The sequence below is a fragment of the Pseudopipra pipra genome, chromosome 6 (assembly GCF_036250125.1).
Source record: "Pseudopipra pipra isolate bDixPip1 chromosome 6, bDixPip1.hap1, whole genome shotgun sequence".
Lineage (NCBI taxonomy): Eukaryota > Metazoa > Chordata > Aves > Passeriformes > Pipridae > Pseudopipra > Pseudopipra pipra.
This window is the reverse complement of record NC_087554.1, coordinates 7,458,161-7,528,447: the sequence shown is the minus strand read 5'-3', so window position 1 is coordinate 7,528,447 and position 70,287 is coordinate 7,458,161. Positions and strand designations below refer to the sequence as shown.

The following is a 70,287-nucleotide window of genomic DNA, read 5'->3' as shown; positions in this document are numbered from 1 at the left end:
TGACAAAATATTTGAAGGATGTTAAACACCATGGTTCTGGGTCCAACCAATCCCTAAATCAAATGGCTCAACCAACAAAAGACCCAGTTGGAAAGGAAGGAAACTGAATTTGGAAAATCCTTGGTCTTTATGTCCTGTGGAGTAAACTCTTATGTTTAACACAGCAGTCTTGAAGCCCCAAAATTTCTTCCACTTACCTGGAAGACACAGCCAACTCTCTAAATCAAACAGCTTCTCAAATGCAGTGGTATTTTTTTCCAAGTATTTCAAAAGGCAGCGATGGTTCCTCCCATTTCTGGGTGAGAACATGCATATTTGTTTTTGAGCTGTGGCACAAAGAAGTTTTCCACAGGCATTGCTTCCATACAGCAGTATTTGAATGATGGTGACATTTTGTCCCTTCTTGTATGGTCTGAACATGAATTTAGAGGTAAAAGGTAATTCAACACCAGGCTAGAGAGGCTGAAATTAGTAAGACTTATGTCCAAACTGAGCTTTGATGTCAAAGGAAATGTCCAAACATTTCCTTTGATGGTCAGGACATCCTCAGCTCTTTCATGGTGGGATGGGGGCACTTGGCACCATAGCAAAGCCTTCACGTGCCCCTCACTGGGGCCTGAATCAGCTTCCAAGAAGAAATGCTGGTCCCTGGCCATCCCTGTGGCAACACTGTGAAGTCTGTGGGGCCAGATTGCTTATTCTTTGAAGGTGAGTAAAAAATAAAATGAATTAAACAATCACCAAAGCAAGTTAACAACGTACAATTTGAAGAAAGCTACGGAAGGGAAAAAAAAAAAGGGTGGCATTTGTAAGTGATGTGCACCCCTCTGACCTTTTGTGGAGCCAGCTGGGAGGCAGAGCTGGGATCTCTGTTTGTAGCAAGGTGTGCAGGCTTCCAGATGTGCAAGTGCAAAGCCTGCAGACATCAAAAGGACTAACCTTCAAAACCATTACCTGAACACCACCTTTTATGCATTTCAAAGGGAAAGCAGCTGAACTTTCCCCTGTAATCACTATCTTGCAACACCCCTTTAATGAACCAGCCAGTCCAGGATCCCTGTGTCAGCCAAATAAAGAGGGTGCTGGCATCCCATTTTCTTCTCCTAGGACTCCTGTGGCCAGGATTCCTCACAGCCCTGCTGTTCATGTGGGGGATTGAACAGCATTATCCAGCAGCATCAAGTGGGAAAAGACAGAGCCAGAAAAGCTGCTGAGGGGTATGGTGGGCAAAGCTGTGGGGGTAAATTGGAAATGCTGGAAGAAGGCCAGTGTTGAAGTCTCCAAAGAAGGGGAAACGAGCTGATAAACCATCATGCATTTGAGAAACCAACTGCATTTGGTGTTTTGTAGTTTGGTGACTTTGCTTTCTGGGGCTTAAGAAGTCACCACTTAGCTCAGGGTGGTTGAATGTGCCACCCCAGCGACAAATGGGACCTTGTGAAGTGCCCACTGAGAGTTGATTACATTGACTAATTAATTAAGCCGTGATTGCTTGTACAAACAGTAGTCATGGACACTTTGTAATACGAATCTAGGATTTGTGATTGGCACCTGTCTCAAAGAGAAAAACTGCTGAAATTTCTGTATTTAGGATGTGCACATACATGCTATTTCCCTTCCTTCTGGACAAGTGGATCCCTTATTCATCCCCTGCATTTCTGCCTCGGGTGAGTAACCTGCATGTTCAGAAATGGCTCAGAGCTGTGCTTCTGAAGTGTTCCTGATTAACCATCCACACGAACAATATCTTTCCTCCACAGTGTGCACAGAAAATGACTTGGTGGTTACATTTGTAGTGGTCAATAATTCAGTGGATTAAAAAATCTGAATGGGTATCTCTAGATCACTTTATTCACCTCTTCCTTTCTTACGTTACTGCAGCAGATAATAAAGAAGGGACAGAGGGTTTCTGTAGACAGGAGGTTTAAGACCCATGGGAGCCTTAACAAAACCCACATGAGGTTTAACAAAACTATTAAGAAATGTTCTTGTCCTGTGGTACTGTGGATGAGAAAATAATTTTAGAATTAACTACTCCTACTTGCTCCATTGCATTCTAGATAGGAGGTTCATTCCTTAAACTCTGATCTTATCTTCCATAGTACCAGAAAAAAAAAAAAACAACCAAACTTTGAGCCACCTGCCCACAATATTCCTGAGATATGTAACCTGCCTCATTTCCCCGTTAAGACTTTGTGCAGTTTGCAATTTTATGGCTGGGGAAAAGTGCAATTTTTTCCAAAAGGAAATTCAGAGGGTTTTTTTCCACAGGCTTCTTCTCTTTCAATCCATGTTTTGGGAATTTTTACCAGAAGCCTGTTTTGCATCACTACCTTGATAGCTTTCCCACCAGTAAATAAGAAGACAGTGATAATCCCCTCCGTAATTCCTTAGACCTACACTTCAGAAAGCTGAGAACAAGGAGGTAGAAATCACCTTGTAAACAGGGATCAGCCCACACCAAGAGCAGGAAGACTGATATAAAAGCTCAGGTGCAAGAATTCACCACAGTTTGGTTCACACTCCTCACTCCATCAGCCTAAGCTGGAAGGACAAGGAGCTGGGATATGAAGGACAGAGTCAAAGCATCTGAAGTGCATAATAAAACATCACCACGTTTTCTGCTGAGCAAATAAGTGAAATCTGCAGTAGAGTTGGTCAGATGCCATGTCAAGATTTGGAATTGCTGGAACATGCACAGAAAAAAAATATTTATTTTAAAAAAACCCAGAAAATGGTATGAATATCCTGAACTGTCCCATAATTGTCCCTGGGTGCTGAGGACCCACACTGGACATTGTTCAGGTAAAGTCTAATCAGATGCCATGGACTGAATGGCCATGAGCATGTCAGGGCACTTCACTGAGCACATATCCAGGTTTGGTTTATTCCAAATGCTCTGATACTGCTTACTCCTAAAGGCAAACTGAAGCTTAGCAAGGAGGGACATCAGTTTTCCCTCAAACCACTTACCCTGACTCAAGCTTAAATGCTGCCATAAACAGAGCCTTTTTTCACTGAACACACACACACACAGAGATCTAGTAATTTGAATTTATTTTCTTCTAAATCACCACAGTTAATGGAAGGTGGGGTTTACAGATGTGTACAACTCCAAACAGAAGGTGTACCTGAAAAGACACAGGTGGGCTAAAACTCATTCAGCCACCTGCTCCTCTTCCCTACCACCAAACCTTCCAGACCAAGGCGAGATACCTTCATTTTCCTGTGGCATCCTCGCCCTCACAACCAGCCTCGATGCTGAAAGACTGAATTTTGCTTCCCACTGGCAGAGAGGAGACAGGATGCCAAGGTCACCTGAGCATATCACCGGGATCAGGGCACCCTCCCTCTGCCAAGGAGCAGCATCTGTGTGCTCTGGGGAAGATGCTCACAGGCACAGCAGCTCTCCTCCCACCCTGGGCTCCAAGGAAAGCCCTGCAAAACAAAATCACTGTCAGTCTTCTCATGGTATTTCTAGTTTCTTTGCTTTACTCAGTTTGATTTATAACGTGAGTGCCACAGAGTCGACCCAGTTTCCACTGGGCTGTGGGGTAACATCCCGCAGTCACTCGCACGAGTGGCTCAGAGGAAGGAGTCAACCCCCTCTCACCTGTGAGGATCAGTCCTGGGAAACAAAATATTTCCCATATTTAGTCCTTGTCTTCTATTTTTGAACTAGCACCATCATGAGTAATAAAACCAGTTTACATTTTTTATCTACATTTATCTTAACGTGTAGGGGCTGGGGAGGTGGCTACAGGCCTTTCGTAGCTCAGCATTTTATCAATCTGATAAAATACATAAGTTTTAAGAACTCCTTGAAAACTATGGGAAGAGGAAATGTTTAGCTCCATGCGAGCAGCCACTGCTCATAAACAAGCCCACAGAAGCCTATTTAAAGAACAATTTGGACAATGTGTGTCTTATTAGGAAAAGGAAGCACTGAAGAATCAACTGGAATATACACAGCAGGAAAAAGTAAACGCATTAAGTGGCTTTAATGTGGATAAAAATGGCGGTGCACGGAGAAATTCTGCTTCAGAAAGGTCATTCATTTGCCTCTGCATTCCTTCCCCACATTTACATGCTGCTGGCTGGATTCATCAAAGGTCTTCATTCTTCCCTCTTGGCATGCATGAAACAATCACTTTCAGATATAATGACCTAATTACTCAAACAAGACAAATGAAAAAAAAAAAAGGCAGCTATTTACTTCAGATGTTTGCATTTAGCAGCTCTTCAGAGAAGAGATTTAGAGATCTTGTAGGACATGTTTAAAGCTTGAGAGCCAGAATCACCTAGCAGGGCGTGTTTTGATGACAACACTGCCAATGATTCCCTTCCATCGTGACTCAGCCTGTCCCAACTTAAACTCCTCTCTCTGTGGACCAGGTGAACATGAACAGCTGCAGAATAAGGATGTTTTCATCACATTTCTCCCCCAGTTTCCCTGTGGTCAAGCCCAGCTTATCCTGCATATGCCCAGTGCCAGCCTGGGGCATTTGTTGACACCTGAGCTTCTACAGTACCTCTACACAACCAAAACTTACCTTTAGGGGTAATTCCTGCTCCCTCTGTAGCCTTTTTCTACTGCCTGAGCAGCACAAAAGTCAGATGTAACACGGGAAAACTTTAGACTGAATCTTTCCAAATGAGTGCATAACCAGGGTGATTTATTATTCAGATTCGCTGTGTCTGAAATGAAGAGTGGTTCAAAAGGTGGCTCATTTTGGTTTTTCTTTATTTTGTGTTGTTCTGTAGGATGGCACAGTAGTAATGATGTAATCACTACCAGTAAATGTCCCAGTCAGGACACGACTCAGCACTCTCATTATTGCAGAAAAAAGAGATATTGGTTTTATTATGATGCTTATCAGTGCTCTGTCATATCCATAACCATATAAATTGTCTCAATTAAAAAGAGTTGATTCCAGGGACAAGAACCAGGTATGAACTTTTGAGCCTCTCTGCACTTTCCCCTACAGAGATGCACTTTATTTGACATCTCAGTACCTCTGCACTGTGGAATATGCACCCAGTGTTAGGAAATGCTCCCAGATATTACACAGCAGTTTGCTTGAGCCTGTTCTATTCAATATACACCGTTATAGAAAGATCCAGCTCATTTCCTAATTACTAAGCATTTCACACTGGATGGCAAATGAAAGGCTTAAGCCCCAGTGAGATCGTACATGTCTGACCCACAAATAATTGTTTGACATCAGAAGGTTTATTATCTCCTAGCAGGAATGAGGAGCATATTTCTTAATAGGTTGCCCACCCTGGGCAGTGCAAGCCTTCCTTTGAAGAGTGTCTCTATGGTAATTGATGTTAATGAGCAGCAAGCCAAGGAGAAACACTGGGTCACCAGGTAGGAAGCCCCCCAAGAGATAATCTAATTACTCTCCAAAACAAATTACTTTCAACCAAAACAAATTACTTTCAATCACTCTGCAGCAGATAAGATCAGTGGAGGGAGCTCAAAGCTGATGACAGCTGGAGACTGAGGCTTCACGAGTTTATGGATTGATCGCTTTTCTCTTCGGTCCGTTTTGTTGAATGACAATGGAGTGACAGAAAACTGGAGCCAAGGACTGAGCTCCCTTTCATTTCATTCAGATGAATGCGGAGGACCTGCCAACTCCAGGCTCTTTGCTGTGTGGCTCATTGATCTAAAATTGGAAGAGCTGTAGCCCTGCATGTTCCCAGCCGTCAAGGGGGGCAAAGCTCTCGAGGAATAAATGTGCAGGCTGGGGGACTAGAGAATCCACTCATTGTGCATCGTTGTGCTAGAAAGGGAAAACATTCTCGTTTCTTTGTGCATGCACAGAACATGTGAGGCAAAATGGAGCCTTCATTCTTATGAGGCCTTAATGGGACCAAAATATAAATATTAAATTGACGCTCTAATAATTTGCTACCAACAATTTGTTGCCAAATGTCTGACTGTTCCCATGGAAGGCAAAACTGGGCCTTGGCTCCTTTTCTTAAACAAAATATTAAATACATTATTCTGATCATTAACTTCCTATTATATATTAATATGTAATATTAATTAATATTTCATGTGGTGAAGTCAGACTGAAATACAAGGTATCCATGATGAACCACTGAGCAAATAGCAAAATCTGCTTCAGTGCACAGTGGTGACTGGACATCCTAACTGGAAAACCTCCTAATGGCAGGGCAGATGGGACTCAGGTAGCAAAGGGTTATAAATCACCAACAAAAGCTGTAGTTGGTGTGTCTGTCACTACCTTTCTCAGGAAACCAAGAGTTGAAGTGCAGCTCTAATGGAAATGTAAGTCAGGCACTTGGTGGGAATGGTTAATAAGTGGGGTTTTATATCACTGCTGTTTGCCATGATGGTGCAAAGGGTTGTCCTTGCTGTCTCTGTGTGTGTTTGAGGGAAAAGTAAATTTAGAGTTTATGTTTTTTTGAGAATAAGTTACTGGTATTGCTGCTGCAGCCATAAATTGGAAGGGTTTGTGCAGGGGCCATTCACAGTTCTGTTGCTCTTTATGTCATTAGTATTGGCTAGTTCCTTCTATTATATTATGCAATCAATGGCACATCTGCCCAACTGAGCCCAAACCACACTGGTGGTGATGCAGGTCCTGTTAGCCAAGAGAGTGGAAAAAGGGCAAAAGCAGCTCTTCCACAGAGTGAGGCTGCAGTGGCAGCCATCAGCAGCTGTTTTGGGGCAGGTTTATCTGCCAGAGACCTCTGATAAAGAGCAATAGAGGGGTCTCAGGAAGCCTTTGCTGTTGATTGAAACCTTGGTGCCCACACAGGGCTATGCCCTGCTCTGGAAATAGTCTGAAACAGCTTAAATTCTGAATTAATCACGGCAGGGTGTGTGTGTGTGTGTGACTGTCTTCACAATTCCCCTTGCAAAATGAGTGCCTGAATCAAGAGATCCATGTTCCAGAGTATATAAACTGCAGGCTGATCCATGTGAAAGAGGCACCAGGACTCCACTTTTTCATCCTCAGCGCTTTTGGTCTGCTTGGCTCACTTCAGGAACTGAGGTGTCCCAGCCTCTGGTCATGCAAGGATCTTCCTGGTACCTCCAGCCATGAAAGAACCAGAGGCAATGTGGCTCTCACTTTTGGCCTGTAATGTTTAAGGAATTTTGTTTCCAGGAAACTGAAAAAAAAATAAAAAAAATTGAAGACACGTTTAACGTAAAAACTATTCACGATTAAAGATGGTAAAATAGAATCATTCTGCCCATTATGTGTCTGATCACAGTTGTGAATATGCATTAAAAAAATCTTGAGTTTAATTCTGCTTCTTACATCAAGTCAAGGTACATAACACACAATAACCAGATAATGGGGGATTTTACATTCTATTTAATATTAGCCATGATATTTAGATAGATACTTTATTATACTGCAGGTATTTCATTTTACTTTTCAGTGATGCTTCAGATTTTATCTCATGCTGAAACATGTTATTTAACGAATCTGAATTACTTTAGGAACAAGACATCCTACTCCTTTTCTCGCTAGTCAGACGTGTAAAACCTAAGTAAACTTGAATTACTTTCTAAAGACCATCCAGGCTCTTTCCATGCTGATTTGTTCTGCTTCTCTTACTTTCAAATGGCCTTTTAATTGGCCATTAAACTAGGAAATTATGGCTGATTAGGATCAATCCAAACTCGATGTTTTGGATGGACCGGCTATTTGAATACCATTCTTTTAGATCCCGTGTTACTTCTGCTTTGTCAAGTAAAGGTCACTTCTAGCTGCACTGGCAGGATGCTTCGGTGACCTTTGCCCTTCAATTCTTGACCCCAAATGTCCCACAGCCACGTTTCGTGGCAGCAAATGGGACTGGTTGCAACGAGGAACATCAGAGGGAGTTGCTCAGTTTCCCAATTCGTGGCAAATTGTTGCTCAGCTACTCCAAGGCCATAGTTTGGGCTTCGTTTCAGCTGAAAATTGCTTCCCGTGGCCTCCAAGGAGAAGAACAGCTTATTAACAATCTTCACCTCTTGCCTGTTGAGCAAAGTCACTGTAAAAACTTTCTAAAGTGGCGGCCACCCGTGTTAAGGATCGAGCCTGGGTGTCCTCTGAAAAGGGAGGCAAGATACCAACATGCTTTTTTAAAATCCAGGGGAAGCAACTCCGTGCGCTACACGGATTTTTGGAAAAGCTGCACGGCAATTTTAGTTCTTCTGAGATACTTCTCCAGGGTTTTAGGCCCAGAATATGGGCTGGAATGAAGGGTTAGATTTGTGTTGATTCAGATGAATCATTTTGCCTTCCAGAAGCTGAGGATACGTCTGTGTGCAAAGTGTTCTTAACAGCCTTAAATTATTAGGAAACTTTGTACTACGCTTTCGAGTTTACATCTGGTCAGACTGTTTCATAAAGAGCTTCATCACTCCAGGAAGTCCTTCCTGCAATGTCATCATAATCAAAGGCGGTGACAGGAGGTGAGCAAGCGCTTGTAGGCAAAAGTTGATAATCATTTACATCTCTCTATCATTTTATACGGTTCTGTTGGTGGCTTGCAATTCCTAGTAGTGATAAGCAGCAGTGGAGCATGAAATAAGTAGTAAGAAAACTGTCAGTCTTCCTTAAACTCCCATTCTACCCCTTTTACTCCACAACATGGTAAATTGTTGTGATGTGATCAGCACAGACGTCAGACTCATTTTTATCTGATATTGATCAAGTGTTCGAAGCCCAAATCAAAAAACCCCACAATTATCTACAGTGGAATATAACAGAAGTTCCCCAGACATCCATAATTCTTACCTTTCACATCCTTCAACCTTAACAAGGCTGAGAACTAACCCATACAGGGACAATCTGTCCCCATACAATCTGTACCTAGGGGGTGGTCTGATTATTGGCATCACATAAGCCTTAACAATTCTCCCAGTTTCTCAGTCAATCCTAACTGATTCTAGCTAAAATACCACTTAGATGGTCACAAGCATACTTAATACTTCCAGTGATATAATTTGTTATCATCTTCATGACTAAAAGACTTTGTGGTACCAATTTTTCAACAGATCAGGATTATTATCATGGGTGCAGATGTATTTGAACAGGACCACAGCTCTGAGCATGCACTCTTGCAAGTTTGAAGCATTTGTGGTGTATCTTCTTTTACTGGCTTGTTCTCTGTCTATTAAATGAGAAATATTTCCATTGAAGCTGGAATTTGTCGTAAAGACAACATTATTTACTCACTGACAAGAAAAGAATACAGGTAAATGCTCCCAGCTTACCATGTTTGACTGAGAAGATGGTGATCCAGAATTATCCTTTCTGAAAAAGGTTTCCTTCATGGTTTCCACAAACACATTGCATAAACAAAGTCCAGGGGCATTACTCCCTGGGTCAAGCTGGAAATGAGAATATAATCTGTTGGCAAGGAAACCAGCAATTATTCATTTCTGTTGCAGGATGAAGGTTTGCTCAAAAAATAACAAAAAACAACTTCTCTTGGTTTAAGTGTAAATAAGGTGCTGGAGAGCTACTGTACCAAATATGCTGCCATAAAATCAGTAAAGCTTCTTCTATACCAGAATTATAAAGGATTTCATAGCACAGAGAAAAGATGGGGTGGATGAAGTATTTCCAAAGTATGCAATAATGACTTGCAGCGATGAAAAAAACACGCATTTAGGCTATTTGAAGCTGATGGGAATTTTGTGGGCTCTAGAGTGGACTTAATCAGAAGGTATCATTTGACAGTGAAAGCCTGGAGCCAATTCCAGGCTAAGTATTTCTCCCCGGAATGCACTGGCTGAGAGCAATAGTTAAGAAAGCATTAGATAACAGAATGGTGAGAGATATTTGAAATTAGTTGCCTGGCTGTGTTCATGGGAAGGAACCAGCAGCAACACACACAACTACAGATTACAGTGGCAACAATCCCTCCAGCACATCGACCTGTTTCAGCAGAGCAGTTCTGGGAGCAGAAGCCCCTCCGGAAGTCTGGATCGTTTGGAAAATCTTTAAGTATCTGATGCATTTGAATCCTACAAATTCACTGGGGACAAACTCATGCCTGTGATATCAGGGGGGAGCCTCCACGAAGGCTCGTCCCACCGTATGACATCCTGTCAGTGGGCGCGCGCAGCGGGAGCTGTGGAATCTCAGTTCTGCGCTCATTCACAGCCCGGGGAGAAATATTGTCACCTCTCTGCCTCTTGGGTTGCAGAAGCAGCTGGGAAGCAGAGCAGTCCCCTGACATATGGTGGAGCAACCTCTCCTTCTTAGGCAGGTTTTTTAACTTGTGCTGTGCTGATAAGGCTCTTTATAGAACGACCCCGTGCTCGAATAACTGCATATCGCAGGGTCCTGTGTCTTCACTTCTGCCTTCCCTCATTTGCCTGACATACTCTTCTCCACCAGAAGCAAGAGAAAGGGCTGGACTGTCCTGCTGGCCCCCTGCCACGGGTAAAATAAAGCCTTTCTTTTCTCTGTCACTTCTGGGATGACATGCAGGAACTAGAGCAGAAATCAGAAACCAAAGGCATTAGCACTTACATCTCCAGCTCTGCCTGGAGCCTTACTAGAGTATTCCCAGCCTCTGTCATTCTCCCACTGCTGACTTCAGATAAAAGGGAGAAAGACTTACAGATCTCTTCTCAAAAGTAACATTGGATCACACTCATGTAACCCCACTACTAAATCTGCAGGAGATCCCAAAGATACCCCAAAGGAAGCAAAAACTCAGAAAATCTTCAAAGTTTCTGTGCTGTTTTCCCCTTTCTGCAACGACTTACACAACTAAAGCTTTCACTGTTATATTGTGAAGATATCCTATGATTGAGAAAACGTCTCTCCATCCCAAACACATCTAGTTCATCACATTTTGACCCTCACTCAGTCTTGAGTGACACACCTATGTAATTTTTCCTTTGATCTCCACCACAAGGTAGCCTGGCATGACCACCTTCCACTCATGAGTGGCTTCATGCCCTGTTTCTAACCATTTTATTATGGTCATCTTCCTTGGTTTCCTTTCAGTTAGTTCCAATGGTGTTGCTGTCCAGTGAGGCAGAAGCTCTCTGTTATCTTTTTGGCATGTTCCAGGATCTCTGGATGTTTGGCTTTTAAACATAGGTAATTATGTTCTTCCAAAACACATTCACTTCAGCTTCATTGTTACAGAAAGCTGAACTTTCTGTTCTACAGAAATTACATTGGGGCATTGAAAAGTACAGTGGGAATAAATGATTCATTACAACAGGTGAAAATGCTTTTGCAGTTACGTACTCTTTGGTCAGGAGGTATTTTTGATCTGTAGGACTTTCCTCTGGGTTTTTGGTTGTTTTTCCTATCCACACAAAAGCAGAGAGTCCTAAACTACCAGGTTTCCTTGCTGCAGGCTCTGTTTCTATAGGGAGCAGGTCCAGCACTGGAAGTGATGGTGTGAATTACCCTATAGTACATTTGTTCTGCAAATACATTGTTTTTCTGCATATACATTTGTAGGAACATGCAAAGACATGTCTTTTTATTGAACTTTGGTAAAAGATGCCAATAAATGATAAAGTTCAGTGACACACAGGAACTGACATGAAAATCACGTTGCAACTCTTGTTTTTTGAAAACAGGGACATTCATTAGCCCATTTATCTCTAGCTAAAAACAAGGTACTGAATCTGAGTTAATAATCCAGGCTTTTTTTTTTTTTGCAGAGACAATAAAGAAATGAACATTTCTAGAGCATATTTAACCCATATCTCTTCAGCAGCTATTTTGTGATAGGAATAGTATGGTTTGGCCCACTTAAATGCTTGCAGGCACTTACTTCTGTCAGGGACTACAGAGGAGCTTGGACGAATTATTTAGATTGAAACCTTACTCTAACAAGAGAGGCAATTCCAAAAAAATGGTTAAGTGCTCCATTTTAATTTTAGTTTGATTACACATGAACCTTTAAACATCAGTCCATGTAACATCACAACAGCAACAATGAAACTGATTTTTAAAAGCTCTCCATCAATCATTGGGAAATTCTCCTTAATAGCCAGCTCTTTCACTGATTTGAAATATCATTTAGTGCAAGTGATTTGTCCTTTCTACCTCAGTTTTTGGTCTTCACAGAGGTGAATAAACAAGCTGCAAGCATCAACTCCTTGCTGCATGAGAGAAGTTTGACCTCTTGAAGAAGAAAATGAAAACTTACGATTATTATTCACCCTGTAGTATAGCAGAAGTAATAATCATAAACCAGCTTCTATTCACTAAGATGCACAGCAAAATGAAATAAAAAAGCCTTTCAGATTCATTTCTGACCATAACCTCTGTGTGTGTGGTGGGTGCTGGATACCTTGAAGAATGCCTGTGTAGTCAGGATGAGTTACATGCACAACTGCTGTGGGGCCCAGGGTGGCAGGGCAGTAACTGCCTTTGTAGCAGTCATGTAATAACATTGCAGAATTCTGTAGAGGAAAAAAAGAATTAGGGACTTGGATGACTTAATATTATTTACTGGGCTTATAATATTGTGAACTTCTGTGATGTATAAAAGGCCCGAATTTCTCAAATCAGCCCAGGACTTGGAGGATGCAGCAGGAGACACCTGAATGAGTTGTCCTGATCTTTACTAGTTATTCCTCAACCATGCAGAGAAAACTGGGCTTCTTTTTGGGTGTGTCAAGCTGACCACCAAAACCACCCAAAGCTTATCAAAAGCAGCAGTTGCTTTTGAAATCATTGGTGAGATACAATCCCTTGTTCCAGTGAGTTTGTGATGCAAGACCCTGATCATTCAAACTCTGATTGATCAGTGTCCTTAACTTCAGTTAAATACATCTTAAGCTGCACATGATGATAAGTGCAAGACATCATCCTGCAAGCCTCTGGTTTTTTTGCATGATCTTGTCTCTGTGCACATCCTCACTGAGCTAAGGCTGCTCATCAAGAAAAGCTATTTGTGTGAGTGTTTACAGGAGATGCAAGTGTAGGGACAAAAGATTGAAAATGAACAAGTAGCAAAATATAAAAACAGTCTGTGGAAGCTGAATGAAACTTTGTTGTTTCAGGGAAGTTGCTGGGGATATGGGGTTATGCCTTGCTGAATTGTTATTTAATGTGTCTGGTGGGGTAAGGATTTTCTTTTGTCTTTATGAAACTACTCATTTTCTCTTTGGAGATCCGAGAAAATTCCTTTAATGCTGAGTTTGGATGGACAGCAGAAAAGCCAGCAGCAATCCCCTTAAACTTCCCTGGGATGCAAAAAGGGGTGAAAACCCCCAAAATGTGTGTGTTTGCTTCTTCCATCTCTCCTGGGGCACTCGCTGGGAGAAGCCCGCGTGGAAGAAGATCCGCGGACAGGAAAGAAAAACTTCTTTGAAGCTTAGAACGGGCGATGCAGTTTTACTACACACAGGGGTGGCTTTTTTCCCCAATCTCTTTGTGGAAGTGGGGACGAATAGGAGCTGGAGAGCCCCCCAGGCAGCGGCTCCCCCGAGGCGAGGCAGCCGCATCCCAGGGGCCAGGCTCCATCTAGTGACACATCCAGGGATGGCCGGGCGGCAATACAGCCCAGAGCAGCTCCGGGACACCCAGAGCCGCCCGTACCTGGCCGTACCAAGCCGTGCAGGGCCGTACCAGGCCCTACCTGGCCGTACCAGGCTGTGCCCCACCGGCTGCTGGTCACGGGGAGCGGCGGTCCCGCTCCCCCAGCGCTCGTCCCCTGCCCGGAGAAGTGGTCCCAAGGGTTTAGGAAACAGCTCTTTTATTTCTAAAAGGGGAAATACAGGACGGGCAAGGGCGAAGGCAGGGGCTGAGCCGCGGCGGGGAGCGGGGCAGACTCACCCCGGGCTGGCCCCCGTCGCCGCTGGGTGGGCTGGGATGTTACACACGCCCACCCACCCCCGGACCCCTTCCCGGCGCCCACATCAGGGGCAGGGGCTGCGGGACCTGCAGCCGAGACCGCGAGGTCCAGGTCCGGCCCCGGCCCGACGGGGAGATGCGCGGCCGGAGAGCCTCGAAGGAGCGGAGAGCCCGGAGGTGCGGGCGGCGAGGAAGCGACTTCAGGGTGTCCCCCCTGCGACGTGATGTCACCCGATCAATATTTTCGGGGGGAGTGACCGATCCGCTATGAAATGGGCTCTATATTGGACACGGCCGGATCGATCGGGCTGATAACGGGAGAGCTATAAAAGGCCCAGAGGGGGCGGCTTCGCCCACGCTACAGCCCCGAGGCGCGGCCAGCGCAGCAGCGCCGGGACTCCGCTCCATCCCCGCCGCTCCGTGCCCACCATCCCCGGCTCTCCGAGCCTACCATCCCCGGCTCTCCGAGCCCACCATCCCCGGCTCTCCGAGCCCACCATCACCGTCTCTCCGAGCCCACCATCACCGTCTCGCCGTTCCCATCCCCATCGCTCCCTGCCCACGCCCGCGGCCCCGTTCCCCGCTCGCCCCCCGGGATGGGCTCTCCCCCCGCCGCCCTGGCGCTGCTGGGTCTCGCCGCCGCCTGCGCCGCGGTGCCGCTGCCGCTGCCCGACGCCGGCCCGCACGTCAACTACGGCTGGGGGGAACCCATCCGGCTGCGGCACCTCTACACCGCCAGCAAGCACGGGCTCTTCAGCTGCTTCCTCCGCATCGGCGGCGACGGCAGGGTGGATGCGGCCGGGAGCCAGAGCCCGCAGAGTGAGTACCGGGAATGGGGATGGGATGGGACGGGACGGGACGGGGCTCCGCGGGGTTAACGCCGCTGTGCCTCTCTCGCCAGGTCTGCTGGAGATCCGCGCCGTGGCCGTGCGCACCGTGGCCATCAAGGGCGTGCGGAGCTCCCGGTACCTCTGCATGGACGAGACGGGGCGGCTGCACGGGCAGGTGAGCGCCTTTCTCGCAAGTCTCCTCTCCCCGGGGGGATTTCCACCCTGAAACAGCCGGCGAGGCCGAAGGCATCGCGTGCTTTTTGCAGTTAATAATGGGTCGACAAAGCTTTCAGGTGTCCATCACCCCCCCCCCTCCTCCCCCCGCCTCTCCCCTTATCCGCCTTTTCTCCGTAGGACCGCTGATTCTTTTCACTGTGGGGGTTATTAGAAGGCAGCAAGGAAACATCACGTAGAAAGTAAAGTTTTGCATGTCCTCCCGCCAAAATATACCGAAAACACAGCCCAGGGGAAAAACTGTGTTTAGGTTTAAAAAGCTTCATCAGTGGGAGGCTGAGATTCCGCTGCAGAAATAGATGAAGTCGTGCCATGGAACAGAAATAATTTCTCGCTGTTCAGGTCAGGTATTCCGAAAAAAACCCCAGGATTACTCCTTTGGCAGCTGGCTGCCAGGCATACAAGCCCCGGGAGCACGGACTTGCCATAGCTTAGGTAGCTCCAAAGTGAAAGAGGATTTCGAGAGGGGAAAGGGATGCTTTGCCACCGCCTCGTTTCTGCCCTGCTGTAACACCGCACCTGTGGGGCTCCAAGAGGTTGAGGGGTTAAGTGACCCACTGACACCACAGGTCATGCTTTGTCACTAAGTATATCAGCCAGCCATGGATATAAACTCGTTTTTAAAGGCACGTGGGTACGTTGCCAACTCTAGAATTTGAAGGTTAAGGTTCACATTCGGTCTGTACAGAAGCTGGAGTTTCAGAGAGCAATGGCTTTTCATCGTGCCACGGTAAAGACACAGCTTGATTCTGCTTTGATCACTCCAGCAGAATTTCTGCTGATTTCCATCAGGCAAGGACTTGGCCCACTCTCAAAACCTGCAGTATCTTTAATAAGAGCAATACTGATGTTTCTGGATGTGGATATAACATAGAATTGAGCCTTTCTTCCTTAATTTCCTTGCTTTTCTGAGGCTCAAATCAATCGATGCCGTGATAAGGTGCACGGGTTCAGATGATATGGTAGGTCAATTATTAGCTTAATGTTTTAATGTATATCCAAAACAAAATATTCCATGAAAACAAAGCAGAGCCTGGGTCCTGCTCCCATTGGAGCTGCAGCTGGACTTTAGCAAACAGAGAATTTTTAAAATAGCTTTCCTATAACACCCTTTGGAAGGCATATATTATACCTTGACTGAAAGTGCTTTTTGTGGTGTAAGAGTATTAAATGCAGGTCGGGTTTGGTTTTTTTTCCTGAAAATACAGCAGCACACAGCCATGCTGTCACATCTATATGTTGTGGACACCTGCTGTCACCTCTGTGCTCACAGCCCACCCGGGCAGCTCTGCAGGCAATTCTTTTCCTTATCAGCTCAGGAGTGGAAGAACGAAAGGGCAAACTCGGTGTCTGGGGACTGAACCTGCACTCCTGAAACATGCCCTTTTTGAACACTGGAAAACTGATGAGTAGGGTTGATTTTTTTGAGCGTGCTTTGTGCTGCAGTCAGTCAGTTTAGGGGAAATGGTGTACCTGCTGAATATACCGACATTCTATAAAAGCCTGCTGTAAAAAACCAAAAAAAATCTGGAATTAGTTTAAAGTGTGTTTGGTACTTGTTTAAGAAATACACTAGAGACAATGGCAATGAAATGAGGAGGGAATTACATAGTTGAGACATGGGGGCTCAATCAATATCTGTTGTCTGTAATGTGCACTTCTTGAGCAAGAAGCTCTTTTATTTCATCATCCTTGTCAGTGAGGCTGAGCACTCACAGAAATAAAGGCAGCTACCAATTCAGCCATAAATCTGGGTTGTATACACACATTTCTAAGATATAATGTATAATTTCTAAGATAAACATTGCGTAATCGTATTTGGAGAAAACATATTTTTCAAAATTAGTCAATTTGTTTGAAGAATGCTTTTAAAAGACAACCAAATGCACGTGCTTACTTGTACTCCATATTACTGAGGGTATTTGAGAAAGACCTGAAAGTATCAAACATGCTCTCTATTCAGACAGACAGAACATTCATGTAAGGACACTTCTATCACTGCAGACAGACATAATCAGCAATTCTCTTTTATTGACCACAAGTTCAATCACCTGCAGTGGCTGACCCTGAAACAGCACCAGAGCTGTAAGAAATGCAGTGCTTGTGTAAGGATCTGGAGAGGTCTGACCTGCTGATACAAAATCCTGATACACGTTTATTATATCTTATTTATATATATATGTATTACAGATATATAATATCTGCACAGGCTATTGCAAATGTAATTCTACAAATTCATGCCTAAGAAAATACATTCTTCTGCACAAAATCTTAACTCGTGCTGCTGTTAATCTGACAGTTCTCGCTGTAATGCGAAAATAACACTTTGTAAATGGGTCTTTTGTAATTGCAGTAAATTCTGAGTGAAAAAAAAAAAAAAGGCCAATCACCTTTTAGCATTGTTTTACTGATTGGCCACGCTGCCTTTCTACAGACCTGATCCTGAAGCCCTTGCACAGGCAAATCTCTAACAGAGCTGGAGTTCTATACCCCAGGATTGTTGGATTAGGTCTCATGATTGCAGTTAAGTATCGTCAGTGATTAAGGACAGTTAATCTAGAGAGTAGTTAACCTGAGATTCTTTTTCCCAGTGCTCAGGACAGGCTAAGTGTGGTATCTGTGGAGAAGCACACATCCAGGATTCATGGCTTATTTAATGTGATGGACGTGCAATAACCTCAGGAGTTCCAGATTAGGTCTTTTAATTGCTCTTGTCACTCAAACTGCCTTGTATGTGCAAAGTGGGTATCTCTAGTAGAATAGAATAGAACAGAATAGAATAGAATGGAATATTTGAGTTGAAAGGACCATGCAGATATCAGCTCACCAGCGTGGATCCAGTGGGGCCTGCAAGGTGCACCAATCTGGGACAAGCCAGAGGGACACCAAAAATTTATATTGTGGTTGAGTGCAATGAGTCTGGTGGGCGTATTTGTAATCCTCTTTACTCCTTGCTGTTCAGCTCAGGTATTCCACTGAGGACTGTTCCTTTGAGGAGGAGATCCGCCCAGACGGCTACAACGTGTACAGGTCCAAAAAATACGGAATATCGGTGTCCTTGAGTAGCGCCAAGCAAAGGCAACAGTTCAAGGGAAAAGATTTTCTCCCACTGTCTCATTTCTTACCAATGATCAACACTGTGCCCATGGAGTCCACAGACTTTGGGGAATACGGGGATTACAGCCAGGCCTTTGAGCCAGAGGTGTATTCCTCGCCTCTGGAAACGGACAGCATGGACCCCTTTGGCATCAGCTCCAAACTGTCCCCGGTGAAGAGCCCCAGCTTTCAGAAATGACTCTGATCACACACAGGTTTTTACAGAAATGTTGCAGAGTACTTTTTTTAGTGTTTCATGTGGTAATATTTGGAACTTTTTTGTACGGGGCCAGCCTTTTCCTTTCAATGTGTTGTACCTGTGGGAGATGAGTGCCAAGAGGCTGTTCTGTAGCCTAAAGAATTGCCTATCCATAGTTTTGTTTGGAAAAGAAGGGTTAAAGGGGAAAAGCTTAGCAGCTTCACCAGAATTCCTCCATTACCATGGCAATGATAAAAAACCTAATTTTTCGACAGCAACTTCATTTCCACATATGTTCCCGTTATTTCTGCTCATAGGAGCAAATGCAGAAAACTTTTTCCTCCTCAGAGACCTTAAAGACAAACATTTGGAACAAAGCTCAGTTAAGGAAAACCTAGCAGATGCAATTACATGAACTGGAATTTATGGTGTTTCTTGAAAGGCTGCTGACAGGATTCTGGGAAAAACTTTCTATTGAAAGCATACTCCTGAAAAAAAACCAAATCTGCTTGTATATTGTGCTTTTTCTTCCCTTAGGAAATAAGGGAAGAGAGGGGAAAAATTTCTTCCTTCCCTTATTGCTAAAGGGTAGTTTGGAAAACTCAATCTTTGATTTCTTTTGTAGGCTAATTTAAGTTCTCTGTGTCATCAGCATCATCCAGCAGAGAGTCCTCATTAAAATTAGTGAGAATTCAATGTGTAGTTGGATGGAAGAGTGCACAGAACTAACATTTACGTTCATCAGGTAGGAAATGAGCAGTTCAAATTAGTGTATAAATTAAGATTCTGTTGTATATAAGCATGTATGTCGTTAGCAAACGGAGAAGAACACTGGAAAAGGATAATGTATAGGTCAAATCAACTGCAAAATAGGTTTTTGTGCTTAACCTTTAACTATCACCAATCCTTTCAAGTCACTTCCAGGCTTGATTGAGCATCCCTGGGAATCTGTGGAGAGACAGTTTAGTGACTTAAATGCTGCAGAGCTGAGTCTGCCATGAAACTGCAGGAATGGGTTCTGGATATCTCATGGCCAAGACACAGATGTCTGATGTCTTCAGTTCTGTTCTCCCTTTGAAGTGAAGGAATGACCAGGGTGAAACCAAAGAAAAAGCCCCAAAAAGTTAGAAGATGTTTCCAAAGGTTCCTTCTTTCCAAAGGTTCATTTATTAGAGATTTCTGTAGAAAAAAAAAAAGAGCTCTATTGGAAATACTGGTGTTCTTCTGACCTAGCACTTCATTGCCAATGCAATATTTATAATTAATTTATTGAATTCATACGTCTGTTTATTTTGTTACTGTTATTTATGCTCAAGATTCTATTTATATACTCCTGAAAGTGAGTTTTTTAGTCGTAACAAATCTCGTGAAGTTTGGTAATCATGAAATTTTAGCAGACGGTAGCTTTTTAAATTTCTGTGCATTATCAGTAGCTGTATTGTGTACATTTGCAATAAAAAAAAAAAAGAAAATCATCTTCAACACTGAAATCTTGCTGACTCTTTTGTCATCCCCTCGGTCTAGAGACTTCAAAGAGCTTCAGCAAACTGTGGTGTCTGTTCTTTGCAGCAGGCACGTGGAGTTGGAATCCCTCGGGAAGGTGCTTGAGGCACAAGAGACAAGGGCATGGAGAGACAAAAGGGTTTTCCCAAAGTTAGGCAGCACTGCCAAGGCCACCACTAAACCATGTCCCTGAGTGCCACATCAACAGGTCTTTTAAATTCCTCCAGGGATGGGGACTCAACCACTTCCACGAGCAGCCTGTTTCAGTGCTTGTCCAAAAAATCCCGTGGATGGAAGGCTGCTCCCTCTAAAACTGGGAACGACACTCACCAGTGCAAACGGGGAGAAAACTGGTTATTTTTGCCTGAAAAAGGTGTTGGTTTCTGGCAGGAAAAGAGGCTGAATGCTTCTGTTTGGAGATGCTGTGAGTCACAGGAACTGCAGGTTTCTTGGCTGGCAAACATCTCCCATGGTGTTTCCCATTCCCCTTTTTGCTGAGCCACTGCCACACATCCGGATGGTTCCCGCTCCTCATATATCGGGAGACCTATCCCTGATTTTCAGTTGTTTTGTTCCAAAAGTTTTCAGATTTGGGGCATTCTGTTTTTCTGTGTTTCACTTCCAGTTTTGATTGAACATTAGATACCTTTTTTTTGTTTTTGTTTTTTGTTTGTTTGTTTGTTTTGTTTGTTTTTTTTTTGTTTTTGTTTCTGTTTTTTGTGGGTTTTTTGTTTGTTTTTTGTTTTTTTGTTTTTTTTGTGAAAAAGAAAAAAGAAAAAACCCAGAAAACAAAATAAAGTATATATGAACTTATAAAGTTTGGTCAACAAAAAATTCCACTTTTGTTATTCTGCTAGAAAAAAATTGCAGAGATTTGATGGGAAATAAAGGAATTCAGAGGGTATACTGTATAATTTCACCAGTGAGAGATTCTTAAGTAGATATAACATTATGAATATTGCTCAAGGGTGCAAAGACAAACAACCTTCAGTTTGCAGACATCATCTTGAGCTCTCTGGTGGCTATTTGCTGACACCTTTGGCTTAACATCTTCCACCAGCAGCACAGTGTTTCTCACTACAACAGCATGGTTGGTTCAATATTTATTCAGACAGAGGGAAGAATGCCAAGGGCTGAATTACCCACACCACTTCCTGGAGCACTTCGGCTTTCCTTGGAGTTTTCCCATCCAAGCTCTGACCAAACCTGGCTGCTTTGCTTATAAAATCTGACAGGATCACAGCTTGAGGTGGGAGGATTGCTGGAAAATGCTTTCCCTGCCATCTGACACCTGACTGGGTCAGGAACTCGGTGTGCAAAACCTCCAAACAAACCACTGCCTTTGGATCTGTGGGAATGTAAACACCACCACCACCACCACCACCGTTCCAGTGTAGGTCCTGGTCGGTCATAGTTTCTCAAAGACAGTAGGACAACTGCGGTGCTTTCATTTGCAACAGTACATTTTACAGCCCTAAAGGGTTTTTTTTAAAGGTCAGGTGTCAAATGTCTCCTTGTGAAGTCTCAGCTGGAAGCTATGATGTGCAAATACAAGTTGTTAGAGCAGTGAGAAGGCTGTAGGGAAGGAGATACTGGGCATCTTCATTTCCACTTGGAGGGAGTGTAAAAAAACCTATAAATCCTTTATTCAAGAGTCACAATGTCCACTTTACCTCTGCTCAAAGCACTGAAATCCTGTTGGTGGAAAATTTGGGGCCACTCTTTCTACTCTGCCAGTGTACAGATTGGAGTATAACATGATAAATAAGTGTTCTCTCTTTCCTCAAAGATATACATCAACCAACCCTCCTCGGGCAGCAGTGAAAGCAGAAACACATTTCCCTTGGAAGTGAATGGAAGTGCAAAAAGGGCATCATTAGGATTCTGATTTCGGGGTGAATTTGTGGCAGTTTGGGGACACAGCAAGTTTATCAGGAGCTGTGTTGGATGAGACTGATCACTTAAGGCATGTAAGGTTGCCCCCAAATGAGGCTGGTGTCTTGCAGTCTTCTTGCCAGGACATTGTTACATTTTCAGCGTTTTTCATCAGTCCCACAATGTACTGTTGGTACAAAGAACTGTTTTTTTTTCATTAATTTCCAAAGCAACATTTAAATTGTAGCAGTTAGTTAAGAGGAAATCCTCAAGAACATCTTATATTTCCACTGCCATCAGTGACCAGTATGTGAATGTCTGGTTGTAGAGCAGGTTGGTGTTCACACCTGGCAAACCTTCAGTGATTTCGTGTGAGATCCAGTCACATCTACACTTTAATGCCAAAAACAAGCTGGACAGCTGCTCTTTATAAATCAGCATTGCCTGCTGTGATGAAGAACTTTTAATGAACTGTGATTTATGTACCTGCTTAGCTAAACCTTTAGTAGCATGACTTTATTTTCACTCTAATGCAGTTCTGGGGAGGTTTTATATTGATCTCCGGATTTTGAAGTTGACTTTTCAAGTCCTCTGCCCTCCTGTGTCTGATTTGGAAGACAACAGACTCTGGTAGACTGGCAGAATACTTTGGTGTGCCCAGAGCCACATTTTCATTAAGTATTTAGAAAGCAACAGCATAAATCAGCATTAAAATATATATTTATAGATAGCTATAAGTGTTTCCTTTGACCAGTGTTGATCTGTAATAATAAATAAGAGATGTAACAGAGCAGCCTAGAATGGCACACTGCAGTTTGGGTTGGGTATTTATAAAAAAAAATATTTACATTTTAGAATCATAGATTGGATTGGAAGGGAACTGAATGATCATCTCCTTCCAGCCCCCCTTCCATGGGCAGGGACATCTTCCACTAGACCAGGTTGCTCCAAGCCCTGTCTAACCTGAACACTTCCAGGGATGGGGCAGCCACAGCTCCTCTGGGCCATAGCTTAATGGCAGCAGAAGGTTCTCAAATGAAGTTTCTAAGCCCAGTTTGGGTCATCTGTGGTCACTAAAGCTGGGCAGTGTTACTGCAAAGTGATGTCAAAGCTTGCACCTGAAGTTGAGGGCTGTGGCACTTCTTCAGTGGGCAACCTGTGCCAGCACCTCCCTGCCCTCACAGAGAGGAATTTCAGGCATCAAAAACAGACAAAAATCAGAGATGTCAATATGCTGTGAGAGAGATGTGCATGTTCCATCATTCTGTGGCCAGTGATGGGACTGGAGGGAATGGCTTGAAGTTGTGTCAGGGGAGGTTTAGGTTGGATGTCAGGAAAAGGGTGGAACAGGCTCCCCAGGGCAGTGGGCACAGTACCAAGCCTTACAGAGCTAAGGAAGCATTTGGACAACACTCTTGGGAACGGGGCAGAACTACAAACGCCTGCACACATCAAAACAGCCCGTGTGGTGCTGTGCTTTCACCTGAAGGGACCCCAAGGTAGTAAATACAGGGCACAGTTTGGATTTCCTCACTGATCTGTGTGAATGAAAGCCCATCCAGTGAAAGCTCTATCCCCCCTCTGTGTAACCACATGGCTCTAAGCTGAGGAGCGGTCGGGGTGGTCAGCTGTGAGTTCACTTCTGAAATGAGTGTGTCCTTACATAGTCATCATGTTTTTGTCTACGTACATACTGTGATCATTACCGCTGCGCTTTGGTTTGCAAATGCCTATTACTTCCACGTTTCCCCCCCTGCCATCACGTTTGACAACTGGACTGCTCTGCTGTGGTGTGCCAATATCCCGGGATGTGCAGTTTCCACGTTCGCAGTGATTAAAGGCTACTTCTTCCCTGCCGATGCCAAAGGCTGGTATGTGACACTGAGTAATGAGAGAATACTAGTTATTAAACAGCTAGATGAAAATTGGGCGTATAAACTGAACGACTGGCATAAATATATATATAATCTAATATTTGACTGTAGCTTTTGGGGATGGTCCCGTGCGCGGCCAAGGAGTCGGGACTCGACGATCCTCGTGGGTCCCCTTCCAGCTCAGCGACTGTGATAAATTCTTCCCGGTATTACAACTCCGGGGCGGGGGGGAGGGCGGTAAAGACCAAAAAGCGGCTCGTTTGGCTGTCACCGCTCCTTTATTCCCTCCTTTATTCCCGGGCGGACACCGCCGCTCTCCCTGAGGGCACGGCCCGGCACCGGCGGCGCGCGGGCGCCCCCTGGCGGGCACGGCCCGGCACAGGCGCGGGGAGAGGGGGCGTGGCCATCCCGGGGAGGGGCGTGGTCGCCGCCCGCAGGCCACGCCCCCCACGGCGGGGCGATCCCGGCCTTTCCCGACCCTGCCGCGCGCCGTCGTTCCCGGCGTGCCCCGCGCCCGCCATGGCCGACATGTTCGACGGGATCGTGATGGCCGAGCAGCGGTGAGGGGCCAGGAGAGGGGCTTCTCGTAGCCCCCCCGCCACTCTGCCCCGGGGGTGGCGCTTCGGCAGGCGGCGGCGGGAGGCGGGAGGGGAAGGCGAGGGGCGAAGGGAGCCCCGGGGAGTGGGAGGGAGAAGGGAGAGGGGAAATTCTCCTCTTTGCGCTTGACCGGCGTGAAGCTGAGTCAGGGGAGGGTTAGGCTGGATAAGAGGGAGACATTGCTTATCCAGGGGGGTGGATACCAACTGGATGCCAACAGGCTCCCCATGGCAGTGGGCACAGCGCCAAGGGTGGCAGAGCTCAGGGAGCGTTTGGATGATGCTCTCGGGCACCGGGTGGGATTTTTGGGGTGTTCCGTGCAGGGCTGAGGCTTGGGGTCGATGATCCTTGTGGGTCCCTTCCAGCTCGGCACGTTCTGTGATTCCGTGGTCTGGGCGCTTCCAGTGGGAACACTCACCCGGGTGGGGGATGATCCTGGTGGGAGCACAGAGCTGGAGCCTTGTTCTTGGCGGGTTGGGATGGGCTTGGCTGGGAATGTTAGTGACTTCACCTGGACGGGCTGGAGCGATGGAGATCCAGCATTTGGGTGACAACAAGTGACCCAGTGCCACAGGCTGGGGAAAGAGTGGCTGGAAAGCTGGGAAAGGGCCTAGGGCTGAACACAGTGTGGCTGCAGGGCCAGGGCAGGGACTGTCCCCCCAGCCGGGCACTGCTGAGGCACTCCTTGAATCCTCGGGTCAGTTTTGGGCCCCTCATGACAAGAAAGACATTGAGGGGCTGGAGCGTGTCCAGAGAAGGGGATGGAGCTGGGGAAGGGTCTGGAGCACAAGTGTGATGAGGGGTGGCTGAGGGAGCTGGGGGGGCTCAGCCTGGAGAAAAGGAGGCTCAGGGGGGACCTTCTCACTCTCTACAGCTCCCTGACGGGAGCGGGGAGCCAGGTGGGAGTCGGGCTCTGCTCCCAGGGACAGGACAAGAGGAAACAGCCCCAAGCTGCACCAGCGGAGGTTTTTGTTCCCGTGAGGTCTCTGTGCGTGGTGTGAGCTCGATACGGGACCAGGAGGTTAAAAAAACTACACTTCTGCCTTCCCAGGTTCCACGGTGAGGGGTATGAGGAGGGATATGCCGAAGGCAGCCACATTGGAATTGCTGAGGGAAGGAGGTATGGATCGCTCCACGGCGCCAAGATCGGGTCGGAGGTAAACGGGAAGATGCTTCAGGATTGCAATGTCTTTGTCATTGGAAAATTACTGTAACACAGAAGCTGTTGGGCAAGGCCTGAAATCATCATCAGTCTGAGGTTACACTGCCCCATAAAACTGGTTTAATGGTGGTATTTTGGTTTGAAGAGTTGAGTGGATGTGTTTATGTTTTTTAAGCTTATTTGCTATGTGGAACTTCGGTGGGGCTTTTTTTTTTCTGAAAGGATAAGAAGAAACAAATAAATTCAAACAAGCTTGCTCAGAAGAACATTATGAACTGCACATTTATTTTTGTATCCCAAAATTGTGTCTGAAGGCCCCCCCTGTACCATCTCCTGTGGCTCAGCACAGGGAAAAACGTGGAATCTTGAGACACTTTGGATGGAGAATCATGAAGGGGTGATTCTGTGATTCCCAAATCAGTAACCATTCCTAGAAATTCCAGGGGTGGAGGGTGGTGCTGAGGCACTTCAACTTGTCCCCTATATCCAGCTCCAGTCTGTCATAGCACAGAGTGCTGTGTAATTGTAGTTCCAGGATTCTTTGGACCTGAGAATTTTTGCAGCTCTGCTGGGAAGCTGCACTGCAGTTTTCATGGCAGGCCCCATTCCAAACAAAGCACCACCCATCTAAATCTGTTGGATCTGTTGAAGACCTCTGGGTAATCTGGCAGTTTGCCCTTTTGGTATTTTCAGGTTTCAGAAAGTTAATTGCCTGCAGAAGGAACAGTGGCAATGGCATTAATCCGTTTTGTAATGAAAAAAAAAGTAAACTCAAAGCAGAAAGAATGGCCATCATAAAATTTTGGGTTGCATTTGGGCATGATACAGAGGGGTGCAGTGATTGGATATTTTTCCCATTTACACTCCAGTGATGTAGTTCTGTCATTGTATAATGAGATGTTAAACAGGAGTCTCCAAAGCTGGATAGTTTTATACAAAATGGTCCCAGACAGACCATAACAGAGAAGTGCTCTAATCTGCTTGTATTGGGAAAGCTCCAGAGGGCAGTAGGATTATACAGTTAAATTAGGGGGTGACTTGGGTAACCTTAGACCTGTCAGTCTGTTTTGTGTCTTGGGTAGAATCTGGATGATTGCTGATCTGATGCTGGCCTTGGTTGATAGTGAATTCAAGTAAAACATTGTAATTAAAGTGTGTCTGTCCTTGGACTTAATCTCTCAAAGTCAGCTGACTTCTGGTTTTGGCTGTCTGTGTTGTTTTTGTGTGAATGCTGAGTCACTTTTGAAAGGGACTTCAGCCGACTTGTCCAGTTGGTGCCTTGAAGGACTTCCCCATATTCCTGTTTCATTTGGTGTCCAGAGTTGTACTGAAGAGTTCTGGCAGCAGGGCTCAGTCAGCTCCTCCTGCTTCTTTCTGCTTCCTCTTCAGTTGGGCTGATAAAGTTATGTATTAAATAAAAAAAAAGTGTGGTTTCCTCCCTGACTTGAGGGCTCCCTCAGTCCCTGGTACCTTTTCATAGGGCTGTGCATGGGCTGCTTTAACTCAGAACTGCTGCAAAAACAAGCACCAAAACCTCTTAAATAGCTTGTTCTCTTAACTTTTCCCTGCTACCAGACTTCAATAAATTTGGGGGTTCAAAGCATATAAAGCAGTGCTTGTGTTTTGCAGAATTGCTCTTCATGCTGCATTTTAAATATCTTCTCTTCTGATGCTGAACAACTTCTTACAAGAAGTTTTCTGACTTATTTAACTCTCCTTCCCTAATTTAGTGAACTTTTCCAGTGTGTGTATCCAGAGTTGTTGTTTTCCTGAAGAACAGAATACAATGTTGTGCTTTACTGTTGTTTGACCATATAATCTGTTTGTTTTTTGGGACTTTTTTCCCCTCGTGACACTCTTTTAAATACACAGATTGGCTGCTACCTTGGGTTTGCACTGACATGGCACTGTCTGCTCCAGAAATGCACAGATGAAAAGAGCAGGTAAGGCTAAAAAGGTCAAAAGTAATTTTTTTTCTGTGACTTTCATTCTTTTCTTTGTATCTTTTTTTTTTTTTCTGTCCAGTTTTCGGCCATTTTGATATGTGTTCTGGTAAGCTTTTTTTTACTGCATTTCTTCATTTCTCCCAGTATTTCTAATTTCTAATCAATACTTCTGAGCATTCTTGAATATTTCTCAATTTTGGGCAGGTAAGTTAAAAAGGAAACCTTAACTTTTGTCAGTTGTGCTACAGCTTAATTTCTGATTATGGCTTAAATGTGTATTAAACACACACTGTCAGTGAGCTGAATGGGAGAAGTTGAATTAAAGGAGGATGGAGGGCTGGGTTCTATGCTCTGAATTATTAATTCAAAAATCAATATAATTTCATATTGATGGACTGAAAAAAACCTTCTGTAGTAGCGTGGTTGGCTCTTCTGCTTGGATTTGATTTATTTTTGGTTTTTTTTTTTTCCCTAGCAAAAAGATAAGGGCTCTGGAGTCATTAATAGGGATGATTCAGAAATTCCCATATGAAGACCCCACTTATGATAAGCTGCAGGAAGATCTGGAAAAAATCAGAGGAAAATTTAAACAGGTTCGTAGGATTAAGTTGTTATTTCAGCACATTGATTAATTTCTGAATATATTTAGTTTCTAAACCCACTCCAAAACATGGTATTTGTGTGGAGCAATTATTCCCCTGCTGCAGTCATAGTAAAATACTTGAAATGGAGTGAATTAAGTGAAAATACTTGATAGTTGAAAATTCCCCAACCAGTAGCAAATGAAAAATAAAAGAAGAAAATATTCTTTGAAAGGCAGGTTGAAGGTATTTTTTGACAATGAATTGCAAGTGAGACCAGAAGAAGAGAAACTGGGAGTTTTGTTGAACATTCTTCTTGGAAAACAGACACTTTGAAACACTTCTGTGTATTTTTTTTTTAGGTATGTTCAATGCTAAATATTCAGTCTGATTTTAGAATTGGTACTGAAAGATCTTCACTAACATTTTGAATACAACAGATGAAGATAAACGTGGATGACCAAAGAAAAAAACATTAAAAGAACAGAACTGGAAAAGTGTTTTATCTATTTTTTATTTTTTAAAAAAAATCAAAATAGTGAAGAGGTGCTAAATATTAAAGGGCAAAGGGAAAACCATTGGACTTGCAGTGTGTCATTTAACATTTATTATCTCCAAGTTTTATTTAGGATCACTGAAACACTAGTGTGTAAACCTGTTGAATAGAAATATTTGCTTTAGTTCCTCAAAAGGAAAACACATGCATTTGCAAAGTTTCCTTATTTAAAGGATGTATTATGTTAATTAAAGATCTGTGTGTGCAGATTGTTGAGTTTACACAATGTGTAGGTGAAGTAAAATATAATCAGTTCCCAGTTTTTGTGGGTAAAGGATAAAATGACAAATGAAGTCAGAAAGCAAAGGAGGAAGAGTAAGATCCCTGCCCATAAATTGGCTGCAGCTCACAACGTGGAATTTGCACTTGGATTTTCCAATAGTTTGGGTGGGGGAAGGGAGGGATCTCCCAAACCCCCAAAATCTAAACCCCAAAAGGCAGCAATTTAAGTGATAGGTTAGAAAAACATGACTACCAGAAGAGGTGTGCTTCTAATTTAATGTATTTACTAGTACGTTTTGTCACAGAGTGGCTTTTTTGTTTTCCAGTCTTGAAAATGAACCCTTTAGTCTCCTTCCAATAAATGGATGCTGTGAGCTAAATGTATTTAACTGTGTTAGTTGAAGAGAAATACAGCCAATTATTGTACCTGAAAGATACTTTGAAGACATTTTTTTTTGTTTAATTGTTTTAAACATCTCTGATACATTCAGGGAGGGTCAGGGCCATCTAGTGGAGGAGAGAGTTGTGTAAGAAATAGATTATAAGAGTTCACAAATATATATATATATATATATGAATGAAGTTGTTGGAGAGTACAGAACACAGGCACTCATGTCACAGCTCTCCTGATTATGTGGTGAATTCCTTTGGAATTAAGGTAGGATTCATTTGTTGCTTGTTTCCTCATTTGAGACCTTGGCAGGGCAGTTTAAAGTACAGTTGGCTTTTAATTTTTAAGCAGCCAGGCCACTGGGAACCAGAACAAGCACCAAACTGCAAGCACCTGAAAACAGAAGCAGAATAAAATAATATGTAATCTCAATAAGGAAATGGGCACAAACCAAAAAGATTACATTACTAGAGAGGACAGAGCTAATTTGACTTTATAATCACTTCAGAGGAACCCAGGTTTCAAAAAGTTGTCCCTGCATCCACAAATGAGTTTATTTTTACAAAATTAAATATTTTACCCCTTTACTTCAAATTAGTGAAAAAGGTGCCACTTATTCATCTGTGATGAACTTTTTTAGACCAAGATCCAGGGGGATTCAAAGCATAATTTGTGGTTTTCAGCAAAAGGTGTTTTGAGTCTGTTTTACTCTGAACGATAGTACAAAGAGAAGTGAAACTAAATATTAATGTTTTTAAATGCAGCCTTTTTTTGAATCACTGTGCTTGGTTTGTAAAAATGTATGTAAAAGCCAAGGGGAAGGTTGTGAGAGGTCAAAGTACCTGTGAAGCATTTGGTTACTGGAAGTGTGTGATACCTCAGTGACATGCAAAGTGCTGCTCCAGAGATGGTTTCAAACAAAATTATTCCTACTCAACTCAGGAGAAAAAGGATCTTTGGCCATCAAGTGGCCAGTGACTGTTATTTTGAATATTGGTTTGGTGGCTGATTTTTCTTGTATTGCTGTAATTTTATTTATAACAAAATCTGTATTATTATGATAAATTATTATACAAATGTGTATATACACGTATTTAACAATAAATGTTGTGTCAGCCAGGTTTTCAGGCTGGGATATATGAAGTTTAGGGTTGCCTAATAGGTCTTTAATTCACTTTCATATGTGTGGACATACTGATGGAGCCTCTTATTCCATGAGTCTGTATTTTTCTGAATATCTTGTGTCATATCTTGTATGGGCCTGATTTGGTTTATTAAATGAGGTACAGTTAAAGTTGCCTGTTGGATATGTAGTTGTGTGCTTTCTTAAACTGTTTTTTTGCAACAGAGTCGTGGGGGTTTCTGTGAAGTTGTTCAGGGTTGTCACTGTGAAACATTCCCAACATACTATACAGGTATTTTTATACCTTATTTACAGCTGAGGAGTTAAAGCCCAAGAAGACTGATTTGCCTTAACCAACGTGAGGTGTCTGATGTGAATTGCTGCAAATAATTCTGCCTTCTGAGGGTTTAAATAGCTCAGAATCTGCTTCCTGGCAGCATCCAGAGTGGCTGAGCCCCCCAGCCTTTTTGGATGTTGGTGGGTTTTTTTTGCCTGTGTTTCTCAGCTCAGTCACATGGAAAATGAGGAACGTTGCAGTCAGCAAACACCAGTCAAAGGTGTGGGCTCAACCCAGCTGAAGTGTTACCGTGGAGGGGGGCGAAAAATCCACCAAAATTTCAAATCACTGTTGAATTTCATGAGATATAAGCTTTCTTTCAACCCTTTCCCTGCTCTGACATCTCCCTAAAATCCATCACAAATGGCTGCAAGTACAAGTGGGGTTTATTAGCTGACACCCTGGTTACTCACCCCGAGTGTGGATGGTCAGGCCTGTGGTGGAAGCGCGTGTTCCCCTGGAATTCCAGAGCCTTCAGGGGGATGAGCAAAGCTGCTGTGGGCCCTGCTCATTCACACATTGCCTGCTTTAAATGCAATTTAAGTGCTGCTTTGAAGCTGGGTGGAAAGGATATGGGGGGTAAAAAAAATTGGTTGTTAATAAAGCAGGACACAGAGATTGTGGCTTTGTGTTGTCCAAGGAGCTGGGCATTTTGCAGGAGTACTCAGTGTATTAAGGGCAGTTAAAATGGAAAATTTCTGCTAAAAATGCTGAAGTTAGTAAGGCTTAAAAATATAGTGCTGTATTCACTCACCACCCCTAGTTATTGCTCAGTAGTTCGGGAGGAATGTTTGAAACACCGAACTCACAAATGTCTGACTTGCCTGGACTGCGTTCGAGCTTGTTTGGTTATTTCCTGATCATCTCTCAGCTGAACCTGTGCAATATGGAATTTTATTAATTACTGCTAGGCTGCTGAAGTCATGGCAATCCAGAAGACTTGTAATTTTCCTTTCTACAAGATGTGATGAGTTACAAGAAACAGTGAATTTTGAGGCATCGGCAGAGCAAGGTAAACTGTGACCCCCGTTTGCTAAAGCTTGTGAGCACAATTCTCATTCTGCCTTCATACTTTCCATTTCTTGTCAGCTGTAATGTGAAGGTGATCAAAATTCCAGCTTTGAATGAACAGCTGTAATCACCAGAAATGGGTGAAATAAATCAGAAAAAAAACATCTGTGGATGCAACTGTTTGCTTCAAAATCAGTCCTGTAGAGGTAGTTTGGCTCATTTGAATCCTGTTACGTTTTGGTGAAACAAGGTTGTGATAATTTACACGTGGATGTGTGAGGAAAGTCTGGAATGCATTGGTTGGTTCTGTGACTCTTTGGTCTGATTGGTGTCGAGGTCTGAAATCTAAAAGCAACAGTGTGTTTTAGTATGCACATAGAACCTGTTCAATGCCAGCTTGCTTTGTGGGTAATCGCCACTGAAGGAAGAAAAATAAAGACTGGTTTAAACTCTCTGGCTTTGTAGGGTTATTTTTGGTGAGTAAACTACACATTTTGGTCTGTGTCTTCTGAAATGGTAGCACGTTTTTATCAGTCATTTTTTAAATAGGTTGTGTTGGGATGAAATGAGTTTTAATTTTCCGGTGGATCAAGTTTTGATTTTCGAAGAGATGCAAGAGAGAGTTTAAACCTGCAGTGTATTTATGAGTGCTTATTTACACTTTGGCTGGAAATACAACTTCCTCTATTGGAATAAAGGGAGATCCATCTGTCAGAAATCTGCCTGCACCCTAGTATTCTACAGTGCTTTAGAGTAAGAGCTGATACCCTTTTAAGGTACAGAAAGAGATCAAATAATCTGAATTGCTGAGGTTTTAAATCCATAAGTCATGTTCTGTTGGCATCTTTTCTGTATGCACTTACATCCCTTTTTGAATATAAAGTTTTAGGGCTTATCTCCACATAAAGGTATTATTAAAAAAAGCATTAAAAATGGAATCTTTGATTTATAATAATAATGCAACTACAGGCATGGATCTGATACTTTTTTATTTGCTCACAAGCTGTCAGAGCTGTACATTGTGTTGGATACAGCCTTCTATCTCAAGTTCTGATTTAATGATCTGAGATTCTTTTCTGGTGTTGTTCTCAATATAAAAGTGGGTGCCTTGTCCCTGCGTGGCTTGTTTGAACATTGGTAGGGTTTTTAATGATGTCCTGTAATTACAGGAGAGTAATAATTAAAAATAAAAAAAAACCAGCGTTGCATGCTGGAAAGGGAATGTTGGTGATGCTAATTAACACCATTTTCTGGAGATAAAGGTGTGGGTAAGCAAGGTGAGGATAAGGCTCCATGCCAGGGTAGTTGCTTTCTTAATTTCTGCAGGGACAGCAGCACGAAGCACTGCATGTTTTTGAGAAAGAGCTGATGTGTTATACTTTGAAATCTACTGGAATATTAGAATTACCTGAGGTCCCCCTGGATGAGAATCCTTATTTCTGGTTTTCTCTGATTTTTCTTTGTTCAGGTCACTCCAGAGTTACAGAGCGATGTGTGTGGGGTATAATATCTCACCCTGATTAAACAGAAAGGCTTTGGTTTGAAACAAAAGGCTTAGTATTTTTAGTAATGTTATAATTCTTTCTATTCTTGGTGCTATAAATGTTAGTGCCTTTTGAATACTTGCCCTTTGCAACTTCTCCTGGCCGTGGATTCTGGTCTAATTACAGCCTAAAACTCCAGCTTCCACAGTTTGGCAAGTAACCATGAAGATTCTCATTTTACAGTCTGCCAGAGCTGTTTTTTTAATGGATAAAGTTGTGACAGCACATATTACCACAGGAGTGTACATATCAGCAGAGAAAATGGGGATTGGGGAGCTGTGAAAAGAGTCCTGCAGCAAGTGTCCAGTTGCAGGTTTTGGTGTCCAACTGGAGCAATCCACTGCTGAAGTGCTCCGGTGTGTCCCAGTGCTTGGAATTGCAGGACCAGCAATAAAAATAATAAAAATAATAATAAAAAACCTTTTATGCACTATTTTGAAAGCTTGTACAGTTAGTTCATTTTTGGGTATCTCTTTGGCACCACACTGCAAGTATTCCTACCTTAATCACTGGAGTGTTCATTCCCTCGGTGTAATAATTGAATTTTTTCAGCACTTTTCATCCTAAAATTCTCTTAAGTACTTAGTACCCCCTGACCATACACAGAGCTCTGTCAAGTGATGTATTACTGTGTGGAAGGCCAGCATGGAAGACTTTGTAAATCCATGAAATATATGAAAGGTAAATCAGAAAAAAATCAGGCACCGTGGCTTGCTGCACAATGGTTTTAATTATTCTATCCCATTTTTTTTACATCAATTTACATTGACCACTAGTACAGCATTCTGGTTTTGGCATTGCAAAACTGCCTGCAGAGGATTTCTGAATAGGCATAAGAAATGGCATCAAGCTTTTGTTTGGTAAAGTTGGGAAGCTTTGTTACAGTCGCGTGGAATTTCCATGGGTGACGTCTGAAATAGTGGCCTACTGACTGAAAGGATTTAAGTGGTATTTGCCCTATAATAAAATTACAGAATTTATTTTAGCAAAACGTCCAGCAGAAGGAAGATTGATTGTTCAGCCTCTGCATCCTGATCTGCCTTGGACAGAATCAACCCCAGGATTTGTCACCGTCTTTCTTTTTTTTTTTATCGCTGCTCCATCTCAGGGTGCAATAATAATCACAGCTTTTAACCTTCAGCATCTTCAGGATTCTGGGGAATAACACCACATGGAATCTTTTCTTGATAGTAGGAACTGTGAGTCAGCAAGCCTTTAATGTTTTTAGTTGCAGCCATTGTTCCAGCCCCAAGCTTTGCTGCCATTGTCCACTGTTTGTCCAGCTCACGTTTACTGGACTGTGGGAACGGATTAGGGTTTCATGGCTTTTTTTTTTTTCTTCTTGCATAAACTCTTGATCAAAGACATTCCTTGGATGACAAAACACTGTATACTGTGTCACACAGTCCTGACCAGACTGCACGAACAGTAGTTTAAAAACACATGCCTACATTGTTCTCTAAACTGGCTTTTTTTTTTTCCTTCTTTTTTTTTTTTTTGCAATGTATGTGCAGACATTGAATTTTTGAGACCCCATTTACCTCCTTTAAAAAACACACACATAGCAGAAGTTACTGTTAAGAAGCACTTGACAGTTTCTGAAATACAAGTGAAAAACAAATCACTCTTTGAAACCGAGAATCTGCGTGACAGAATTGTCACTTCTGGGCAGAGCTGGAGGTTCTCTCTGCCCTGTGTTTCCTTCCTGGGGAGACCTTGGTGGTGGTGCAGGTGCTCCAATGCTCTGTAAACCTAAAACCACGTGGATTATGCCATCATTTTATGTGTCATATCCTGAGGTGGAGAATGATTGGAGCACAATTTGGGAATTCATAACCCTGCTTCACCACAGGTACGTTGTTAGAACCATGTGTTGAGAACCTTGACTTAACTACAGTTGTATGTCTCGGTCTTCTTTTAAGTTCTCTTTTGCAGTAAGAGCTGGACAAATTTCAGAAAAATCCAGTAGCATCATTATTCCTCAAACTAACGAGGAAGAAACAAATGGTGTTTGAGAGAAAAAACAGGGAGAGACTTTTCCAAGGAGCTTTGACTTGGCCTGAAATTCTCCTTCCGCAGAAGCGTGGGAGTAAGAGATCCCTGAAGACACCTGAAGTGGGTTTACAGAGGGATTTAAATCATATATTTAGGTGGTTGGAAGGTTGTTTGAGGATGAGAGAACACTTGTGTTTCCACAAACGTAGCGAGGCTTTGCATGGTTTGACTCTGCAGCATTGTTAAGCACTTCCATGCAGAAATGAAGGCAGATGAAACCCTTTCAACATTGGAAAGATATTATCCATAAGGGGGGAACCTTTCTGATCCTTTGCAATCCAAGGGTCTCCATGGAAAGAGAAACATGAATAATACGTGGCTGGTGGGTGTGTTGTCTAAAAGGAATAAAATGGTTGTAGTGAATGACTGAAACAGCTACAAAAATAGTGAGTGAAAACCACAGAATAGTGTTACATGTATAAGAAATAATATTTAATTATGAGTAAATAATTCATGGAAATCTTGGGAAGGTGTTATGACAAGAACATAGCCAGGTGTTATGAAAAGAACATAGCTGTACTTATTTAACAGGATATGTGTGCTTAAGATCAGGTCTTCATATTTAAAATAACCAGCAGCCAAATGGAAAGAACTGTGGCCTTGTGGGTGTTCAAGGAGGAAAAAAGCTGTTGGAAGAATAATCCCCAGCATTCAAACGATCTGCAGCGATAAAATCAAATAAAAAGGGAGAAATAAAACATCAAAAAGCCCAATTGGCCGTGGCAGACAGTTTGCCATCAGAGCAGGGACTCGGGACACCAGGTCCCTGCTCAGGTGAGCTGCTGCTGGCTCAGCTCAGTTGCAATGCTCTGATGCTTCTTTGGTGGTCCTTGGGCAAGGATTTGCCCCTCTCAGCCCAGCTCCTTGGAGTCTGGTGCTGATGTTACCATGCCAGGCACCTATGGAATATGGCTTGTGGATGGATGAAGTGTCACGGGGCTGTCAGGTGGGATGGATAAAATAAAGCCACTTAGCAACATATGATGTTGAATTTATTTACTCAGCAGGGCTGAGAAGGGTGAGTGGGGAGCAATTTCCATCCTGGGAGGCACTTGCTCCGTGCACAGCTCAGAGCTCCAGACCTTCCTTCACCACGTGGATCCGGAAGGTCCATGTGCCAGGTCCTGGAATGTCACAGCTTCCTTTGGTTCTTGATGCTATTAGGGATCTGTACCTGGAGCTCTCTCCAACCCCAAGGGGTTACCCTCTGAACCAGTTACTGCTTTATTTGTCAGCCACAGGCATTTGGGATTTTATCTGAAATAAACCCAAACCGTTGTTATTTCTTCAAGGATATTACCATAAATAAGAAAAACGACGTAAGGTATAACTAAATTGAGAAGGGAGATGAGATCCACACAGATGGATTTTGTATTTTTTTCCTTCTGCACAAGAGGGAAAATGATGGCTGTGAATACTTAGTGACTTCCCTGAAATGTGAGACTTTTCCCTACATAGCAAAAAGTAGGATAGGTCTAAGGAGGGCTCTGCAGGTGTCAGTAGGATCATCAGGAAACTTATTTCTGTTTTCACTCTTAGATGTTTATCACATTAAAGAAACAAAAAGGTAACTTCTGCCTCGCTCCTAAATTTGCTCTGCTTGGCCCTTAAGAAGTCTGGCAAGTCTCACATTATCAGTGCAATCCAGTTGACCAATTTGCAATCCCTTTCTCATCATTTGATTGGAATATTGTGTGGAACTCAGTCAAAAGCCAGATGGGAATCTACGTTTTTCGTGCCACTGCAATTACTGTGATCAGTTTTATTTGTGACATGGTAAAAATACCATGTTTGTCTGAAGAGATACATTTCTTATAAAATGATGCTGACAGGAATTTATACAAATGAATTCATTAAAGGAAATTAAGGAATTAGTTAAAATTTATTTATAGCTTTACTGCCTTTGTCCCACTGTAGCTTTTCAATGACATTACCAGGAATCTTTTTATCAGTGTAACCTGCATTTATTGGTCATTCCTGTGACTCTTTTAAAACAACAGCTCCAACCTTCACTTTCTCCTCCATCTTCTGGAGTTTTCTATCACCCAAAATGCCAGATGTGCCTGAATGTAAGTGGATTATGAGTTTTTACATCTAATAAATTTAGTAAAGAGCGTGTGAATTTAAATATTCATAAAAGGTCCGAGATTGTCAATTGGCCTGAATTCAGCAGTGGGAACTGGGGAGTTTTTTGGGAGGTCTGTTGGAAGTTTTTCTGTGTGCAGTCTCAATTTGTTGCAAAAAAATACAGTATTTTTCCCTTTACTAAGCTACAGCATAGCCTAGCTGAACATGCATATTTTTTTACAGCCTATAGTAAATTGTTTTTCTTGCTACATTCTTGTCTTTCTGCCCTTTGCAATGTGAGTAATACTGGCACAGTTCACCCAACATTCAAATTTAGTAGTCTGCATTTGGAGGTGATGTTCAGGAGAAGGAAAATGTAAATATAAGAGCTGACTCTGTGGGCTTAAACCTACTTAAGTCACACCACAGTCAGTTTAAGAGAGTTTATAAAACAGATAGGAATGGCAAAACCTACTTAGACTTGTTCAGCCAAACACAGGTTTTCATTTCTCACTGAACCGTATTTTTATCAGCAGAAGATTTCTGTCAGAAATCAAGATTCCCTGAGTGTGTCTCCACTCCATTTTCAAACATTTAAGCTCAGAGGGGTGAGCCATCAGCCTTACCAAAGCCAGTCTTTTATTTTTTTTTTAAGCATGCTGGGGAAAATGAATCATTTTTGACCCAGTCCAGTTTAAGCTTTGGCTTAGTCTGAAGTCCCTGTGAATCCAGTCCAGATCATCTTTCGGGAGCTGCTCATTTCAAGTGGAACAAAACCAGATCACGCTTGTACTGATATTACTTTACCTGCCTGAGCTCTGATTTCACAGCAGGCCACAGGGTTCAGGTTTCTGTCTGCAGTGACTGGGAAACCACCAGGCTCACACGAGCTCAGCTGGGGGTTCTTCTGATGCAGATGGTTTCCCATCTTGCCCCGAGACGAGCTTATTTTGCACTAGACAATGATTAACATGTTAGATCTGAGCTCTGGAGTTTCAGTTTTCATTTCCTGTGCTGCACACACTGCACAGCATCGGTTGTAACGTGAAGTTTAGTCAATGGGAAACTCAGGAGGCAGGTACTAAATTTCTAATTTGTGGCAGCAGAGACGAGCACTTGACCTTTTATGTAGATTTTTTAAAGACAGAAATAATTTCATAGGGTAAATAGTCAAACATGTAGGTTATAAGCTTGATCATTTCCACTCAAAATAAGCTGTTTCTGCCGTGTTCAGATCTGATAATAATTGATAATGTGCATCGCCAGTTTTCAGAGATATTTTGGAATGTGAATTGGAACACAGGTTATAATATTTTTTCATTTAACTTTATAATAATATATAATCTCTTTTCCTCCTTGTCCTTCTAGGTCTGGTTATTTTTACATATTTCTAGTAGGTTTTTACGCTTTTCAGGTTTAATCCCTTGTTGTCTCAGCTGTACAACAGTAAGATGCAAAAGCTGTGTAGGAGAGGAAAGGACAGAAAAGAAGGCAGGTTAACTTACTGCTTTTAAAATAGACTATCTTCTAAGACACAAATCCTTACACTGTTAAAAAAAAAATACAAGTGTTCTGTACCATTCAGCACCTATTTTATTGACAAGAAACACCAAAGGGTATTTTACTCTGAGTAAATAAAATAAAAAAAGAAATAAATAAAAATCTTTTGATGTTTAAAATAAAGTCTTCAGCCGAAAAAAGAGAAAATATTTTGCTTCTTGAAAAAGACACGTTGCAGTGAGAGGCAGTCACCTGCCCACTGCCCAAAACGCCTACAGTTTCCTAAAATAACAACAAAAGGTTTTCAGCACTGAAACTCTTGAAGCACAGAGTCAAACCCAGAAAATATCACGTGGTTTACTCACTGCAGTGGGTAGTTACAACCATTCAGCATTTTAAAGGCTACGAAACAAAAAAATATTAAAAGAAGACAACAGGCAGACGTTGGGTTTTACCAATTTTATTTCTAGACTTTAGTTTTTTTTTTTTTGTTGCTGGAAACTTGTCTGTTACAGGTCTGTCGGTGAAAATGTGCATTTCAGACCAGTGATGCCAATAAGTACAATATAAAAAAAAAAAGTACAAATCTGAATTGCTTTGCTTACTACAGATTGTTATAATAACGTGACAAATAAAGCATCTCTGCTGGCACGTGAACCCACTTAATCTGGATTTGGCCTTTTTTAAGTACATAAGAATATTTTAAAAAGAAACTTGCAGTACACACTGCCACTCAGTGTAACAACATAATATAACCCCACAAGCACTAACTCGACAGTATCAGGTTTGGTTCAGAGACACAGAGATGCCACGAACAGAAGTGTTTTATGAGGTAAGCAGTAAGAAATGTTCCTGAAATTTGGACAGAATGTATCCAGTCCTCCTGGGTCCTGCGACTGCTAGTAGCATTGCAATGCTTTATTTATGCACTATGTAGGATCTTAACTGCATTTGCCTCAAAATGAGTTCTAATTCTGTTTTGGTTTAGCAGCATACAGGCAACAGCTAGATTATTCTTCAGCATACAACTCTGTTAGCTGGCTTATTTATGAGATTTACAGGCTTTTTAAATTAGCATTATGCTATAATTAAAAAAAAAAAAACAACGAAACAAACAAACAAACAAAAAAAAAAACCTCCCTAGTATATCATAACAGATTAAACACACAAAATACTTAGAGTTCCAGAAGATAACCTATCATACCAAATGATGTGTCCCAGCCGAGGGGAAAACCACATCAGGTGGCACACAAGAGTTATATTATAATGCACCTTTCATATATCAATGTGGCTAATAACACAGCTCAAAACTACTATGATAATAAACCCCAGATCAGACAAGGAATCCAGCTTTATAAAATGCATAACAAAAAACAAAACAAAACAAAAAAAAAAAACCACAACCCTTGACATGACTTGATCTTCTGAAATGTCTGCTGTTTCTTAAATTAATGCAACCTAGTTGCAAATCGCGAGACCCATTCGATGCATTTCCGTTTGCAGTAGAACTATGAGGCACTGTAGGAGCATTAAAACCTGGTCTAGACACGGTTAAAAACTGAAGTAATGAGGTATTGTGAAACAGGAACCTTTTTTTTTTTTTTGGAATAGAGCAGTAATCACATTAAGTAAAAATTGATCACATAAAAAAAAAATCTACAAAAAAAAATGATGTCAATAATATAATTTTCTATGAGAAAATTAAAACCTATAACATGGCAGTATATGACATTGTATAACAAAAAAAAGAAAAACTGATCCACAAAATAGCAGCAAAACACAATGACAAAGATACAGAGAAGCAATGTTAATTTTTTTTTCAAACCATGCTGGGAATTTATCCATAGCAGCTCAATAAAAAGGGAGCATCCACTCCTTTTCTTTTCTCTTTTTCTTTTTTTTTTTAAACTTTTAATTTTTTTTCTTTTTTCCTTTTTTTTTTGTTCCTTTTTTGTTTTTTTGCTGTTTTGTTGGGTTTTTTTGTTGTTTTTTTTTTTTTTTTTACAATCAACACCTTAGCGGCAGTTTTCTCACATACAGTTCACCATCACATTCTCCTCGAGCATCAACTTCAACAGCTATGTCCACGTCCCTTCAGCTACTTTCTAAAATAATAATAAAAAGATACATAGCCAAGATGTGCAAATTTTCTATTTGTAGCTAAATTTAAAAAAAAAAAAATAATGGGGCATATACTGGTATAAAAACTTCTTTCAAGTACTCCAATTTTCATATCTATTAACTATGGCGTTTTTTTTTTTTCATGGTTAGACTGCTTTTGAAAATGGAAAGGAAGGGGCCAAATGCACTGCTTGGTTTTGGGTTTGTTCTTTGAAGCGTGTCCTTTTTGCTTTAATAAGCTCGTGTTAAAACTGCAACATCAAGGGTAGAAAGATTTCATTTTTTTTTTTTTTAAAAACAAAAGGGGCGATTGCATTAATTTACAAATCATACTGGCCTTACGAACATCCTCTGCAATAAATATTCTTTTTAGCCTTAACTATAAATTATATATTTTAGTGTTTAAAAACCTTCAGTTGTAAAACATCTAGCGAACAATCCTTAAAACTACGTGTCCTATATGTGAACCTTTAAGGCCCCTAATTTATAAAGATGAGTTGGCACCAAAGGATTCTAAACTTCAGCTTTTCTATAGAAAAGGATAGGAAGATATCCTGGCAATTTGTGAATGCAATTTCTCTCACTGGAACACAACCTTCGGAAAAGAAAATCACTTCTCCTCTAACACCATAGTTAAATGCACTTGCTTTGCAATTCCAAGTTTGCAACAAGCACTTTATATATTTCCAAACCATTCCATTAAAAAAAAAAAAAATAAAATTCCCACACAATAAAAGAATGTAATTCCTATATCTAATGGACTGAAAGTGCTTTGAATGGAATGGTTTTAGAATATTACAGACAAACAAAATAAAAAAAAAAAAAAAAAAGACTGAACTGTGGATTGAACCTGACCATAATTAGGCTGAATATCTGTGGGGTCAGACCAGCATTTTTACACAGGTAACTACAAAAATAGGAAGATTACAAAAATATAATATATTATGTCACTATTTCGGTTTCTCTTTATAATAGGGTACTGTGTGAGTAGTACATTGGCCTTTCCCAACAATGCTCAGCTGGAACCCTACAAATGCCTTATGCACAGGCAATCCACAGGCACAAAAAAAAAAAGATTAACATATAATAATGCTGCATACTAACATAGACTAACTTATGGGTTACGTTAACCATTTATAAGGTGAAGAGGATAAAAAAAAAAACCTAAGGAAATAAAATAAACATTTACAGATGAATTATAAAGTGACTAAATGCATAAGCAAGCAAGATACAGAAAAGCCTAGAACTGCGTTAAAGCTATGCTTTTTAAAGAAAAAGAATATTTCATTTACTATCTAAAAAAAAAAAAAATAACCCTCTTCTACTTTAAAAATGGTTGGTTGGTTGGTTTTATATGCAAGAAATCAAATCTAATACCTCCCCTGGAGACATTTTGTGTGTTAATGCCTATTTTTACAACATACAGACAAGAACACTTTAATATAAAAACTAGTTGATTATTATTGTATAAAATCCTCTATTTTTGTAGCACAAACCCCTGGGGGTAATGCAAATACTATTTTTTTCTTTTTTTTAAGACAGTTTTTGGGGTACTTTTTGTTTTATTTTGTTTGTTTGAAGTCACAGATGGAAGGGAGACAGAGCGAGAAAAAAATATAACAAGAACTGGTTTTCCCTTCTGGTATAAAAATGTCCTGGAGAAAAGGGTTTCTGGGGGGGAGATCCTGACGCCGATTCCTTCTCAGATGCCCTTTCTTTTTTTTTTTTGTCTACTTTTCTTGCCAAGCAAATCCATTAGAAGAAGAAGAAGTCCTCTTAAATGTTCACATCTCGCACATCAGTGGGCGTGCAGGAAAGATCTGCTTCGTCCTCTACAGTCTTTGTTTCTGAAGATACGTTGTGCTGCTGTGCCTGACGTAGACTGGATTCAAGGAGGGACTCGATCTGTTCTTGGCAGGCTCGTAAACAATCCTGGAGGAGGTCGAATGGAAGGAGAGAAAGACCCAAGAGTCCTTTAGAAACACAGTAAGGTCACAGACTAAACAGCATTTCTTGAAAAAAGGGCGAGAGGAATCTACTCGGGTTATCTGGGAGAGCTGCAGGCTGAGAGGAGGGCGGGAGGAGCAGGAGAAACACCAAACAGGGAAAGGATGGGACGAGCCACCCAGTTTCCTGCAGGATGCCAGCCTGGATTGAGGCTTCAGCCACTGACTCTTGCCACGTGCTGTGGATGGAATGGCCACGGGGAGCATCCCCATGGACACACCATCACTGCCGTGGGGTTGTTCAGGCTCAGCCCACGGAGCTGGATGTGGTGGATGCCCCACTACACTGACACGTGTTTCATCCAAGCTGGGCAGGACCACGGGAAGATGTTGGACCTTTTCTGCCTGTTCTCTAGAGGTCCATGGGTCCTGAAACTGTGCTTTCTGCCTTTACCCCAGAAATGCTTTGGCAGTGCAGTCTACTAGAAATGATGGTCGTGAGCAGGGATTATTTTCTCAGGCTGAGTTCCAGTGATATGAAGTTCTTAGGTAGAAGCACCATACATATATTTGGATATACGTGCCCAAAGGTTCCTGCCAACAGCTGCTGTGTCCAGCAGTGGGCAGCTCAACTTGGCTGATCCTTTCCTGGCTCTGAAAGCATCTGTACATCCAGAACAATGTGACCTCAAAATGGAGAGATCTTTCAGGAGCACCACTAAACTCCTCCATAACCTTTCATTCCCAGCTGCAGCCAAGCTTTCTGTTGGCTGCCACGTTCACCTTGACATCTCAGACAGGGTGAGATCTTTTTTCCCCCTCACTTCCAGAGCATTTTCTCAGAGCTGGATATGCACAACAATGCTCCTGAGCCTTCAGGAGGGCGCAAGGGCCTCGCTGCTTTCACAGACTTCGCTGTGAACTAAAAGCACAAAGCACCAAGGAGGATCATGTCTGTGGTGGGGAAAGGTAACTTCCCCCAGGCACTAAACCATTCCATGAGTAGTTATATCTAAATCACAGCAATTAGAACTGGAGAAGGCCTAGCCAGTCCAGCTTTCTGCAAGCTGTGGAGCCATGTACATCCATTGGAACGACACAGGAACGGTGCCTTGCGCAGGCAAAACAATCCCACAACGTTTTGCCAAAACTGCCCCCGGCCAGCTGTTTACTCCTATCTTTACAACAAACATCGCAGGCTTTTTCCCCCCAACATATTTAACTCTGTGTATTAAGGACTTTTGAAGTTTCCTTTCAGCGTTGCCTTTTCTGATTTAACCTATGACATGTGTTAGCCCTGGCGGTGAACCCAGTCTTCCATGATAAATTGCCGTCAAAAGTGTTAGGATGTGCATGACTGAGAATGAATGTTGTTTTCCTGAGAGGGTGACCTGCCTGCTGTTTTCTTTATTTCCCAGTTTCAATTCTGCCTTCATTCAGAGGCTTCTTGTGTGATCTACCAGCTTTTCACTGATTCCACTACCACAAGAATCTCCTCTGCCACCAATAAGGGCACATGGCATTTGGGGTAAAATAAGATTAGAAACCCAAGCAAACAATTCTCTGCAAGTCCTTTCTGAGAGAGAGGGAGGTTAATCCTACCTCTAAGCAGATCAGACCATCAGTTACAGCTCACTGAAAACACATAACCTATGACCTTTCCTGGTTTAAACCCTAGTGTAATATTTCCTCTTGACAGAGACACACAGCGTTTTAAATGACAAAAAGAAACGCCTCATATCCTAAAGTCATCATGCCTTTGGCTCCTGCATACCTCTGGCCTCCACAATAAGGTCTCTATGAAGTCCTTTTTCCCCCCCTTCCTCCAGATATGATGGATCAATCCTGACTCTAAAACCTCGTCCTGTACCACGTCCCTCAGTCACACTCGGAATTAGATGTGTTAAAGAGGAGCACACCAATACAAGATTTTAGGTATTTCTGGTTTTACAAATCCAGGCACTTCTGAGGATAATTCTGTTTTAACAAGGTGGCATGTTCAGCGTTCCAAACTGGAAGGAAATTCATGTTCAGAGCAAAATGAACCCTTTTGGGTTTGAGGTGGTTTTTTTTTTTTTTTTTGTTTTGTTTTGTTTTTTTTTTTTGGTGGGGGGAGTGGATTGTCTGGTGAGTTTTGATGGGAATTTTGTTGTTGGGTTTTTTTTTTCTTTTTAATCCTAACCATTTGCATAGAGCGTGTTTGAGCTCTGAAAACTAAAACCATTCAAAAGAATTTCTATAAATACCTATTCTTCTCCCTCTGGAGTCCAGTTATGAATAGTTGCATAGGACTATGTAATTTAAAGGTACTTTTTGACCACAGAATTTTTTTTTCCTTTGAGATTCTCAAGAGTGCAGCATGTCATAACTGTATTTTTTTTTTAAACTTAATCTTTACAATTTATTACAAACAGACTGTTTGAAGCTACAGTTGAATGAGAACTATTTTTTCAATGTTTTAGGCATTTTGCTCATTTCTTATTCACATAACTATTAGATAAATAGTTTGCCTGCAGGAATGCATTAGAGCTAGCAAAAATATCTGCAAAATATAAAATTCGTTATGGGCAACTTCAGCAAAGCTGTTTTCATTCTCAGTGCTTCTCAGCACTGAAAAGCAAATACAGAACTTGTGCATTACTCTGATAACTTCTCCCAACAACTTTTCTGCTTCACTACCCAAATTTTCAATGCCCACAGTTTGTTCAAGGTCATAAACCCTTCCTGGATTAATTAAGCTCCTCAGTGAAAAAAAAAAAACAAAAAACAACAAACTTGCTGGCTTAACTGATGTGGTGAAATACCTTCAAGACACAGCAGACATGATCAGACTCTGGGGTCAGACAGTAAAGGCAACAAACAACAACAACAAAAAAAGAAACTGCTTGGAAATCCTTTGTTACTGCCTGACCCGTCCTGGATAACAAGCACATGTTTGAAGGTGCCTCTGAGAAGGGGCAGGCAGGAGACGAATTCCAATGTAGTAACAGACAGCGTGGAGACCCAATCTAATCTAGTTTAGCGAATTTCTGGCCTGGAAATGAATGTCAGGTAAAATTCCATCCGTTCGGATGATGGGGTCAAGAATAGAATGATGGAAGACAGCCCAAGACTTCTAATTGTGATTATCTGGCTTCTAATTACCCCTGATCAAAGGCAAAATGGGAAATTGGACTCCTACCAAGGTAAACATGAACCATAAAGGAATTCCAATCAGGTGATATTCGTTTTACTTTAGATTCAGCTTTCCCTGAGAGTAAAGGTAAAAAAGTGTAATTATGTAACCTGAAATCCAACAGACCTGCTGCTCCAGCTAACAGATAATCAGGATCTTAATATTTCAAGGCAATCCAATATAAAGCTTGTTCACTTGTGAAGCCTGACAAGGGGGAACCACCACTGGGGAACAGCACAGTTCATACACATGCTGCTGAAACAGGGCAATAGGAATGGCATTTGATACCACGGATTGCACAGATAATGGGAAAGTCTCTCTGCAGGGGAATCATGTTGGGTATGAAACCACCAGATTTCTCTGCTCAGAGCAGCTGCAGTGAAAGTTGCTGTTCCCTTGTTCCATTACAACAGTATATGTACACACACATATATAATTTTACTATGCTAATTTTCTGTAGCATCCCATATAAAAACGCTTACTCCTACCTCTAACTGTTCTAACACATGCATATATTTAGCACTGAAAGCTGCAGGGGAGTTGCTTCCTTTTAAAGCCTTTAACTAAGCTCAGGTCAGACTGTGGCCTTGCACTGACTACGGACAATAAAAAATGAAATAAGCAAAAAATTCGCTTTCTTGCTAAAACAACCCTTGTTTTCTTTTTAAAGGGCTCTTGTCATCAGCTAAGTCAAGTCACATGAGGACGTGCTGTTGTTCTCCAAGATGTGAGAGAATCTACTTCAATGCTCTGTATCAGGAATGATTAAACAACGCTGTTTGAATCAAAATACTGCCTGAACAGATAGCAACCCTAGTATTTTCCCTCGGTACCTGCTTCGAACATCTCACACTGGCCAGTGGCCAACCATACACTGAAATATCTGCATTGTTCCCTGAAAGCCTTACACGTACATACCGAACTGAGCAGCGCCTTATTTCAGCATTTCAAGTTCTCAGAGCATTTCACATTTCAGCACTAATGTATTACTGCTTTAGCCACAGTAATACAAATGACAAAAATAACATGCTCGATGCCGAGGCACTGTTAAGGTGATCAAAGTGATAAAGCTGAGAAATTGTATTTTTCAGCAATTGTTTCACATATTCTATCAAAGGTAAAATAATTCTTTTGTGAGTATTCAGTTATGATGCATTCATCTTTCCAGAAATCACTCAGTCCTGCCAACAAAGTCCCGTTATACAAACCTAGTTTTGCAGTGGCTGGACTGGTACAGTTCTCTGTGCATTTAAAATTATTAACATGTAAAATAATTGAACAGCATCTCAAAGGTTCTGCCGCTAACCACAGAGTTGTCTTTATTTGACTCATTGTCCAGCGCTTGGAGACCTCACAAGAACCTTTTTAGAGCATCTATTTATTGGTCTTCCACATTGTTACAAAACAAAGCTCAACTCTGCCCCAACTTCACACACCATTATGACATGGATCATTGACTTTAGGTCTTCCTTGTAGGCTCCCTTCCTGGCCCATTCACTCATGAAAGGTTTATTGCTCACTAGTTACTGATGTGCATCTCCTGGAAGCTGCAGGGCAAAATGAGAGTCCTGTGAGGACCATCTACCTTGTCAGAAAGTCGTGGGACAAGCATTTGTTCCAAAAAGGAATTCAATACCAGCTACTGTGCAGGTCTAGCACGTAATAAACCAAATTAGATCATTAGAACTCTTTTAAGAAGGGCTTTTTCACACCACTTGGCACAATAAAAGGCCTCGAGAATGGTCAAAGATAAGGTCAGAGATACCACGAGGTCTCAGTAACTATTTCCTCGTCTTATTCTCCAAGTTTTGTCTTACACAGACTCCTGGTTTAATTACCCACAGCCAAACAGCCCCTGCAAGGTCCTAAATGGATGCAGGGCTTTGTCAGATAACGCCTCTCTCACACACTTTAGAGCTGGATGTGGCACTGCAGCAGCGTAATCACAGATTATTAATGGATATAATGACAGCCAAATAACCAGGATGGACACAAGAGAACACATTCAAAAACCCCACTCTGTGGTTTGACTTTCATCAAGATTTACTGTCAGATTAGCTACTATGCAGCGAGCAGGGAGGGGGTTCATTCTTAAAAAACAGGAGATCAACCAAGAGAAAGAGTCACTTACCGGATCACATTTGATAACTTGTGATAGGAAATGTGTGAGGCATTGATAGGAGAGGAAAGTGTTAGTGTTCCCCAGATGCAGGCCTTGCACAGCTGCTACCACACTGCCAGCTGCGATCATGGAGGGTGGGTTTGAAATAAATTTAATATCTGTATGAAGAAAGGAGAGAAAACAAAAAAAAAAAAAAAAAAGAGAAAAAAAAAAAAAGACTGAAATGATTGCTTTAGGAGAAGCCTGTCCATACACATACACTCTTTCTACCAGCATGGCTTTCAGCTGCCAACTATTGCATCCCAAAAGGCAGGGAAAGCTGGGAGCAGAAAGGTGCCTCCTGCTCCCAACTGTTACAGGTCCGAACCTGTGAACACTTATCCACATGAGCAACTGCAGTGCACTGAGTAGCCCTTCCTAGCACTCCCCCTGGGAGGCCATTCATCACTTGGAGGTATTTTTATCATAAGCAGGGCCCCCATTCTTCAAATGTTAAAATGCTTTGCTCATGTGGATAATGCCACTGGGGTCAATGGCACTATCCATCTGAGAAACCCTGTTCCCGTTGGGAAGTGTTTCGCGGGATCAGACCCGAGGTGCACTCTCATAAACGAGTCCTCGGGCCCTTTAAAGCAGAAACCTTTGCACTGACATTCAAAAGGAATATTGCTTTAATGAACAACAACATCAACCAAAAGAAAGAGAAGAGAAAGACTGCTTAACCCTGTCAGGAGGCAGATAATCCATATTTAAATTACGGTTTCATCTTAAAAAATGCTTTGTCTCAACCTTAGTCTCTTGTCAGTGGCTGCCATCCATCCTGGCAACAGGGATTTAATGTAAATGTGGCATAACTAAGTGACGGGGGTCCCAAGAATTGGCGGACAATCAGTTACATTCTGATGTGACACCATGCTGACAAGAGGCTGGGCCCCCTTCCAGACTGCATTGCTGTAGGTCTCTCCACAAAGCCACTCCCATGATTCCTTAAGGGGCTATCTCTGCCATTTAGCATGTTTTTCGTTTTGTTGTTTTGTTTTGAGGGTGGTTTGTTTGGTTTGGGGTTTTTTTTAATAATAATAATAATAATAATAATAACCCCCATTTTAATGCTAAGACTCTGCTGAGCAGGAATGTGTTTGATCTGTGGCAGTGCACACCTTGGGAGGAGAATCAGAAACAAAGGAAGTAAGTGGCACAAGTAAACGTCCAGTTTTGTGAGGGAGTAAGGGAAATGCCACATTGTACACGAGAACCTGAGATACATTCCTTCAGCTTTTATCAGAATACAACTTCCTCTGGGCTGAAAAAAATATAAACCATCTGTCAAACCCTTGAATGAAATCAAAGGCATGGACAGCTTAGAGGGCTCAGTGGAACAGTTTAAGTATTAAATCATGCATCTCCTTTATTATGATAAAATAACTTTTGTGTCAATGTTTTACCAGTGAAACTAAAGACTTCAGGACTCCATGAAAGTCCTGGCTCTGAGTCTATTCAGACACCTCTGGCACTCCATTGTGGCCCTGACCAATACCCACCTTCAAAGGGGCATTTCGCCCAGCGAACCTCCAAAATTACAACTGACACGATGAATTCTGGCCAGATTTTTGTGATGCAGTGCCAGGGAAAAGGCAAGCTCGACCTAAAGTCATCTCATTTGTGTTACTGTGCTTAAGGTAAATTTAGTTTATCCCCTTTTCCTAAAATCTGCCCCATTTCCGGGCAGGTGTAAACACACCCCAGCTTCCAGCAAGCTGCTGTCATTCCCAAAAACCAAAGCAGTCCAGGCTGCTCAGTGACAACTGTACACATTCCAAAGGCAGTCCCTAACCGGAATACTGACACACAGCTGCAGGTAGACTTCAGAAATGGGGCATTTCAGTAGGCAAGCAGGAATCCCACCGAGATGGGGTTGCACCACGTTCACGACACTATTTACCGAGCTCCACAAACAGAACATGACCAAAATGTGTCAGTTTAATGAGTTCTGTCCTGACAGGACCACGTTTGGGATTAATATTTGCGTTCTTCTTTTAAATGGAGCAGTAAACAAGAACATGAATTCATAGTCACACCCTCATTCTTTCCAAGGTGGAAAAGTGATAATGAAGTTTAAATGACCAGTTTGTGTCTGTCCCTATAACCACTCCAGACAAGCAGCATGGACTGCCTTTTTGTTGCAACTCAACAAGGAATTATTTGTGGCAGAGGCCACTAATTTCAGCATATTAATCAGGGGGCCCCTCTCGCCTGTAATTGGATGCCCCCAAGTGAAGAGTGTGGCATCATTGTCAGCCTCCATCGCCTCATCTTGCGCTATTGAGCGCTCAGGAACAAGGGGGCTTCGGTGAGATGAATTAGACCTGACACAGCCACAATGGGGTAGGGGGCCCCATCAATTGAAGCACACATCCCCAGTAGCCTATCTGAGACTTCATCCAAAAAGAATAAACAACTTCAGCGTTGTTAAAAAGAGAGAGAGAGAGAGAGAGAGGAGGGGGAGGAGAGAGAAGAATGCCAGCCACCCTGAAGGGAGGACAAAGCAGGCATATAGGCGCTGCAGCGCTTTAAAAAAAATTCCTAACAAGGCGAGTCACCCCTTTTCCTTTTTAAATGGAGCAGCAATTCCATCCGTCTGGAGAGCTGGGGGCTATGAATGAAAATCTTTTCATTGAGGCAAATCAAAACTGCGAACATAAATCACTTGCTGCAAGATGCAACAGGTTCCAACTGGTCACATACCTTGAGACTTCCAATTTTATAAAGGCCGGAGAATAGGAGGATTGTAACGCGCTTGTTTCAAAGGGGGGACCTTTCTTTCTCCGTCAGCAATGACAATAATAATAGCAATAATAATAATAATAATAATAAAGAGGAGCCTGGTATGTTTTGATAACCAGAGGAACATAATGAAATGCTGAAACTCCAATATTTGTTGCTATTCATTGTTATGCTTGTATAGAGCTGCAGTTCTCCCTCAACAGTGGTCTTAACTTGGGCCAAAAGAGGCCTGCTTCCTTTTGAGCTCTCCCTGCCTTGCTCGGCCATGCCAAAGCCCCATTCATTAAGCTCAATTATGTGTTAACTTCAAACAACCCCTGGTAATTTTTTTCTTTTTTCCTTTTTTTTTTCTTTTTTCTTTTTTTTTTTTTTTCTTTTTCTCCCGAACCTACCACAGCACAAAGACATCCTTTGGTGAAAATGGATTTTTCAAAACCAAACCAAATCAAACAAATCCACTTCTACTAGCCAGACAACTGAAGAGGGAGCTTAAAAGGAATTCCCCTCAACTTCACCTTGCAGCGTAACCTCCTCTTTCTGGAGCAAACACATACAGCACTCATCTGCAAACACTTCCACAGCCTTCACCTTGTTAAGCCAACTGGCCAAGGCTTTATTTTCTAAGCAAGCATTGTTCTGCAGTCTCTTCTTAGGAGAACCTCCTTTACAGAAGAGGACACAGGCAAAGGATAGACTTGCACTTGCCCCTGAGGCCACTTAAGCGAGTGTCAGTGTTTCCAGTGGACTTTGGATTGGGCCCCACAGCATCCAGGCAGCACAACGCGTTTGCAGTCCATCTCGGTTCATTTTGGCAAGGGGAAACACAACACAACCCAGCAACAGCAAAGCAAAGTCCAGATGCTGCTTAAGCCACATGTGATCTTCACTAGCCAACAAAGAAGGCGTGAGGAAAGCAAAAAAGGTAAGAGGAATTCCTGACATCCAAAAATAACAGTTAAAACCACAGAGCCTGGTGGCAGCCTTCCTGAGCGCTGCTTCCCCAGGCAATACTCCCAGCTTCAGTAGGGAGCTGAAGAGGGCCCCAACTCTGGTGAGCTCAGCACTGGGGTTTTTTTTTTTTTTTGTAAAAAGCTAAGCAAAACTCCCAGAACATGGTTCTCATTTACTGATCCATTCTCCAGCTGTGGTGTGTAGCAATGTTAAATAAGGGCTCTGGATGTGCTTCCTAAAAGAAACATAACAACACCGACAGTAGATCAAAGTACTGGACTCTTAGCGAGTCTCCAACCTTTGAACTACCCTTGTTTTCATCCCTGTCATTGCCAACACAACAACCTAGGTTAAACATCCCCATATCCAAAGGGGAGGCCAGGTAGCTGCTCCTTTTAGCTAAAGGCCGAGGAAGCTTCACACTTAGCAAACCACACGTTCAGAGTCGCTGCAGCCTTATCTGGCAGGACCTGGCAGAGTTATATTTGAGAGTTACACGGAGAGTTACAATTGATTTTCCCAAAATGCTGCTGCCTTGTGGTTTGAAGGCTGTTTGGAGGCTGCGGTGCTCCTAACACCAAGCATTATTCCAGGCAATCTAACCTGTTATGCTGATGTTAGGGCCAAGATGAAGAGCAACGCCAGTGTTTATAAATTTCTCTTTTATGGCTCGGTCGTTCTATCTTTAGGCCTTGCAGTAAGGGCAAGGACTCCGTGAAATAAATTTTGGTGGGTTTTGGTTTTTTTTCGTGTTTTTTTTTTTCCTTCTGAGCGCCTACAATCACTCTTCCATCTTTTCACACGAGGAAACTACGCGGTGTTAAATTCGCGCCGCTGGCCACGCGCGCGCGTCTCCCCCTCCGAGGTTTTTCCAAAGAGCGTGGATACCACTAACTCGGGCATCTCTGGAGGCCCGGCCCTGCTCATGGCTCCAGCACAGCACGTGGTCAGGAGGGTGCAGATGGCAGCGGCTCGGTCCCGTGCCAGGAAAGCCTCTGTGCCGCGTGGCCCTCCTCCAATCCACCAGCCACCGAGAGGGGAGGGAGGGAGGGGGGGGAAGAGGCAACTTGAAGAGGGAAGTTTTAAAACCCCCCGCGCGGAGCTATTCACAGGCAAAAAAAAAAAAAAAAAATCTCCCTGCCCGCCTTTTAAAAACTGTCTCAAGAATGAATCCACACGCGGGGAGGGATTCCCCCGTAAGCCTTTTGCAGCCCCCCGCATCAACCCGGTGTGTGCGGGAGGGCGAAGAAATCCTGCCACGCTGAGAGGGGGCAGGGAGGGGCGTGGGGGGGTCCTTCTCCCTCCCTGACAACAAGCACAAAACTCCAAAAGCTCAGAGGGCGAAACATCTTCTGGAACAACAACGACAACAACAACAAAAAAACTTACCTCTGGCAAAGTAAATCCACCTTCTGCAAACAAGGGGCAATAATCGGGGCTTAAACTACCTCCCCGCAGCTCTGGCGAGCGCGCCTTAGACCACGGCTACGGGAAGCTTTACAAGGCGGGGGGTGGGCGCGGGTCGGGGAAGCAAAACACGCTTTGCGGGACGTGCAGGGCTCATACCTGTAGCGCACAGAGCCACAAAAGTCTGAGCATGTTTACGGATGATCTGCTTGGTGTCCTCTGCCAGAGGCATTTTAGTGAGGAAATGTTCAATGAAATCGTGGGGGGTCATTGCGGCCAGATTCCATTTCAGCTTATTCACCAGCAGCAGCTCCATTTGCTGCAAAGAGAAAGAGGGAGGGGAAAAGGAGGGGGGGGGGGGGGAGGGAAGGAGAGAAGAGGAAGGGGAAGAAGAGGGGGGAGAGCGTGGTTAGAGAGCCGCTGGCACACGGGCGCACCGCGGCGGGGCCGCTCGGCTCCCGGCCGGGCTTCGGAGGGCAGAGTATTCCCCGGGGGAAGAAGGAAAGCGGGATGCGGGTGTTTTTTGGGGGGTCCCCCCAGGCGGGGCCGGGGGCTCCGGGTCGCCGCACCCCCGAGCGGGGCCACCAGGGGGAGCCCGCGGGCCGCCCACGGGGCCGGGGGAGCGCGGGGGGGTCCCGGTCCCTATCCCGGCCCCATCCCCGTCCCGCTCCCTATCCCAGCCCTCCCGAGCCTCCCCAGCGGCCACACCGCCAGCAGCGGGGCTTCCGAATACACCGTCTTGGCCTGTGTGGTTGTGTTCTTTCTTTTCCTTTTTTTTTTTTTTTCTGGTTCTTTTTTAATGTTTGTTTCGATTTTGGTGTTGTGTGGTGGTTTTTTTTTTTTTATTCTTGAAGTGACTAAACGTCAAATTACCAGTAATTCGTCGGGTCTAATGGAGTTATCTGTATAAATGCACAGTTTTTCTGCGGTCAGAGGAATAGTCTCCTTCATTTTTGAAGCCACAAACATGCAGGTAGCTCCGAGCAGTTGCAACCGGCTTTTCTTGAGGGGTTCAAACGACAAAAATCTGTCCAAGTAATTCATAGCCAAGGGGAAAACTTCCTCTTCGCACTTTTGCTCCTCGCAAACCTGAAAGAAGGAGAGAGATCGTTGAAGAATAATTTAATAGAGGCGAAAGCCAGGCTTGTCCCGCTGCCCTCGCCCTCCCTCCTCCCTCACCCTCAGGCTTTGCAGGGCAAGGTTGAAGGAGACGAGGGGAAAATGCAATGGGGGAAAAATGGATAAATATGGGAAAACCAGCGGCATCAAAGAAAATGAAAGTCACGAGTGACAAAGTGGGGGGAAATGTTGCGTTAGAAACCCGCAGGCGATTCATGGCAAAAAGGGAGGGGGGGTAATCGAAGAGGAGGTCTGTGCCCAGTTTTCCAGCCCCTAGAACAAATTTTTAAAAAGGAAAGAAAACGGAAAGCGGAGGAAAATGCAAACCCCCGTGGTTGGGAACGGGGTGCAGAGCTGGGCTCGGCCTCGGATTTATTTATTTCGCTTTTATTTTTTCATCTAATTTGCCGTTGTGCTGCCGATTCCCCTCTCTGGTCGAGACACAAAGGTGGCGTCCAGCCTCATTTCCCCAGACGTCATCTTTTCAAAAAATATTTAAAAATATTTAAAAATTTATTTGAGCTCTCAAAAAAGGCTGAAAATGAAGCGGCGGGGGTCCTTTACCGAGCCCCGTTCCTCTGGTGCTGCTGGGGGGTTCCAGGGGGGTCCCCCGAAGTGAAATTCACCGCCTCCCTCTCTCGCCCTGCAGCACAGCCGGGCGCGACATTTCCCAGAGCAAGGCAGGGCGCTGCGCTTTCAAAAATTAATTAAAAATACATCGCGGGGGCCCGGGGCTTCCGAAAAGGCATGAAAATGTAGCCCAGCTCCTGGGGCTCCCGCTGGGAGCCCCCCCAGACGTGTCCCGCCAGGGACGAGGCCCTTTCCAACCGGCTTTTCCCAGGCGACCTTGCCGCTTGCCGCCGCAGCACAAGCGTGCCTTTGAGGGGTGACCGCAGCTCCAGCCTCTCTTCGCGCTGAACAAAGAAACTTTCACCCTGCAACTCCCCCCAGAAACGCCGGAGCCCCTCCGGCCGGTCCCCCTGCCCGCAGCCCCAGCGGGGTCCCCCGGCCCCCCGACCTTCCTCCCGCGGCCCCTTCCCCCGCTCCCCCCCGCCACACACACACACACCCCCTTGGCTTTGCTCCCCGGGACTTTCTTCGTTTTTTCTCCCGATTAATAAACACTTTTGCTTTGCAAATAAAAGAACAAAGATGGCGCATAATACTGGCACGGGCAGCCGCTTGCATACGTGTACAAGGATATTAATTTAAAATAAAAAAACCCCCCAGAACACACGGGCTGGCAGGGGCGGGCGCCGCCGGGGGCTGCGGGGCCGGGGCCGCTCCCCGGCGGGCCGGGGGAGCCCCGAGCCGGCTCTGCCCGGAGCTCCCCGCAGCCGGGACCGCCGTGCCCCGACGGCCGGGAAAGGTGCCGGGGCACCCCCAGACCCCCGGGAGCACCGGCAGGGTTGGGGGGCGGGGGGGGTGTTCCGTGTCCGGCGGCGGGGACATGGGGCCGGCGGCGGCGGCGGGGACATGGGGCCGGCGACAGCGGCGGCGGCGGCGACCGTGTCCTCGGGCCGCTTCCCCCCGGTACACGCGGGCGTTTTCGAGGGCAAGACAACGTGTGCCCGCGCCGGGGAACCGATCCCAGGGGACGGGATGGGGGCCGGGGGGTGGGGGGGGGCAGGAGATGGGGGAGCAGCTCCCCGGGTTAATTCGTTTCGGTGCCGAAGGTTTGCAAAAGGGAAAATCCCCCGAAAAGATACGAACCTCCAGCATCCAAGTGGCAACTATTTTCCTCATATATGGCAAGATTTCTTTCTGCACGCACTTGAAGTAGGAGACGGAGGGCGAGCAGGTCTCCTCCGCCTTGAGCATTGTCTGCAGCACCCTGTCATTGAGGAGGTTGGCATCCAGGTAGGCTCGTCGGATGGTCTCCACCTCGCAGCACAGCAGCTGATGTTCCATGTCTGCCTCCGTCGCCTCGAGTCAGTTCTCTGCAGCAGGACTGAGTCAGTCGCTCGCTCGCTCTCTCTCTTCCCCTTCCAGGAGTCCCTTGGATGCTGCTTCTGCTACTGCCGCTACAGCCCTCTGGAGGCTGCAAAACTTTCTAACTTCCAACAAAACTCTCCTGTATAGTCCCTGTGACGTTACTGTTGTTAAGCAGAGATCAAAGCACGAGAGAGAATGAGAAAGAGAGAGAGAGAGAGCCAAAAGCAAGGGGCAGAGCCCTAAAGCCATCCCATAGGCTTCAAGTCCTTCCCCTTTGCCTAGCTTATAGAGAGCCGGGGTTTAATGCAAATGAGACAAGGGCTCGCTTTCTTCAAGGGCAAGGGAGAGGTGGGGGAAACCCAAATTGTCTCTTCAGTGGATCATGCATAATTTTAAAAATGGAGCGAGTTCTGCACTGGGAGCCAAATGATGAATGGGGCTAAGGCCACACACAGACACCAGGGAGGGAAATACAAGGAGACTCGGTATTATTTTACGGGGGCGCCGGGGAGGGGAGCGGAGCAGTTACCAGTGCGTTGCTGTTCGTTATAAATTTATTAGTATTATTATTGCTGTCACCGACGTGTACCTGCCATATCTGTCCTTTGAAAAGACACACTCCCAACCTGAACGCCTACTCTTTGTAGTTGATCCCAAAGGGAAAAGCTTTCCCCCGTTTCCTCACTCCTATTTTTTCCCCAGCCTGGACAGTTTTGCTGCGCACCAAAACCTTTAAAGGACTGGGGTGCCTAAACCTCTGCCAAGATGGTTCTTTTTCTAATATTCCATAATTTGCTTAATTTTTTTTTTTAATTATTAACGTATTTCCTTTCACTTTAAAGGTTTCACCCTCCTGAGGGGGCACGGAGGTGGCAGGGGACAGGGCAAGGAGAGCTGATCCGGCGGCAGCGCACGCGGGGAAGGCCGCGCTCGGCACCCAACCCCCACGGCTCACAGCCACCCAGAAATAAAATATCCCAGCAGAGCAGCAAAATGGTGGCCAGGGCTTCCTCCAGCACCTACACGGAGATGAGCTGGGGGAGTGGGAGGGAGGGAGGTGCTGGCAGCCGCCGGAGCCTGCTGGGGCCTCATCGGACGCGCCGCGTCGCCAGGACAGCCTGTCCACGCGTGATGTGGCCCCGCCGTAAATAACTCCCATTCCCCGGCCCAGCTGCCTGTATCTGAAAACGCTCTGCTTTGCCTTTTCTATTAAAAAATAGTACCCTCTAAACTCTCACTTTTTGAGGGGCTGACAGGGGAGCTCGAGGCCCGCTGGAGAGCGCCGGAGGCGAAGCCAATGCCTGGGAGAAACGACTTGTCCTGCACCGAAGCGGAGTGGGGAGAAGTGGGAAGGCCATAAATTGGGGTTCACGCTGCCTTTCTGCTGCCGGCCCCTCAAAACCGGAGTGCTGGGATTAACCTCAGCCTCGGCACTTTAGCATCACCTAGGTGCTGCACCCGATAGCTGGAACATCTTCTGGTGGCACCACACTCAGGGCAGCATCGCCAGCCAGTGTCAGGGCAGCAGAAGGGGCTTCTGGCCATGGAGGACACGCCGTGGAGGACATGCTGTGGGAGGACATGCCATGGAGTCACACAGCATCTCTCCTGCATGACCTGCAGGGAAAGCAGTGCCAAAGATCACAGGGCATGTTGTTGCACAGTTGGGTGTTTACATAATCTCTGTGCACGGACTGTCTGCCCATCTTTTCTAGTTTACTCGTTTGCTTGACCATTTGTCTCCATTTTGTCTTCGCCTGTTAGGAGGAGGAGGATGTCGGAGGCCCCACGATCTCAGTTCCCCTTGCATGCCACAGCCCCTGGGGCGACCCGGAGGGTTCCTCGGCGAGGAAGCCGTGCCCTGTCCCTCCGCCTGTCCTATTGTGCTTCACGCCCAGGACGTGCACTTCTGTTTTCACAACTTCAGCCGGCGGGGAAGGTTTTCAATTTTTAACGGAGAAACATGCCACGACCCTGCACTCTCGGGCTGGAATTGGCCCTTCCCGCAACGCGCAACCCGGCGACCCTATTTAACTGACTTCATGCACAACCCAGGGACCCTATTTAATGGACTTCCCGGCACTCCCAACACTTTTCTAGGGAGCAGCTTGAGGGCGTGCAGGGAGAGCCTTTGGGGCAGCCGCTGGATGGTGCCTCTCTGCCTCCGAACAGTCGCTCCTGGCCGCGTTGCCCGGAGCGCGGCTCCCGCTCCCCCTCGCCCGGCGCTGCACCCGCGCCTCGGCATCCTCTGCTCCCGGTCCCTCCCGGTCCCCTCCGGTGGGGCAGAGGGGGGTTTTTCCCCCCCTGCCCGAGCACGCGGCCGGTGTTTCATTCATAAAAGCGGCTGCGCGGCGGGCGGGCGGTGCCGGCGGCGGGCGGGGCTGGCGCGGGGCCCGCGGAGCCCCCGCGGGGGCGGTGCGGCCGCAGGAAGCGGCGGCGGCGGGAGCCAATGGGGCCGCCGGGGCTGTTACCGGGCGGGACGGGCAGATCTCGGACGGGGCTCCTTCCTTCGCCCGGTCCCGCCGACACACAAAGGGGGACGGGCCGGGGCATCGCAGCCGCGCCGGTGGCACCGCCGCGCTCGCCACCCCCGCAGCCCTCGGGGGCGGCCCCGCCCCTGCGCCCGGTGCCCGCGGTCCTGGGTGCGCTCTCGCCCGCCGCGGGGTGCGCGCTGGGCGGCACGGACGCCTCCTAAGCCGCGCATCCCGCTCCGGCACGGCGCTCCCGCGGGATGCGGGATGCAGGATGAGCGCTGCTGCTGCTGCTGCTGCTGCTGCCGCCGCCCCGGGGGCTTCCGACGGCGCTTCCTTCCTGCCCGCTCTCCCTCCCTCCCTCCCTCCTTCTCTGCCCGCCGCTCCCCTCCCCGCGGCGCCCGCCCGCTGCCGGGGACGCCGCCACTTTCTCATGATGTCATCCCGCCCCCGCCCGGTGCGCGGCCCCGCCGCCGGGAGCGCGGCCCCGCCGCCGGGAGCGCGCATTCCTGGCGTGCCGCCCGCCCGCCGTAATGTCGCGAAGAGCCGCGCAGCACGGGGGTGGGGGGAGCGCCCCGTCGGGGAAACGACCCCCCGCTCACCGCCCCCCTTCCCCTCCCACCGCACCACCCCGCTGTGCATCTGCGGATCTGCGTCCAGTTGTTCTGCGCTCCTCGGTGCGAGAAAGACGAGGAAGTGCTGGCGGGGGTCCAGGGCAGGCCGCGAAGATGATAAGGGGTCTGGAGCATCTCTCTGATGAGGAGAGGCTGCCTGTTTAGTCTGGAGAGGAGAAAACTGGGAGGGGATGTCATTAATGCATATAAATATCTCCGGGCCGAGTGCCAAGAGGATGGTGCCGGGCTCTTTTTAGTGGTGCCCAGCGACAGGACGAGGAGCAGTGGCCATAAATTAAAACAAAGGAAGTTTCCCTCAAACCTGAGGAAGAACTTCTTTACGTTGCGGGTGGCAAAGCACTGGGACAGGTTGGCCAGAGAGGGCGTGGAGTCTCCCTCTCTGGAGACATTCCAAACCCACCTGGATGCATTCCTGTGTCACCTGCTCCCGGTGACCCTGCCTGGGACTGGGTGATCTCCAGAGGTCCATTCCAACCCCAGCTGTTCTGCTGTCCCCCACCTTCACCCAGTGCCGACCACAGCCATGGCCAAAACCACAGGGCAGCCGTGTGGGGCCTGTGGAATGAGGAATTTGAAGAAGCAAAGCTCACAGAAAGTTTCTCTGGGGGAACCATCGCCAAGCTGGGGAGAGGCACAAGTGTGGGTGGGAGGGAGGGTGAGAATGGCCAGGGTATCCCGAGGTGAGGAGGTGTCACTGGTGGGACTGACAGATCCAGAGCCAATGGAATTTAGCTCAAGTTTGTCCTGGATACTGGAGGTAAGGAAGTGGAGAGGAGAGGCAAAAGGGCTAAGGGTAGGGGAAATAAAAGGAGGGAAATCTTTCTTCATCAAGGGGAAATCTGTTTGGCCATGCCAGAAATGCGCCAGTGGAAGGACAGGCACCAGAGGAAGCCTGGGAGACAGTAACAAGGTGAGTAAACAATGTCCTTAAGCAGCAACATCCTCAAAGTGAAAGTGTTTCAGTGGAAAATATTTTGATTTTGAAAACAGTTTGTGTTTTGCTCAGCTGACAGTATGTTTTGGTAACACACCAGCATGAAAATGACTGACATGGACGCTGGTGATTGATATGGATTTGTGAGCCATGAAAAGGCACGTCTTAGCCAGCCAGAGCATTGAAACTTGATTTACAAGGTAGAAAAGGAACATTTTCTCTGTTCCCCACACTGACACTTGCTCTGTGTAGTATGGTAAGGCAATTTAAAGGCACATCATAAATACTGCTAGAGGTTATGTTGTTGAATTGGCTTTTGTTAGTAGGTTTTGAAGAGCAATGTTACTGTTTTTCATCACTCTTTTCTTCAATATTGCAAACCAAAAAGTGCGGGAAGATGATTGGTGGCGATCGTAGGTTCAGATCTGCTCCCACTGAAGTCAGCACTGATTGGGTTGCTGTAACAGGGCAGATTGCTGATGGGATGATGTGCTTGGGGCAGGGCACAGAGAGTTTACTGGAAGGATCCCAACTCTGTGTTAGTCATGAATGGCAAAGCCCTCATCAAATTCTGCAGAGTACCTTGCAGAATTCCCAATAGGTGACAGTAAGTAAGTAAGCATGTATCACATACACTGCAGAAATGCTGTTTCAGGAAAGTCTTAAGTGTCTTCTTCTTATAGTTTGTCTCCCTCTGCCATAAAAAGATGCACCAGTAATCATGATCCAGACTCTCGTGTAGGCTGGGCTGGTGGGGTAGCTCCATGGAGGCAGATTTGCTCCCTGGCTCCAGAGAGAGGTGGCTGCAGGGATCAGTGCACATCCCTCTGCTCTCTTCTGTGCAGTAAAAAGATGTGATGATAGGAGCTTATTTTGGGGCTCCCTGGTCTAAATACCAATGAGATCTGGCACGGTTTTTGTCACTGTCTCCACCATCCATTCTCCAGCTTTCCCAAAGTCCATGCAGCCACACACTGCACTTCTCATGTCAGTCCACTGCCCTATCCACTCTTTTTCCACTTGCCTGAAAGTGGTAAATCTGCTCGCAACACACCCTCTGAGTAAAAGTGGTCCAAATAACCTCTGGGGCCAGGTTTTTGTGGGTGCTCTGCACTTCTCTAACTCCAGTTTAAGTCAGTGGCAGTTCTAGGAGTCATTTCTTCAGTAAATCAGGCACCTGGCTCCCTTGTAATCACCTCACTTTCTTTGAGGTCCCAGTTCTCAGTACACTAACTTTGGGATAGAGGGAGAGGCTTTCAAAATCGATGCCCTATCGACATCTGACACCCACCTAAATTGTTTCCATGTTCTCTCATCCTTTCTGTTGACTTAAAGTGAAGTCCTTTTTCTGGGAAGCCCCTCTGTCTCACTTCAGAACTTCTTGAATGTCTCTGTTGAATGCATTTGGTTGAACAACTGTGGTAACAAGAACTTACCTCTTGATATGTAACATCTTTCACTATGGAATATTCTCCACCATGAATGAGAGAAGGTGAGGATGGGGAGAGAAAGAAACCTCCTTCATTTAAAAGCTGAGGAGTGGATAATGTAAATGATGAGGATTTAGGATATTTCACTGAAAGACCTTCAGTTCAGTGGCACAAACAATCCCAGAAAGTCTCCTTCACTTCTGGTGCTCCCCAGATGTCTTTCCCATCTCTTTCTAAGTATGTAGGCACTGTCATGGCCCCAGCAAGAGGAGGGACTTGCTGTTTGGTGCAGGGAGACCCTGCAAGCTGAGATTGCTGTGGTCACCTGCAAGATGTTTGCATCCCTCAGACCGCTCTGAAAACCTCAGCTGTGTCACTCCTTGGCTGTAAAGTGGATTGGCACCTCTCTGAAGGACAAGTATGCATTCTTTGAACTTTTAGCAAAAATAATCTGGCTCAAACCCAAGTCTAAAACACTGGATTATAATTTTGACCCGAAGCATAGATGACAAAATGATAAATTTGCAAAACTCATGCTTTTTTTTTTTTTTCAGAGCACATGGATTCAATGGGAGTAACACCACCGACATCAAAGGGAGCAGGATTGAACCTGTAATGTACAGCACTAATGACTACAATCAAATAAACTCACTTTGCCTGGGTTTTCTACCACCTTTAGCCTTGTGTGCGTGTGTGTATGTGCACTTTTATGTGTGTGCCAAATGAGTGGATCCAGGGTGCTACCCTTTCAAATCTGCAGCAGTCCTGTTAGATTGGTAAAAATATAAATAATGGTGCAGGTCGACAAAGAATTTGGGGGAGTCTGGTCTACTTGTGTCCATAAACCACTAAAGGAAGTGAAGAACTGAAAACCTTGAAAGGTGAGACTACAGTCTTAGTGAAGTCTTCAGAAATATTTGCACTTAATTTGAGCTGCTTGTGGCAACTGGTATTTTTTTTATTTACTTGAGGTGCAGCTCAGTTTGGTGAAAAATGAGTATGGAACAGCACATCTGTGGGGAAACACATAATCCTAGAGTTGCATCTTTGTATACTATTTATTTTATATTCTTTTTGCTATGTCTGGAATAGTGCACAATGTCAGCAGTTTTGTCCCCTCTGGTTGGTTCTTACCTGACTCACTCTTCATGGAGCTACAGGTAAGGACAGAAGAGAATGTAAGGTATGAAAATAACTTCCTATTTAACTCAATTGAATTTCTTTTGTTGGCTAATTTTCATTTGTGCTGGCATCATTTACGAAATTGCTCGGATTTGCTGCCTTAAGCTGTGGATGCTTCTTGGGGAGGGAAAACAAAAAAAAGATGAATTGTCTTTCTGAGTGTGTTTTGCCTTTCAGAGGGATTAAAGTGAAAAAATCAAAATAAAATATCAATATCAGTTTTGATTAACAACTACACCGGGTGTGCTTTTTTTCCCCCCCAAAGTATGACATTTCTATAGTCATGACATTACCTTGGCCTAGGAAGAGCCCAGAGCTTGTAGCAGCATCGTTTTCCACTTTCAGGGAACAATCAGAATTAAATGTATGATGTCATTCCATTCTAAATTCCCTTTCAGTTTATGTTTTCTTGACTCCTGGCTTGGGACTTCAGTGGCTTTATCAATCCCCAGTCATTCAGAGAGTGCTAAGGCTCAGTCAACATGTGTAAAAGTTTGTGTCACATCCCTGGGTATCATGGTGTGGGTGGTACCTGTGGCGTGTCTTGAAATGTGGGTGATTTCCTAGAATATTTTGCTGGGAAAGGGAGGATCTGGGAAAGGGGAGTGGCTACAGTTTTGCTTGAAACACAGTGATGAAGGTATGGCCCCACCTTATCTCTCCTCTTTAAAATCTCTGATGGTTTGGACATATTTTGTCCGCAACCAAAGCATTTCATAAAATCCCAACTTTGGCTTTGGATTTAGGCCGGGGAAGGATCTGGTCAAAAAAAGCTGAATCTCAGTAAAATATTCATATAAAAGCAGGAAAACTTTCTCCAGAAATACCAAGAAAATTTTTCCCTGCTTCTGGAGTGATCTAAATGATGTAGCACAGTGACTTGCACTGATAGAAATGAGGATAAATTGTGAGTGATTTAGAAGCTAATTCAGAGAAAGACTCAAAACATGTGCCTAAATTTAAATAAGTAAGTACACCGGAATTGCCCATATGCTTAAAAATCAAATATATGTTTAAATACTTTGCTGCACTGGAGCCTAAGGGTACAGTTTAAAGTTAAAGCTAAACTAGTCTAGACAATAGCTGCTGCTAAAAAGTGATTAGTCCCCTCCTGGTTTACTTCCCTGCAATGCCCATGCTGGAGTAAAACCAAGGCAGTTTGTTGACAGGAACAGCTACTTCCTCAACAACTTTGAAAAGCATCCATTTCTCATAAAAATGAAAGTAAAAGTCTTACTTGGTACTAAAATCAACGGAGATAGGCTGGAGTCGGTTTTTGTACTGACATGCAACCCCCGTTCGACTTCACAAGCTGCAGCCTGTTGGAGGAAGAATCGAGGGGAGCAGTTCTCACGCTGGCTGGGATGCATTTATTTCCTGTGCTTGTGGGCTCTTCCATCCTCCCGGCGATGGCTGGGGCGGGGGGGAAGGGAACAGCAAAAGCAAACGTGTCAGTGGAATCAAGAGAGAGGAGAGATGGGGTGTTTAGGGGTGCTCACCCTTCTCACCGTGACGCAGAAGATGCTGAAAGCACCTCCAGCGCTGCCGGCGGCCTCTCAGCCCCAGAGGGATTTAGGGCTTCACCACTTCTGTTTGGCCCTCCGTGAAGGTTCAGCTGCTGCCTCCTGAAAGACTGATTGATATTTTTCTGGAATAAAAGCACAGAGGTTGGAGGCTGCTTGGAGGACCTCACGTGAAGGCACGTGGCCTCTCGGGAAGGTTAAGGCTTCCTGGACATACACCAAGAAGTCACGGGCTGGGGGAGATGGTGCAGAGCTGTCTGTGCTTTTAAAGGTGATGAAAGCAGATGTCAGTCTCTCACTGCAAACATTTTTAAAGACAGTGGAGGTCTGAGGACCCCAGGTATCCTTCTGGCAAGTTTTCAGTGGAAGGAGGAAGGCTGGGACCTCTGGATTTCTATCATGGCCATTTGTGTGCTGCTGCTGCTGCTGAGCACTTGGCTGCCTGCCTGTGACAGGCTTTGTGATAAGAGTCCGTGCAAAGATCTAGCATGTTTTTAATCAAATGTTTCCATTGGTTTTAATATATTGTACCCATCAGATTAGAGTCACCCAGCAAAAATCCAGCCTGTCTCATTTATCCTTGTTCTTACCATCAGCTCTGCTCTGCTGACGTGGGGGTTTTCTTTGGAGGGGTGCTGAAATCAGCCTGGTTGAAGCAACTAGGCCAAGGAACATCGAGCAGTAAAATAAAGTCTTGATGACATATTTGAACCCTTGTAGACCATGGGTTATCTGATCTGCAAGGTCACTGCTGTTCTCTGGGAAAGTTTAAAAGAATCTGCTCCTGTTTCAAGCTCAAAGGGCCCTTCTTGACAATTTTGTGGCGCAAATTCAGTTTTTCTTTAAGTGTATGCAGTTGGTGTTTTGAAGTATTTGCTACCTGTATTTTTATTTCCTCTTCTTTTAACTGCTCATCAGGAGCAAACAGAGTCGAATTAGTTTTAATGAACAGAAGGAAAAAGTGACTGCTTGTGCTACCAGAACTGGATGAAATGCAGAAAGGAAAATAACAATAATGTGAAAATGAGAAACCTAAAAAGAACTTTAAAATTCCTTTTAATAATTTAAGCTGTCATCAGTAGGAGAAATAAGGAGTTATATTTCAGACATGACTTATACCAGGCATGCCTTAAAAAGGAAAAGGCAAGTTGATAATGCCTGAAGAGGCTGTCCCTGGGAATAAAAAAAGCGCAGAATTAGGCCTTGGGAAGCCAAGTATCTATTCCACCATTCAGTCTGTAGGAGAAAAGAAATGATGGCCCTTGATCTTTAGCTGCTCTAACAGATGGACTTGGGGAAGCAGTAGGAAAATAACTTTGGTAGAATTTTTTTCCTTATGTATTTATGAAAAATTCAAGTTGTGCCTTGGTCAAAACACAAGGAGCTATTATATTACAAAGGTTTGTTATAAATATGATTAGCTTAACAGCATCCTCCTGTAATACAGATCATAAAGTCCAGTCAGAAGGAAACCAAATGCTACAAATGTTGCAAAATAACTTTCACAGACCATTAAGGTTTAAGGCCACGGCGTGGGAGTTTATTACACAGAGACCCTCTTCCAGCAGCAGATACTTTGAGCTGGAGGTATTTCCCACCCCAGGCTTTGTTTGCTGCCAAGTGTGATGTCCTGGCTGTGTTCATGCTCCTGCACAGACCGGCTCAGCTTCGTGGTGGGGTTGTTGCAATGGCACGAGGAATCCTGTAGGAAGGGATGGAGCAGGAAGGGGTGTTTTCCTTTTCATGGGAGTCTGAATGTGTGAACTCTTGGCCAGTTTATCCTTGCTGGCTGTAGCAAACCACCCTCCCCTCTGTTTCCCTCCCATTATTCAGGATTGCAGACTTCCCCTTGCTTTCATGCCCCCCTGAGTGCTGTTGGGGACAGGGATAACTCACGCCCTTGCCGCAGGGATTATTAATTTGGTGTCCTTAAGGAACATGTAGTTTATCTACAAAGCAAGGCACTGCTTGTGCCATAAAAATTTCTTATCACCAAGCAGGAATACGCATCCAGATCCAATTTATTTGACTCTGTGTAGGTATTGGAGTTTAAGGAAGGGATCTTATTACCTTGCAATTATCTCCCTGGGTTGATTTTACTCTGGTGTAATTCCATGGGCTCTCACGAAGCTGTTTCAGACTCATGTGAGGCAAGTGGGGAAAGATTGAGTGCATGTACCTGACGAAGTTACAGTGATAGCAAAATGTGAGCTGGAGTCTTTGGCAGGAAAATCTCTCATTCTCCATTGATAAAAAGTTTATGATTAATCACCGGTTTGATTACATTACCCTTTAATTAAGCTTGTAAGTGCCAAAGAATTGGGACTTTGGTGTGCTTTTTTCTTTGTTATCTCCTGATCATGGCTCTGCTGGTGTGATTTTATAGAATCATAGAGTCGTTCAGGTTGGAAAAGACCTTTAGGATCATCAAGGCCAACTGTTATGAAAGGTCTTGCATTGATTTTCCCTTCCTATAACAGTTCCCACCCCATAAAGGGGAATTTAGGTCATATTCTTCCTTGGTGATATTTCCACCATTGAAAATATTTCAGTGGACAGCAAAAATGTAGGTGAAAATATTTCCAATCTCAGCATGACTTCCCTGCAGGAATAAAAGGTGTTGATGATGATGACTGGGCTAAAGGATTTTGCTCCCTGAGGTCTTGGATTCTTTCTGCCCATGAGCCATTTCAACCCCTTTGCTTTTTTCTAGCATTGCTGATGCTTTTCACTGAATCATGCCTGACTTTTTGGTGCTCATCAGCCCTTTTGCTAACTGCAGTGTAGTACTGTACCCCTTGAAGGTCTCTGCCATTCCCATAATGCCTTCAGCACTTGTCAGTCTTGACAAGAATCCCACTGAGTGCACAGTTCCTGTAGTAAGAAGTGGAAATTCAAGTGCAATGTGCTGAATTTGCAAGTGCAGCTTCCCTTGGTTCTGGCCTACCCTCTGTGCTGTGCAGATATTTTTTGACTGGTGGTTATTACCCTCACAGCAGAAATGTAACAGCAGCGAAGTATTATTTGAAATATCAATGAGCAAAGGAAAGGCCAGAGTGCTTTGCTCTGGGAGGGCTCTCACAGATCTACAAGAAAACCTCAGCTCCTTTTGCCCTGAGGAGGATTTTGGTGGCTGGGTTCAGTTAGGAATGGTCACTGATGAAGAGGGACCAAATCCTCTCAGGACACTGACTGGGTGCCACTGTCAGTGCCCAAACCCACCTAAAAATCCAAGCTTTACCCACTTTCACACCTCTTTCAGTGCCTACTGAGAATCAGTCCCAAAGCAGAATAGCCTGAGAGCTTTGGTGGTGTAAGATAAGGAGGAGACCTGCCAAGCCAGATGTTGGTTTTCACTGCATGCCTAACAGGCAGTTCCTAAGGCATCCTTTTAGAAGTCACCCTCAGGAAACGTCACTGTTAAGATTTACCTATTAGGAAGTGCAGGCAGGAACTGGAAGAGGGCAGGGATCAGGCCCCAGGTCTGTTACACCACTTTGAGCTGTCAGGTTCAGCATTTTGTCCACTGGACATTTCCAGTCCCCAGTCCGGTGGAGCTGGCTGGAGACACCAGGTCTCTTGTGCTCCAGTGCATCTTCTTCCTAGGAAAGCCAAATTCTCAACTCAAGCTGGATCTTCTTTCCCGCTCTTCTGAGAGAAGAGTGTTTAGAAACCCTCTCTGCCACCTTTGCTTCCAAGCTGGTGGAGCCCATCCAGCTCGGGGCCCTGGCTTCACCCATGGCACAGTTATCTCATCTGTCTGGCTCAGCTGATCAAGAGGCAGATGGAATTACACCCAGGTATGCAACTTTGGACTAGTTTAAATGATATCACATAATAGTAGTAATGATAATGATGATAACATCTGATGCTATATGTGAGGAAAATTAGCTATTGTCTCAGAGTGTAGCTGACAAGCAGCACAATGCAGTGTTATGTACTGGGGAGGGAGAATACAAGTTGCCTCACTCATTTTCATCCCATCCTCTGAGTCTTGCCTAGCCTAGGGGTTAAATCTGGGAGACAGGATCATGTGCATGTGAAATGTGGTATGAACCATCAGCTCAGGCTGATAGGAGCCACAGGCTCCCACACAGCCCATACCAAAGGATAGTGCTATCAGATGGAAGGAGCTTAGACACACAGGGCAGCCTCACAGTCCCAGCTGAGTATCTTTGCAATGGTTTCCCACATCACTTAACAGATTGTTTAACCCATCATGATTAACCAGTAGGCTCTGCAAGAGTCTCCCACAATCAGTAAGGACCCAAAGGACCACAGCAGAGGACAAACACAATGATGGAGAGTAAGGGTGTCTTCGTGCCTCTCCTGAAAAGTATCCACAGCAATCTGTGTTCCAGAGCACTGTAAATGCGTTGCTAATACATTTGTTTCAGTCCTTTCCACGTGTGCTGTAGTCAAGTTTGTTGAAGTCTTGTTATATGTGTGATGGAACTCTGCAAAGCCACAGTTTTTTCTCAGCCTGCACAAATAATCAGTTATCTCTCCCTGATTCCTGGAAAGAGACTTGATCCTGAAGTGTTTGAAGCGAGATCTTTTACTTGAATCTGGAAGACTGTCATAAAATGTGACAGTTGAGAAATGCCTTATCTGATGTGTCAACTTACATGATATTAAGTTCACATAGGGAGAGATAACATGTTTTATGATGCTTTTCACCTCCTTTTTACCATGCACCTTTGCCTATTTAGTGTTTGGCAAAGTTTGGCAATTGGTAATGGATTTGCCAACCCTGCAAGTTGGGAAGTTCCTCTCTGTGTTATTAAGATCGGTGGTTTCCTCTCCTTCTAATTGCAAACCACTTTCTTTATGATGAAAATTTCAAATTTCTGTAAATAGCCTTCCCAAAGTCCAAGTAACAAGTGCTAAAAAAACCTAAAAAACAAAGTGAGGGGAAGTGTAATGTGAATACATAGCTCAAATGCAAAGCCTGAATTCTCTCAGCGGGAGGTGCTGAGCACCCCTAAGAGCTTCTTGCACTGGTAAAGTTCAGCATGGAAGTGCAAAAGCATCCTACAAGGCCTCAAACCAGCCTTAGAACCAAGTCCAAAGCTGATTCAATGCAGTGTCAAGCCACAAAACTTCAGTCATAGAGCTGGAGGAAGGAACAACTGGCAGATGAAGATGACAGATAGCAGAAGTATATCTTAGATGAGACTTCTAGTTGCTTAAATGCTGTTAAATTTAAATATTTTCTTTCCATAATTTAACTCCTGGAAACCCCAGAAAATATTATCCCACACGCTATGGCCCAGAGAGCTGGTGCAGGGTACGTCAGCAGTGGTGTAATATTGACAGACAAATACAGCTATTGTATTCATAAATGTTCTCCTTACAAAGCAAAGAGCATTGTAACAGCATATACTTAATGCCAGCGTGGTAGACTGCCATGCAATCAGTGTCTTGGATGAATTGAGAACACAAACAAAAATAGATTAGCTAACAACCAAATTGTATTTATCTTGCTTGACAGGGCTAGTTCAGTAGTGAGTCATTTTCTGATCTAGCAGCTCTGCCATCTCCAGCATTGTGGGTAATTGTTGCTGCTGAGAGAAAAAGTTCAAACAGCCCAGATGCTGGAGAGGCAGAGGAGCATTAGCATGTCTGAGGCGGGAGAGTCTGCCTGATCCCCGGGAGATGCAATAGAGCAATCAGCTGCATACTTCCTTGAGCTGTGATACCGGGGTCCCGGCCACCTGGGGTCATCACGGGGCTTTTGGGAAAGCAGAGTTATTTTTCCAGACGTAGCCTTCGCCTGAGCTGTGCTGTCCATGCTCTGCTGGCTGCCTCATCTCTCACCTCCAGCGGCTGGAGAAGAGCAAAAACCTTGCTCTTGGGCTGTCCCACGAGCTCCAAAAGCCCTGGGATGCAGCCAAAGGTCAGATGCAGCCACGCTGATGAACCCTGCCTTTATCTGCCCTGCGGTGAGGGCAGCTCACTGTGCCAGCTCCCCAGCCCTGCCTCCCAACCAGCCAGCACAGGGATGGGGAGCAGCCCGGTGCTCT

At 44.5% G+C, this 70,287-nt stretch overlaps 3 protein-coding genes across 9 annotated transcripts; 2 read left to right on the top strand and 1 right to left on the bottom strand.

Annotated features, from left to right (window-relative positions):
- Positions 1-14,163: 14,163 nt before the first annotated feature.
- FGF19 (fibroblast growth factor 19) lies at positions 14,164-18,316 on the top strand. Its single transcript, XM_064657214.1, has 3 exons — positions 14,164-14,642; positions 14,725-14,828; positions 17,850-18,316. Exons 1-3 carry the CDS (start codon positions 14,420-14,422, stop codon positions 18,180-18,182), a joined length of 660 nt encoding a protein of 219 aa, XP_064513284.1. The 5' UTR covers positions 14,164-14,419; the 3' UTR covers positions 18,183-18,316.
- A 5,552-nt stretch (positions 18,317-23,868) lies between these two features.
- On the top strand, positions 23,869-52,368 carry LTO1 (LTO1 maturation factor of ABCE1). Of its 5 annotated transcripts, XR_010431139.1 has the most exons (6): positions 23,869-23,994; positions 25,083-25,188; positions 27,066-27,136; positions 27,615-27,732; positions 46,439-46,678; positions 51,072-52,368. XR_010431139.1 is itself a non-coding variant. In XM_064657211.1 (5 exons), the coding sequence occupies exons 1-5, from the start codon at positions 23,954-23,956 to the stop codon at positions 31,315-31,317; spliced, it is 393 nt and encodes a 130-aa protein (XP_064513281.1). In that variant the 5' UTR covers positions 23,869-23,953; the 3' UTR covers positions 31,318-31,814. The 5 variants fall into 5 exon arrangements, 4 of the variants coding, with proteins under 4 accessions (XP_064513281.1, XP_064513279.1, XP_064513280.1 ...); XM_064657211.1 differs by lacking the exons at positions 46,439-46,678; positions 51,072-52,368 and adding an exon at positions 31,261-31,814; XM_064657209.1 differs by lacking the exons at positions 46,439-46,678; positions 51,072-52,368 and adding an exon at positions 29,654-30,187.
- On the bottom strand, positions 38,971-56,323 carry CCND1 (cyclin D1). 3 transcript variants are annotated; one of them, XM_064657206.1, is made up of 5 exons: positions 55,865-56,323; positions 53,906-54,121; positions 53,192-53,351; positions 47,900-48,048; positions 38,971-42,579 (listed from the first exon to the last, which is right to left on the bottom strand). In XM_064657206.1, the coding sequence occupies exons 1-5, from the start codon at positions 56,060-56,062 to the stop codon at positions 42,424-42,426; spliced, it is 879 nt and encodes a 292-aa protein (XP_064513276.1). In that variant the 5' UTR covers positions 56,063-56,323; the 3' UTR covers positions 38,971-42,423. The 3 variants fall into 3 exon arrangements, with proteins under 3 accessions (XP_064513276.1, XP_064513278.1, XP_064513277.1); XM_064657208.1 differs by lacking the exon at positions 55,865-56,323 and adding an exon at positions 54,716-54,973; XM_064657207.1 differs by lacking the exon at positions 55,865-56,323 and adding an exon at positions 54,212-54,496.
- Between the last annotated feature and the right edge of the window lie 13,964 nt (positions 56,324-70,287).

Bases quoted from the DNA above. Each gene is read 5' to 3' on its own strand.
- LTO1 (XM_064657209.1), top strand. From the start codon at position 23,954: ATGGCCGACATGTTCGACGGGATCGTGATGGCCGAGCAGCG. The intron at 23,995-25,082 runs GTGAGGGGCCAG...CTGCCTTCCCAG, and splicing joins ATCGTGATGGCCGAGCAGCG to GTTCCACGGTGAGGGGTATG. The intron at 25,189-27,065 runs GTAAACGGGAAG...TTAAATACACAG, and splicing joins GCGCCAAGATCGGGTCGGAG to ATTGGCTGCTACCTTGGGTT.
- FGF19 (XM_064657214.1), top strand. From the start codon at position 14,420: ATGGGCTCTCCCCCCGCCGCCCTGGCGCTGCTGGGTCTCGCCGCCGCC. The intron at 14,643-14,724 runs GTGAGTACCGGG...CTCTCTCGCCAG, and splicing joins CGGGAGCCAGAGCCCGCAGA to GTCTGCTGGAGATCCGCGCC. The intron at 14,829-17,849 runs GTGAGCGCCTTT...CTTGCTGTTCAG, and splicing joins CGGGGCGGCTGCACGGGCAG to CTCAGGTATTCCACTGAGGA.
- CCND1 (XM_064657206.1), bottom strand. From the start codon at position 56,062: ATGGAACATCAGCTGCTGTGCTGCGAGGTGGAGACCATCCGACGAGCC. The intron at 54,122-55,864 runs GTTCGTATCTTT...TCCTTCTTTCAG, and splicing joins TTGCCACTTGGATGCTGGAG to GTTTGCGAGGAGCAAAAGTG. The intron at 53,352-53,905 runs GTAATTTGACGT...TTCTCTTTGCAG, and splicing joins TTAGACCCGACGAATTACTG to CAAATGGAGCTGCTGCTGGT.